The sequence below is a fragment of the Canis lupus genome, chromosome 15 (assembly GCF_048164855.1).
Source record: "Canis lupus baileyi chromosome 15, mCanLup2.hap1, whole genome shotgun sequence".
Taxonomy (NCBI): domain Eukaryota; kingdom Metazoa; phylum Chordata; class Mammalia; order Carnivora; family Canidae; genus Canis; species Canis lupus.
Genome location: NC_132852.1, coordinates 54753392 through 54825480, shown reverse-complemented (window position 1 = coordinate 54825480; position 72089 = coordinate 54753392). Strand labels below are relative to the sequence as shown.

At 45.2% G+C, this 72089-nt stretch overlaps 2 long non-coding RNA genes across 3 annotated transcripts; one reads left to right on the top strand and one right to left on the bottom strand.

The window, feature by feature from the left end:
- The first annotated feature begins 38047 nt into the window (after positions 1 to 38047).
- LOC140605262 (uncharacterized) lies at positions 38048 to 48223 on the top strand. 2 transcript variants are annotated; one of them, XR_012007964.1, is made up of 6 exons: positions 38048 to 38245; positions 41613 to 41692; positions 42644 to 42787; positions 42881 to 43010; positions 43839 to 44108; positions 47958 to 48223. It is a non-coding gene; the product is annotated as an uncharacterized lncRNA (long non-coding RNA). The 2 variants fall into 2 exon arrangements; XR_012007965.1 differs by lacking the exon at positions 41613 to 41692 and having other exon boundaries at positions 38051 to 38245.
- Positions 48224 to 66139: 17916 nt separating this feature from the next.
- Positions 66140 to 66615, bottom strand: LOC140605266 (uncharacterized). The gene is made up of 3 exons (XR_012007966.1): positions 66555 to 66615; positions 66363 to 66437; positions 66140 to 66179 (listed from the first exon to the last, which is right to left on the bottom strand). It is a non-coding gene; the product is annotated as an uncharacterized lncRNA (long non-coding RNA).
- Positions 66616 to 72089: the final 5474 nt, after the last annotated feature.

Genomic DNA, 72089 nt, shown 5'->3' with positions numbered 1-72089 from the left:
GAAGGCAGACACTCAACCACCAAGCCAACCAGGCATCCCCAGTGGGGGATTTTTTTGTTCTTAAAGACTCGCAAATAAAATTCTCTAGAGTTGATTTAAATATTATTCTTACTCCTAGAAAAACTCATTGTTTTTAAATCAATAGCCCTGAGCCTTTCTCTCTAAAATTAGGGGTCTGATGTCACAAACCCACTTCCACTCATGGTAGGGGTTATGGAGAACAGAGAGAAGCCTGCATTTTGGGTTGGTCAATTAAGTTGTTATTCAAGAAAAAGGACCAGTTCAAGTCCATATTTTGTTATTATCATAGACATACTGCTGAATCCTCTGAACCTAAGAACCAAATGCTAATTTTATTTTTTTAAGACTTTATTTATTTATTTCAGAGAGAGAAAGAGAGAGTATGAGCAGGAGGAGGGGTAGAGGGAGAAGCAGGGAGTCCCTACTCGGGGCTCCATCCCAGGACCTTGCGATGATAGCCTGAGCCAAAGGCAGATGCTTAACTGACAGAGCCACCCACGCACCCTGACACATGGTAATTTTAAAGAGCAGATACTTTACAGACTGAATTATGTTACCTGAAATACCTGTTTCCTTGTGGGGTCTTTCGGTTTCTACTGGATCCAGAGTGTAAAACTCTGGCCCTTATTCTGTTTTCAGAACGATCATTGTTTATTCCCTCCTTGTTACCATGTACTTAGGTGTGGTAGACAGAATGATGGCTCCCCAAATATGTCCATTTCTCATCCCTGGAAATGCATGTATTATATTACATAACAAGGGGGAATGAAAGTTCCAAATGTAATTAAGGCTGTGGATCAGCTTACCTTAATATAGGGAGTGTATACTGAAATTTTCAGGTGGGCCCAATATAATCCCAAGGGTCCTAACATGTGGAAGAAGGAAGGAAGAAGAATCAGAGTCAGAGTGATACAGCAGAACAGGCTCGACCAGTCATTGCTTGCTTGGAAGATGGAAGGAGGCTATGAGCCAAGGAATGGTGGTGGCCTAGAGGCTGAAAAAGGCAAGAAAACGGAGCGTCACTATAGCCTCTAGAACCCTGCTGACACCTTGATTTTTAACCCAGTTAGATCCATTTTGGGCTTCTGACTTTCAAAACCACGAGATAACAAATCTATATTCTTTTAAGCCACAAAACATGTGGTAATTTGTCAGAGCAGCAATAGGAACTGAATATATTACAGTATCCATGGGACTCAGGCAGAAGAGGCAGTAGCTGGACTCAAAAGAAGGTGGCAGTGGGGAGACTGATACACAATCACATAGAAAGAACTTGAAGTCAGGCCAAGGGAACTCCAGGCAAAACCTTCTTATCTCTTATCCCCAGCCATCATCTGCTTCCTGGGGGTACATGGGAGTCTGGAGCAAATGGCAACATCAAAAAAGTACATTGCGGCATCTTCTTGGTAAGAAAAAAAAAAAAAAGATGGTGGGGAGAAATTCTGTTGTTCTGGTCCACCCCAGTCCCTGCTCGGAAAGTGGATTTGCCTCTGGTGTCTCTATGATTGCCAGCTCCATGGGGCCAGGGTGCCTCTGATGTGGTCCAGGGTAGCATCTGCAAGTCTCCCCGCTTGACCCTCTGTAGAACCACAGAGCAGATGGGCTGGCGGGGGACTGGTTTGGGTCAGACTTGCTAAGACTTCTCTGACACACAGCTTTTCCCAGCCCAGAACGTGCAAGCCTCACCATCCCCAGCTCCGTGAGCCCTCACACCTTCAGCCAACCACTGCAAACATACCTGCCATTCAGAGTTCGATTCAGAGCAAAAGCATCTCCACAAAGCAGAGGAAGAAGTCTTGGTCCTTAATTCTTTCCTTCTCAGGCATCTGCAGCTCCCTGAATCTAAACCCAGTGCCATGGTCTAACCCTCAAGCCCTCCTTCTAGGGAGCTTGTTCAGCCCCTCTGGACTCTAGATGACAGCCCAGCCATAGCGCTCCCTCGTGGCCAATGGGAAGAAACAGCGCCTATGTGCTCTTGTCAGGACGTTAATGGGAGTTGTGCTTTGTTTTATTGAATACAAGGGGGTACAGGTTTATGATTTGTTAGTATTAGAAGGTCAACAACTAATGTTGTCTTACTGTGGCCTAAGATGGAACCGAGAGTTAGACGTTGGAGCCACGCCTTTGGTCATGATAATGTCCTTTTTGATACTGGTAAATAATGGGGCTTAGATGTGAAACCCAATGGGCTGGCTGACACTATACTGAGTCAGAACTTAACTCATTTTCTCACTCCTCAAAACTGCAGTCCATCTCACATGAAAAAGAAAGTTCTCCCCTAATCGTAGTGCATGTTGAGAAAACACCAAGGGATCAATCTCTCCTCTAGGTACCTGGAGGAAGGCATGAAGTTGAAAAGAGATTAAAGAAAGGTGGAGAAATTAATAAGATCAGTTATTTCCCTTCCCATAGAGAAAATTATATAAGGAATAGGAAGGTTGAAATAGGAGTATTACCCTAGGGAAGTCTCCCAAAATGGGGAATGTGGAATAAAGTGTCATCCCAGGAGGCTGGGTTTACATGGGGAAGATGGAGCCACTTGTCAGTGATTCTCTTCATTCCAACGACTGCTCCTTGGGTGCACTCACGAAAAACAGCTCAAATGTGTCACGACAGTACAGCAATTAAATGAATTCCAAGTCCATTCTGTGCTCCCTGGTCAAGTATAAATATTCCTTCCATATTTTATTTCCCATCCTGCCATATGGTACAATGCATGCCAGAAGGTATGGGATAAAAGTAAAAAAGAACATAAAAATACTCCAGTAATACTCCAATAATAAATACTCCGATAATGAAATGACAACAAATGTCTCCATTTGATTATAAATATCCTTTACATTCAAAAAAATTCTCCAGTTGAAATTAAAGTTTAAGTATAATATCTCTAAGCCATTTAAGTTAAATACAAAAAAATTATAGACTAAGAATCGACCATTAATAAATTTTGATTTAAAATTCCAAATAGGGTGGCTTGGGTGGCTTAGTCAGTTAAGTGTTTGTCTTTGGCTCAGGTCATGACCTCAGGGTCCTGGGATGGAGCCGCATGTCGGGTTCCCTGCTCAATGGAAAGCCTGCTTCTTTCTCTGCTCCCACCCCCACTCATACTCTCTTCTTCAAATAACTAAATAAAAATCTTTGAAAAAAAATTCCAACTAAAATTCCTTGACCTCAATCCCTGTAATTACAAATAAGAGGACTCAAATCAATCTTTCTGTCGTTATCCAAATAGTTGAGTACGATAACAACATCAACAACCTCAGTTCATTAATGTCCCAAAAATGTTGTGTAAGACACAAGGCTGGAATCTCAGAGAAGGTGAGTAGTTGGAGAGGGGAGCATAACAGTCTCTTTGCCTTTGGGGGCTTTTGTCTACTGTAACTTAGGACTCACGAGGCTGACTCACCGACCAGGGGGACAAAAATCAAAGTCCAGAATGTACCAAATGTGGAACATGAACAGACTCAATATGAAGATGAGCTAGAGATAAATTTGTTCTCTAAGTGATCTAGGCCACCACAAGCCTTGAATCCTGATGCAGGTAGCCCCAGGTTGTTTGTGCCCCCATACACTTGGCAGAAGCAAAATGAAATTCTCTCTGGAGGAAGAGCCATCCATCCTAGACAAAAATTTATTTCTACAAACCTAGTGTCTGGCACAAAGCCAAAGATAATCAGATTCATAGGGAAAAATGCAAACGCCATGAAAATACAAACACCATGACTGGGAAGCAGCAGAAAAAGAAAATCGACAAAAATAGCCCCACAAAGATGTCAGATGTGAAAATTTTCAGACAGACTCTGAAACAACTCTATTTCTTATCTACGAAGAGACAAAAGACAATCTTGGAAAATGTTGTTAGGGTAATAGTAACTATAAAGTATAGCAAATGAACAAAGAAAAAGATAAACAAACAAACAAAAAAACAGATCCTTAAATACAGAGAAAAAACCGATGGTCATCAGAGTGGAGGTGGGTGAGGGGATGGGGAATTAGGTGATGGGGATCAAGAGCATACTTATGGTGATGAGCATTGAGTAATGTATAGAATTCTTGAATCACTCACTATATTATGCACCGGAAAGTAATATGACCCTGTACGTTAATTTGACTGGAGATCTATACCTATATCTATATAACAGAAGATTAGAAAAGATATCTATGTCTATATAGATATTTTGGCACAGAGATGGTGGAGAGTTGGATTCATCAATGACTGAGATGTCATCCAATAAACTGGATGAAGATACGGGCAGAGCAGTTGAGGAGCTATGCAATAGATAAGTGGACAAAAATTATGACTTGCTTCTTGGTTGGATAAAGAAGGACGTAAAGTCACAGGGGCTGAAAGGCAGTGACAGTGTTTTCAGGCAAATCTCAGCAAGCTGCTAACCAATAGTTCAGAAGGATAGCCACTCTTATCTTACGGAATCCAACAGAATTTATAGTGGAGGATACGGATCCCAACACAAAGGGTGTTAATTGGAGAGTTAATTGGAGGGCATAAGTGGATTGGGGGCAACTGATTGTTTCAGAAGTTCTTACTAAGGAATATTTAATGCATGAGGGAGCTATTTTGCTCTACTAAGGCAGCCAGCTGGAGATGCCCTGGAAGTCTCTGAGCTGGCTACAATGCTGAACTGTGTTGGTTACTTTGAAGAGTTAGACCACTCTGGAGAAAGAATTCATTTTGTTTTGTTTTGTTTAAGATTTTATTTATTTATTTGAGAGGGAGAAGGGTGAGGGGGGAGAGAGTGCATGTGTAGACCAGGGGGAGGGGCAAAGGGAAAAGGAGCAGCAGACTCCCGGCTGAGCAGGGAGCCCAACATGGGACTCAATCCCAGGACCTTGAGATCATGACCTGAGCGGAAGGCAGATGCTTAACCCCCTGAACCACCCAGGTGCCCCAGAAAGAATTCATTTTGAGCTAAGATTTGGGACTGGATGCCAGCCCCCATTTGTGTGTATTCCTTTGAAGTCGGAAAAGGACTGAATAAAACAGCAGAAATGATCACCACCATCATCATTAACAACCTCAGGAGAAGGGGGGGAAATGTTCCCCAAACACATACTGTGTGGAGACATTGATGCAGAAAACTTCCTCCAGCAGAGGAGAAGCTGGAGAGCAATTCAAATCATTTAGATGGTGATAAGAACCACAGAGGGATAGCCTGCTGTTAGCTGCTCTTGAAGAACTGCCATCTGTATTATTAAAGTTTATTGTAGATGTTTTGTGATCGCATATTTTTATAGGGGAACAGCCATCACTGACCCCTGGGGCCTGAGTGTGTGACTAGTCTCTTCTGGTTTGGGATCCTTGAGTTATCACCAAGAAGTGCTTCTAAACACTGAGTCATAATTATTTTCCAACAACATTTTCGGTCCTCATGTTTCAAGAAATACGCCATGTCTTCCCTTTATATGAATCATAGCTTATCTCTGCAGACGCACTTCTATCCCCTTGTATAATGAGGGAGAAAGTAAGGCCTCTGGTTAGAGCTTCTGTGAGCTGAACAGAGAGGAGAATCATGTTTTATGTGAGGAAAGGAAGTGCCTCTGTGACGCGGTGGTTAAGTTACTGGCACAGAAGCCCACAACCGAGTCCCCCAGCTCAGCAGACTGGATCTTGAGAGTAGAGTCTACTCCTTTGGGCCTCTCTGCAGAAAATCAACTCTTAAGCAGTTGTGGATCATCTAATGTGGCCTCATTCTCAAACTGAATCGGGAGATCCAGGCCCTGTCCTGGGTCTGTCGATACCAGCAAAGGGTTCTGTGGCCAGAAATAAGATGACACCACAGAGCCATGGCCTGTTCTTTTTCTGTGATCTGGGAAACTGGGTGATTCCACCTTCTATGAGTTCTGTGGGGAGAAAAGACAGAATTTGAAAATGGAAAAAAAAGAAAAAGGAATAATCACTGGAAAGATAAAATGCAGAGATCTGAGTGTTCTAAGGAGCCACCTACCTCGAGAAGACAGAAGGCCAACCAAGCAGAAGAGCCAGGTGCCCATGGCAGGTTCAGGAAAGGGGTGGGAGGTTCAGGTTGGAGTCCTTGTGAACATGAGCAGAGGAGGAGGGGCATCCCTTTGTCCCCACCAGGCAATTCCTGTCATGACGTCACTGTCTCTGCAAATGCCCAGACTTAGAAACCAAGGTTATAAACTAAACTGTATCTAGAAGTTTATTTAACATATCTGTAGACTGTGTGTATGTTCATCTCAGTGTCTTCACTCATTGTGCCAGGGTGCGAGTGATGTGACTGACCACCACGTCTCTGCTTCCTTCCCACCACCTTCTAATTCCTCTGGATGTTTCTACTTGGATGTGTCAAAGACAACTCAGATGTGAACTATAAACTGAGGACGTCTCTGTGTTTCCTGTAATCGTCCTTCTCTTTGAACACTTCTCTTTCATCAGGCTCTCCATTCTCCCAGTCACATGAGTTCTGACAAGATGGAGGCCAGGGAAATTGCCACAGCATTATCCTAGAAGCACATGGAATTAACTGATGCACTCAAAAGTAAAGGGATGAAATGATCCCTGGGTATAGATTTAAGTTGGGAGCTTTTATTCTATCTGAAGATCAAATACTAGCTTTTTCCTTGCTTGCTCCAATCTCCATGGTTGCTTTATGTACCAAGGTCTTCATCATGGGGCTTCCTGTACTTCTAGGACATTAGTTAATATCTTGAATCTTAACTGGAAAGGCTGGAGAACTCTCTTATCCCTAAAAATACCAGGGTGGATACAATAACAATAAATATAAAATAGGACAAGCCTTCTGGAATCTTTTTTTTTTTTTGCCTTCTGGAATCTTAAAAAGCTTCTTCTAGTTTAACTTACAATTAAATTCAGTGGTTCACATCTGGCTTTTTCCTTTTTTATTTTTTTTTAATGGGGCAACATTAGGTATAAACACACTTCCTTCCCACATCTGAGTGGTGACCTAGGAAGAACTAAAGGATCGGAGAAAGTCCTGCTAGTTGGTATGAAAGAACAAAAGAGAAAACGTGTGTCCAGAGAAGTGAAAACAGTATAGTCATGTGCTCAGATATATCCTGCTGAGTCTCAGAAACTTAGGCCTTACGTATCAGGGTTATCCACTAAAGACCCAGAGATGGAGAATTACCAGAACCACCTGTGTGCCTCATCAGTTGTCTCTTGTCTCTCACTGAGTAAAAAAGCAATTGGCCTAACCTAAATTTATGTGGGCACCAATTAATAACTTTCCAATATGGAAAGTTTCTTCATATCAAGATGTCGCTACTTATCCCAACCTATGACCAGGAGTTAAAAGTACTGAGTGACAACACCATTCAGGTGGATGGAGACTGAGAAGCTGCAGAAGAAGCCTGTCGCACTGCATACGCCTGCCTGAAATTGAGGCCTGCCAGTTTCAGGAAAGGCACTCCCCATGTGTTCCCAGGCCTCACCTGCCTTGTGGGCAGCCCAAATGATGAAATCCATGACCACGAGAAAATCCATGTCAGGGCAGGAATGGGGCGTCTTGCTACTCAAGGAGGTGGGTGCTGCAATTCTAGAAAATCTGATCCTTGTTAAGGATATTTGCAGTGTTACTATCAGCCATTTGAGACAAGCCTTGACAAGGTCTAGAATTATCTACCCTCCTTCCCTACATTCCCCTTACATCACCCTGTGCGGTGTCTAGGACACACAACTAGAATGGGTTGGATTTTGGGTACAGGGCATAACTAAAGCTTCTCTGATGCTCTCCCAAAGCAGCTCCTCTCCATTTGCATGGGCCTCTGAGTATACTGGCTGGCTCATGCCTCTTTGCTGTCTATACCGCATGCAGGCTCAGTGATTTGCTATGGTTCAGTGTCCATTGCTGAACAGAAGCCACTTGCACCAATGAAGGAAGAAAAGTCTCTGTTTAATACCTCACATGCCACTGGCCACTCACATCTGCAAACCAGCAAGCTGTTGGATGAAGCCATATTTTTCCTTTCTCAACCTCTCAGCAGAATTAAGCCCCACTTCAAAAGTTTCTGCTTCTCCATCCAACCCTTGGTGTGCCTTCTGATGGCCAAAGGTTCAGGGTCACTGGGCTGAGGCCCTTCATCTGTGGCTCAGGGAGGCTAGTGGAACTTCTACACCACATGCATTAGAATCAAGCTAGTATTGGACAGAGCTCATGATGGACGGTGCTCATGAAGGATGGTACTCATGAGGGTAAATCCTCTCAGCTCCATCTGATCCTCTTGCCCCCTCCTCATTAGGCAGATGTACGCTGTTCAACCACAACTTGGGGAGACACTTCTTTTCCTCTGTTCACAGTCAAGTCAGCTTCCCGCTTTGTGAGTTTTTTACTAATTTTTAGGGAAACGTTCCATCTCTCTCTTGACGCAGAGAAAATGGTCCTATTTGCTGAAAGACCTCTTGGTATTCACTGCCGGTTAAATTTTGTACTCATCTTCAGAAATACAGAGCTGTTTTGTCCTCAAACTATGAACTGTCTTTTCAATTTTAGCCTGCCTCCTGTGGGGAAAATCCACTATAAGGCATGAAGAGGTCTTTTCATATACACTTGTTTTATGGTAACTATGGGATATCTGAGAGATTAAAAATAAATATGATAAATACCACCATCACACTGAAACAATGCCAACATTATGGGATTTTAAGATTTTTCTTTCTACTTTTCACCCATGAGAAAGCTGAAAGAATAGTAAAAAAGAACAGAATAATAAATGGCACATCTGTACACCAATTGCTGACATTTTATAATATTTGCTTTATCTCTTTGTATACATTTTACCTTTAACTTCTGGAACATTTTATCCTTAACAATTCAATTGGTCTTTTCTATAGAAGAGGGCATTCTCCTACATAATCACAAATGTCAGCATTACAATCAAAACAATATTATTATCTAACATATACTTCACTTTCAACTTCCTTCAGCTGTCCTAAACATGTCCTTTATAGATTCTGACTTTTTCTCCGGGAAAGAATCAAAGGTCATGCATTTCACTTGGTTGTCAGGTCTCTTTAGTCACTTTAAAAATAGGCATCTCTGCCATTAATGTATCTCTTTAACAGTTTTCATGATCTTGACTTTTTGAAGAGCCTGGGCCCCCTGACAGGTAAAACAGCTCACAATCTGAATTCCTACACTACTACAGGTTCAATATCTTGGCAAGTATATGCTATAGTGATGTGTAGATGATGCTCCTAGGACTTTCCCTGCCCTGGATCTGGAAGAAGCAATTTCTGCCCTGTTCCTTCTACTGAGGAATAACATTTAGAAATCAAATACTCTGCAACAGGTTTGCTCATTGGTACTGAAGCACAACCTGTAAGGAAAATAAAACAATTAGTTGGCTTTTGAATGGTTTCCTAAACCCTTCCATGAATAGAATTAAGAACTACATCATCTTTAAAATCATAAGTTCATACTGATATCTCCAAATCAGAACAGATTTCTTCCTCATCTTCCCTTTTTTTTTTTTTTTAATTTTATTTATTTATTCATGAGAGACAGAGAGAGGCAGAGACATAGGCAGAGGGAGAAGCAAGTTCCTCACAGGGAGCCTGTTATGGGACTCAATCCCAAAACCCCGGGGATCATGACCTGAGCCAAAGGCAGATGCGCAACTACTGAGCCACCCAGGCACCCCCTGTTTGTTTATATTATTATTATTATTATTATATTATTATTATTATTATTATTATTATCTCCCTTCTCTTAGTAAGAATCCTGGTTCTCTAGAATATCAGTACATTTACTCATTTGTCTCTTCTACAGTATATTATAAACGTTTCAAAAGTACTACACACACTCAAAACATTATTGGCAACAAATCTCCCACATGAACTTCATTCCTCAATCTCATTACAGTGTAACACTGCTAAAATATAAATACAAAGAGAAACCCTGAAAGGTGACCAGACAAAAAAAGATATTCCTTCCAAAGAAGACTTACAAATGGCCAATAAGTGCATGAAAAGATGCTTATCACCACTAGCCATTAGGGAAATGCAAATCAAAACCACACTGAGATTCTACTTCACACTCACTAGGATGATTATCTAGGGAGAAAGAGAAGGAGGAGGAGGAGGGAGAGAAAATGAGTGTTGGTGAGGATGTAGGGAAGTTGGAACCTTTATACATTGCAGATGAGAATGTAAGATGGTGCAGCTTCTGAGAAAAACTGGTTGACAGTTCCTCAAAAAGATAAACATAGAATTGCCATATGACCCAGTTATTCCACCTCTGGGCATATGCCCCAGGGAATTGAAAACAGGAACTCGGGATGCCTGGGTGGCTCAGTGGTTGAGCGTCTGCCTTCAGCTCGGCATGATCCTGGAATGCCTGGATCAAGTCCCACATCAGGCTCTGCGTGGAGCCTGCTTCTCCCACTGCCTACGTCTCTGCCTCTCTCCCTCTCTCTCTCTCTCTCTGTCTCTCATGAATGAATAAATAAAATCTTAAAAAGAAAAAAAAAGAAAACAGGAACTCAAACAAATAATGTAGACCAATGCTCATCACAGATTTATTTGCCACGGCCAAAAGGTGGAAACATCCCAGATGTCCACCAACCGCTGAATGCATGTACAAATGTGATCTATCCATACAATAGGATATTATTTGGTGGTAAAAAGGAATGTTCTGATCCACGCTACAACATGGATGAACCTTGAAAGCATTATGCTCAGTTAAAAAACCCAGACACAGAAGGAAGAATATGGCATTTTTATGGGGCAAATTCATAAAGGCAGAAACTGGACTACAGATTACAAGGGCCTAGTAGCGGGGAGAGGTGAATAAGGAATTATTGCTGAATGAGTACAGAGTTTCTATTTGAGGTGATAAAAATGTTTTGGGAATAGATAGTGCTAGCCACTGCACAATATTGCAAATGGACTTAGTGTAGTGTAAGACAGTTTCCACTATTCTGTATTTTTTCTTAAATTTAAGGCAGTTATTCTTTTGAAAATTTCCCCATCTGGTAAGTTTGAGATCATAACTTATTTCAGTTTGCAATACTTTGATTCTAAATAAGTTTGAGAATCTATCCCTGTGTAGGGGTAATTCATGCTTGCTCTTCTGTGAGTTACCTAGATTACGTATTGCCATTTTTTAGGTTTTCTTTCTCATTAAGTAATGAGAATTCTTTATTCCTTCTAGGTTCCAGTAGACCCAGGTCAGCTATGTACCAGAAAATAGGCTAGATCTTAAAATCTCAATGACTTAACCCTATGAAGTTCAATTTCCCATGACCACAGAGCCCAGTGTGGCATGAACAGCTTTCTTTAGCAGTTGTCCCCCAAATTATGATCCAGGAGCCAGGTTGCTCCCCTAATATACTTAGGTAATCTATAACTTGTACTTTCCAAGTTCACCACAGCATGGGCAAGAGAGTTGAAGGTTATCTGTGCAGAAAGCAGCTAACACAGCCTGAGACTGCTGTGCTCAGAAAGGCTGCTTGCAAGATGGGCCATTGGCTGGCATCTGGGCACTTGGCTGGTAAAGTTATCTGTGCCCATACCAACTTTTCCCAACTAAGAAGGATGATTCACTTTGTCTAGACTGTGAGTGCAAACACATAGTTCATGCTGAACCCCAGATTTCCTTCTGGAAAACTACATTTTTAGTATGTGGTGGGCTGTGGGTGCCTATATGAAGAGCCCAATAAAGACTTGGCTAGTAAGTCCCTAAGGGGTTCCTGTGGTAGAAACACTACCCATGTTGCTGCCTCGTCTTGTTGGGGGGAAGTGTGAGCTCTGTGTGACCCCTCCAAGGAGGAAGAGAGCATCGGGAAGTGTGTCTGTGGATTCCTTCAGACTCCACCTGTGTCTTTCCTCCTTGTGATCTGCAACTGAATATTTACTGTGGCACTAATAACTCTTAGCCTTGACTACAACTACATGCATCTCCAAACATGGGTGTATACTTGGGGACCCCCAACACGGTGCCACAGGATGTTTAACAAGTCAAGGCTTGGAATTGACTTAGATAATTTTTATACACATCCCATTGTTCAGAACTCAGCCGTAGGTCTCAAATCCTGTAACTGCAAGTGAGGCTGGGAATTGCGGAGGAGCCACAGGGACTTGTTAGAGCAGGAATGGTGTCTGTCACACTGATTCTTTATCATTTGTTTGCACTTGTCGAATCTTTTCCAGTCTGTGGTTTACCTTTTCATTTTTATGGTGTGTTTTGATGTAGAAGAGTTTCATGCAACTGAAACATATACTTTTCTTTGTGGTTTATGTTCTTCTGTATCTCTACTTAAAAAAAAAAATCCTTCCTCAAATAAATGCCTAAAAATATTTTTCTTAATTTCTTCTAGTAAAATTTAAGTTTTACTTTTCACAATTAAAAGTAGACCTGAAATAGATTTTCATATGGGGGATGAAGTAGAGATCCAGAAATAAGAGGGAGGGGCATATGTTTAGTGAAGAAATAGCCTGTAAGAAAAGATTCCAAGGGAGGAAAAGAACATGATACATATAAGGAAATAAGTGAACACGTGTGAGTGTGGCTGAGGCAGAGAGAGCCAGAGGAGACTGTGTAGGGTGATGGTGGAGAGACAGGGGGAGGGCAAACATTATAGGACCTTGTAGGGCTATTGCCTCACAGAAGAAAGGCAGCCAGGAGCAGAGACCATATGAATGAAGGTCTATGAGTTGTAAGTTGAAGGGTAGAAGAGGGTGCAGAAAGGAATAAAGAAGTCACTGAAATCCAGCCGGGAGAGAAGAATGTGGGGGCTTTGAGATTATCGAGGGAATCTTCTGATAGCTCAACTAAAGGTGCATTTTCCTTTCTGCGAGCAGGATGAGAGACTGGCAAATGAGGGAACTAGTGAGCTGAAGATATTGGGGTGATGTCCAGTCAGGCTGAGACTGGTGTGGGGATGGGCGTCAACCCTGAGGGTCACATTGCCCACTACTGTAAGGCTCCCATGCTGGCAAGAGCTCTGTGACTCCTGTGGAGGCAGGGGCTTCTTGGGGCTAGGGCCGGACCTCATGAGTGCAAGGCAGCTCAGTCTACCTACCCTTTATGTATGAAGAGGAGGCAGCTGTGCAGTGCTGTGGAGTAACTGTCGGCACAGAAGTACACAGATGTCTGGGAGGAGGTAACAGAGTCCAGTAGGAGGGGGAAATCCATCTTGTTTGATCTAGAGACTGTGTATCCATTGGAGAGGTCTCCTTTTTCAGTGCTGTTAATACCATTTGAATAATAGATCAGCCTCGGCCCATGTCCCAGGTCATGTCGATACCAGTACATATAGTCATAGTTGTCTGTCTGGTGACATCTCAGAGTCACCCTCTTTCCTGTCCCTGTGACCTTGTATCTTGGGCTCTGGATAATTCCAGCATCCATGTATCCTGTAATAGAGAGTGACACAGACTAGTGTTGTCATCTCAAGAGGAAGGCTTGTGTTGAGGTGTTGTGAATTGCAGGGAAGGAAGCCCGCCTGTACCCACCTGCCCACAGGAGACAAAGAGCCATGCCAAAGAAGACGCCGGTGGCCATTTCAGGTGATGGGCTGAATGTCATGTGTTCTAGTTTTGTTTGGAGGAAATAGAACTTAGGCTCTCAGGCACTCAGTGACATCACTGTCCTTGACAAATGCTTGAGGTGCAGAGCTAACCTGCCACACCCCTTCCCCAGAGGAATGAATCCTTCATCTATACAAAGTTGAATGTCTCAGAATGGGGAGAATTTGTTAGTCTGCTTTTTGAAGGAGCCTAAGAGGTGTATTGCTTCTCCTCTACTTTTTAGTAAGGAAACTTGTTCCTCTATAAATAATGATACAATTCCTTGTTTGCATAGTTTTAACAATTTTTCATAATATTTCTGTAGACTAAGAAATATTGTTATGATGTTCCTGGTACTTTTGTGACTTCTCTGCTCAAAATTTGCTTTCAAATACCTTTTAGTTTTTCTCTTTGCCTTAACTCCTGATAATTGGATGTCAGCCTACAGTCATTTTCTTGTTTAAAATAACCATGTCCAGAAAGTTTTCAAAGTCTCGAGGTCAGGGTCATTGGACTTTGAAGAATGATTTTATGTTGTCTCACAATGCATTCAGTTATGGGAGCCCTGCCATCTATGTCCAGGTCTTTATGCTCTCATGAGGAAGATTCTGTCCTTTGTTTCAGATGAGGCCACGGAACACTGGGCCCCTTTAGTTCTCTGACTCTGCTCTCCGAAAAAAAAGGAGGAAGCTCATTAGCAACGGATGAGATTTTCATCCACGGGTACATATGTCTGATGCCTCCAGGGTCACAGGGTAATGTTTTGTCTCCATTCAGAAGGTCTTGCACCCACCAAATGGGTGAATACTGGTTGAATCATACATTTGCTATAGCATAAAACTTACAGTTGGTCAATATCCGTACATACTGTTATTTCCTATGTAGGTCATAACTCAGTGGGAAGCTTCTCTATTTCTGTGGCTGCATTCTACTCTTCATGGGTAATTCCTACAGTCACACAACAGTGAGAAAAGACATGGAATCAGAAATTGGACACAAGGAGTACCACACAGAAAGGTTTGTGGCTGGCACCTGGCAAACCCAGGAAGGACTTTCCCTTACACCCAGGACTCACTTAGTCCCAGGAAACTAAGAACCACAGAGCAAAGAAGCCTACTTCCCATGGCTGTGTCAGTACAAGAACAAAGAGGAGGAGGAGTTAGCTAGGACTCACATTCTTTGGGGTAGGGTACACGGGATCCCAGAGATCTGAGGATTGTTCTCATAATAAAGTATGATCTACCCAGAGTATCAGTATTCTCACTGATACCTAATTTCTTTAGGGAGATAAGCATTTTCTGGGAATGTTTCTTTTTTAAACTTCTTTTTAAGTTAATTATTGAGTCACAAATTTATCACAAAATTTCCTAAAAACATAGACCTCATCTTGAAGCTTTGTCTGTTTTTGGTTGTTTTGTTGCACTTGTGTTTCCCAAACATGTAGAACACTTCCTACATGTGGTGAACAGTGAAGGGTGGGTTGGCCATAAAGTCAATGAAGAATAACTTCAGGCCTTTCTCATTTGCACAGGACTTTTCCAATACTTAAAAAAAAATTTTTTTTCTATTACCTTTTTCAAAAAACTCCCTAAAATTATATAAGGGTTAGGCTCCATAAAACCCTGGATCTGCTCTGCACATGTATTCAAAAGGTGTTTGTTGAATTAATGAAGAAAGTCCAGGCAAACTCTACGTTTGTAAACATAACCCTAGTCTGTTTAGTTACAAATAGGTTTGGGGCATTAAGGGAACAGAGAGCCACACGAGTCTCGGGAATTCAAAATAAATCAAAATGAACTGGGAAAAGGTTCATTCATATATGTTATTATAAGACCTTGAAAGGATGGATGGTAATACGAATGAAAGAAAAATGGTGATCTCTTCCAAAGAGAAGCGCCTTCGGATGGTCACTTCATTCCATCACTGTCAGAGAGCAGAGAGGGTGAAACAGGGAAGGAGAGAACCAGGATAAAGGAGCAATATTGAGGACATGCTGGGGCAACAGGAGAGGGTTCCACTGGGATCTTCTGAAAAGCCCATGAAATGCTTCCTTGAATGGTCTCCCTGAATGCAGACACTGGAGGTTTCGTGTCTTGGCCCCTGTTCCACCGAGAGCACTAGCACCCCTGCAGCTCTGGCCACAGGGCTCCTCTGATGTCACAGATGGCCCTGGGACAGAAAGCCCAGGGATGTGGGCGTGCATATGAGGGGTGCTGTCAACATGAGGTGAACGGCGGTGGACTTGCATGAACATACTGGCCACAGCAGTGGAGGCTGAAATCAGAAGTGGGACAGAAGACACTTTCTAGAAACTCTGTCATGATGGACTCTCATGAATGAAACTGTCCTGTCTTTTATCAGATCTTTTGTGTGATCACCAATCGCACCCAAGCCATACTGTTCTGGAAGCACCCACTTTCTTGCATACCAGACTTAATATCAAACAGAAAGTGCTGCCATAGGCCTCATTTTCACCTTCCCTTAAGAGGCAACTCTTTGCAATTAACTTCACGTAATAAATTAGCAGATGACTGTAATTACACTTCAGATGACTTTGTGTCTGGAAAGTAGGCGAGTCGGGCAAAAGTAATCCGTGCCTGCCTTTGATCCCAGAATTGCACCCAGTAAATAATTGTGCTAGACCAGAGACTTATCAAAGGTAACAGGGGAACTAAGACTTCTTGAGCCTATACTTTGTGTCAGGCAGTTTGTTTTATTTTTCTTGTATAATATTTCTGTAAGACACATGTTATCGGCCTTAGTTTACAAGTGGGAAAACCAAGCCAGATATTTTCCAGGTCACTGGTCCAAGGCAGGTCAGAATATGAATAGATGGAAACCTTGGAAGTCCTCTTCAGTAGGTAGCAACCCTGTGCAAATGACTGTATCAGGGCCAGTGTTTCTGGAAGGCACTTTTGGGTCAGTATTCCAGTTGTGCAGATGTCTCCCTCTACCAAAATGCAGAAGCGTAGCAGTTAAGTCAGTGTGGCCTAGGTTTGAGTGCCAGTCCAATATCTGTGAGCTGGGCCCCCTTCAGCAAATGACCTACACTCTAGCCACTGGTATTTTCACCTGCAGTGTGGATAAATTGTCCTGTCTCATGTGGGTCTCAAGAAAATTAACTGAAATAATGCACTTAAGTACGTGCCACAGAGAAAAATGAGCAATAAATAAGTGAATTTTCTATAACTTCAAATAAAAGGAATAGGATTAAAACAGTGTGTGTTCGCCAATAAACTTGTACCTGCCACCTGTAAATGGCTATGCCACACATTTATTAGCTGTGGCTCTCTGCTGTTTTCTGCAGTGACTGGCCTGGGCAAGAAGTAACAATTGCAGCTTTTCTGATAGAAAGTGCTAGACATGTGAGCGAGCTGCAGCCTCCAAGGACCCTTCCTCCTCTAGAACTTCTTATGGTTTAGAAGCACTATTCCCTGTATTAACTCCCATTCTGCTTGAGATTCCTGGAGGGCCCCTGTTTCCTTGGCTGAATCCTCTGATAGACTAGAAACCCCCTAATCACTTAGCTCCTGTATTGGGGGCTACCTTGGCCCCATCCTAGTGGAACTATGATGGAACAAACACACATTCTCTGGCTTGAAGCTAGTCCTAGGAGTGGGCAGGCAGTAGCTATAGAAACCCAACTCCAGCGGGGTGCCTGGGTGGCTCAGGGGTTGAGCATTTGCCTTCTGCTCAAGGCATGATCCCACTCCAGGGATTCAAGTCCCATAGGGAGCCTGCTTCTCCCTCTGTCTGTCTCTGCCTCTCTCTGTGTCTCTCATGAACAAATAAATAAAATTAAAAAAAAAAAAGAAAAGAAACCCCCACACCATGATGTGAGCCCTCCCCACCACAGCCAGTACTGAAATGGAAGACAGTGGTCTGCTACATCTTAGTGCCCAAGGCCCAGATAACACTATGCAATTTTAAGGAAATGTTGGTTTCGGAGGCATGGAGACTTGGATTCGACTCCTGCCTCTGAGACTTTAAATACGAAATCTTTGGAAAGTCCATGAGCTACTACTGTTTCTTATCTGTAACATGGCATACTGAGAGCTTCCTCATCTGTAAAATGGACATGCTATGTCTATCTTGCATTACAGTTACACTTACACTGTAGCACAGCACAGGAGCTCTTGCCATCAGCTAGGGATTTCGAGAATATTCAGTGAATCTGGGCCCACATGTTCAGGGGTGCTCTGGCTGAGCTCAGCAAGGCAGAGGGTTAGAAAAGAAACTAAATGCATCCCTGGAACTTGGCTAAGAACACCCCCCCCTTATATCCTCAGCTGGGACAGGAAAGTTTGAGTACAGAAAGCCAGTCACACCGCAGGGCTGTGCCAAGCTGCTGGCACAGAGATACAGGGCTGAGTCTCCCGGCTCCAGGGGGTTCATCTCCAGCTGGGAGCTGGCGTCACTGAACTGCTGTGCTGAGAATCGTGCGGAGACGTCTCCTTTGTCTCTCTGCTCCTGTCTATAATACTCAAAGAGGAACTGGGGGCCCTGTCCCGGGGCCTGCTTGTACCAGCGCACAGTGTTGTGTCCAGAGACGAGATGGCATTCCAGAAGAGCCTTCCCCCCGCTGCCTTTGATTAGGTGTCTGGGGGTCTGGATGACTCCAGCACCCACTGGACCTGTGGAAGAAGGAGACAGCAGCTCATAACCTGGTCTAGGGAGGAATTTGAGATTCCAGCAGCGTTTCAAGCGATGTCCCACCTGAGCTCAGGACTCACCTATCCACAGGAGACAGAGGGTCACACAGCAGAGCAGCTGGGCACCCCAGGCAGACTCAGGCAGGACAGGGCCCGGCATCTTCCTACTCGGGCCTCTGGTCTCCTCTCTCATCTCTGTTTGGAGGGCTTGCCTGTGACGTCAGTGTTCTGACATCACTGTCCTTTTAGGCTCTTGCAGGCACCTTGCACTCCCTGAATAGGCTCAGCTGCTGCAGGCTGTCCTCCATTCTGTCCAGCTGTCTGCTGGGCAGGTACGGCTGGCCATGCCAGCTAGGCCAGGTAGGGTTGGGCCAGGTAGCGTTGGGCCAGGGTCCCCCACAGCTTCTCTATTTTCCTCTGCGTTCCTCTCTCTGCCCCTGGCTTGGGTTATTCAGGCTGCCCCACTGAAGCCTCCTCACACTGTTCCAAGAAAGGCCTTTGCAGCAAGAAACGAGTTCATGGCAAACACACCTGAGCATCAGTTAATATGAGGCTGTGATCGGCCCTTCATGGGCCAGCGCTGATTGATCAACAATCTCCTTGAAGCCAGGACCAAGGAAGGCAAGCCTGCTTCTCCTTCACCCTCCCTGTCGCCCAGATGCGCCGTCAGCGGCCGCTCGGTGGACCCAAAGCGCCCTCAGGTGGCCCAAGCAGGCCAAGTACTGTCTACCTTGGGCACCAGGATCCACCAGGGCAGCACAGCTCTGGGTGACCTGATGTCCACCTGTGCCAAGCTCACTCTGTGCATGAACTCAGGTTCATGAGGGAACCATGAAGCAAACATTTTTCCAATAAAAGAATACATATTCTGAATCCCATTGATTAGTGTTCTAGGAAAGGGGATACCAGCCAGTCATTAGATGCAGCTGCCACAGGGAAGGGATAGGACTTTGGGTAAAGTGCTCCTTCCACCCTGAGGGATTGAATGCTGACCGTTCACCTCCCTCTGTGTGCTCCTATTTCGACCTCAGCCCAGCATTTGCCTGGTCACATCTGTGCTTTGGGCACAGGACCCGTGGGGTGCGGGTTGAGGCAGTCACATTTATGTCCCCAAAGCTGTTTGAATTCACAGTTCAGAGCTACAAGGGATGAAACGGTGCCTCTGGTGAGTACTGATCTAAGCTGGGATCTTCTATTAATTCTGCGGCTGAAAAACAGAATTTCTTCTATCACTTCATTAATCTCCCTACTGCTTTTTGTCCCTGGCTCCTTATCTTGGTGCCTCTGGTATTTCCAAGTGACTTCTAAAATAAATAAATGCTCCAAACCTCCCTTTGAGAAGGAGTCAGACCATGTTACCCTTATCATCCTGGTGGAAGGTGTGCACACCTGTGCACACACAGTAGAGATGGAGGTGGGGTAGGAACCCACCCTTGGGGCCCCTAAAAGGCTGCATTGAGACTAGACTGCTCCTTTGCATTCCTGGCATAACTTTCAAAGCCTTATCAGCCACCCCCCTCCAATAAGGAAAAATACTCCAATCCTCCCAAACCAAGATAAAATGCCCCCGAGCTGTGATGCAGGACAACTGGCCTGCTGTTGGCCCCTGGGAATCTCCCTGAGTGCTGAGTGATCCATCAGGGTGTCCCACCAAACATCCACTGTGGCCTTCATCGGTACCTCCAGCTTTCTTTCTCTCTTTCTCATCAAACGTCACAAGGAAAAGGATAGTGAAGACGTTGACTTCACCTTCAATATAAATGTTCCCATTTTCCAACCACTTAAAAGGCAAACAGATCAGAATGAGCCTGGATTTTAATTAACATTGTTCTCCTCTACATCTTACATGCTTGAAGGGACCATTTCCTTGCCTTTCCCCCTTCCCTCATTTTAACAATCGCTTCTCACAGATTCCCCTTCCTCAGTTTATTCACATCTGTGTCTCTGCTGCCTCTTGTGACAAAATGATTTTCTCAAAGGTCAGCTCTCTGGGGCCAGGCCACCAACCAACTGCCTTCTAGGGCATCTCTATGGCCAGTGTCATACCTTTACCTCCAGTGGTTACAGGACACACATAGACCCTCCTAGCTCTGGCGTCTGGTCTGACAACCTCTTCCTCCCAGTGACCTTCTGCTTCCTGCACCTTCCGCACAGACATGAACAAACTGGCATTTATAGTCTGGCTCCACCATATATTAGTTCTAGTCCATGCGCAAGGCCATCAACCCTTCCGAAACTGAGCCTCCTCACCTGTACAGTGGTACATTGTATACTTCACAATGTGCTATGAGGAGTAACTGAGAGATTGCATAGTCCTAAGTGGGTGTAGGGAGTGCCCACCCCTTCCTCCTTCCCCATCTAGTCATGAAAGGGGGCATGGCTGGAGCTCCCAGACCTCCAAGACTGAGTGATGGAAGCGCCCTACTCATCCCCCAAGGAGCTGGAGTCTGAAGATGTAGGAACACAAAGAGGCTGTCCAGTCATTTTGGGGAAGACAAGTCAGGAAAGGAATAACATAGTGATGATAGAGTATCAACGCACCTGTCACCACATTGTGCAATATGAAGCATCAAATAGGAGCAAGTGAGGTCTGCATCTACCAACCTGGACAAATAAAATGCAAAGCAGATTAAGTGGGAGAAGTATGTGTGCGGCAGTTAATGTGCACAGGCCATCCCAGTTTTTGCAGGTGTATTTGGGTGGACAGGTGTGCATGAGTCCGGGGAAGAGAGCTGGTAGAAAATACACAAGAATGTTAATATTGATAACCTACCTGAGACAGGGACGGACAGAAGTGTGTTTGGAAAGGGGAGAGGATTATTAATGTTTAACATGTTTTTATTTATTTATTTATTTGAGAGAGAGATTTTATTTATTTATTTGAGAGAGAGAGAGCACAGAGGGAGAGGGAGAATCAGACTGCCCGCTGAGCAGGGAGCCAACTCGGGGCTCGATCCCAAGACCCTGGGATCATGACCTGAGCCCAAAGCAGACAGTCAACCCATTAAGCCACCCAATCCTAACATCTTCTTTCATACATTATTGATTTTTTTTTTTTTTTTTACTACAAAACATAGCTTAACCACATGACAGCTTTAGGTTCAGACTCTTGATCAAATTGCAGGATGTGTGGCATCTTAAATGGGCAATGTCCAGAGAGGTGCGAGTCAAGGAACAATTATAAATGCCCCCCCTTTTCTTTAGTATGCCAAGAGGAAACGGTCACATAAAAGAGCACAAGCTCCCGGTGCACCTGACGGACCTCTCCCTGGTGAGGCGGGTGAGCAGTGACGTCTGCACCTTTGATGTTGCTTTTAGCTGGTGCTGTGAATTAACAGGGCTTCTGTCCCTGACACTTTGGGGCAAGGGGAGTTCCTGCCTGACTCCTCAGTACAGAATGCGCTTTGAAAAGGAAGGAACACCTCTAGTGCCTGTATTTCCAAACTCAGCAAAAATATGTTAATTTTCACAGGCTGGAGATGCCTTTTGTTTCTCATTCAAGCAGCTGCATGATTACAAGGCAGCCCCACTGATTGTGAGGTCACCCCAAGGTTCGTCAACAGGTCACAGCCTGTTCTCCAATAAGTTCTTGGCCTATGAGTGGGAAGCGCCGCTGTCCCTAGGGAAGAGGTTCTGACTTCTAGTCTTTGTAAGGTTTGACTCTTTGAAATAAGTAGTCTATTTCTGGTCTTCACTGCCTCAGGAGATGAAACTGCATTAGACTTTAAAGCATTGATGTGAATCATTCAGGCGAAACTTGGGTTTCGATCCGTCCTTGGGCCATTCTAGGCATACGTTTGTTTGATTATTTCCATCCTGAAGGACTCTCACAATCCTTCAAGGACTAAGACATGGCCTCTTTCTGTAAATGGAGCCCCTGATGTGGCCTCACCAGGTACCTGGGTGGTCTTCCTTCTGCTGTTGGCAGATGGGGATGAAAGACATCAACACCCCCCACAGGACTGGGCTTTACAGTCTGGAGACTTTCTGAGAGGCTTTCCAGTAAAGAGTCACACGGGGTTGTGCATGATGACAGCTGAATACTGTGAGCTTTGAGCACTTGGGATAAGGGGGTTGACCCAGTAACCCTGCAAGCAGTGCTTCCCTGACAGAGTGCTGGTGAAGGGGAGATCTATGTTTTGTTGGGGAGGAGGAGGACACTCGTGGGGAATGAGAGGAGTGGAGGCCAGTGTGGCTGAGGCAGAAATGAGGGCACAGAAGCACAGAAGGACAGCCAGGAGCAGACAGGACAGGACAAAGGCTCATGGCTGAGACAAAGGTGGCCTGGGGTAGAGGGACTCATCCAAGCCTAGTGGGACTGGGAATCTAGACCTGTGGTGTCAGATCGGAGTGTCTCCTTTCAAACGGTCCTCCCTTTCTGAAGCAGCCGGGTGAGCGGAATTGCTCTGCAAATCCAGAGCTGTGATAGCTCCCATGGCAGAGCCATGGGAGGGGCCTGAAGAGAAGGTCGGACCCCCATGCTGGGAAGTCCAGGAGAGGCCACTCTGGGGCAATGTCCTCCCTGCCTGGGGACAAGCCCACCTGTGTCTACTGTGGGTCTCTCTGTGCATCTACTGTGGGCCTCTCTGTGCAGGGGAGGTGACTATGGGGTACCGGCTGGAGTCAGAGGACACAGAGGTCAGGGACACAGTGTCAGACCAGAGGACAACATCTTTGGCTGTGACAGAAAGTCACAGGCCCATCAGGGATTTCTCCTTTGTGTGTGAGGTACTACATCAGCTTAGCCGGGTTTGGGGTCCTATCGACACCTATACATATGGCCATGGACAGCGGTCATGAGCATTTCAGTGTCCCCTTCTGTCCTGTTCTTATTATCTTGGGATCTGGAGAGTTCCAGCATCCATGGCATCTGTGATCAAGAGAAGCCAAAGCTGGAGATAGGATCCAAGAGGGAATCCATCAAGGTTGACATGAAGTAAAGGCTTAGGATAGGGCTTGGTGTGCCCAGAAAAGGGCTTTGGAGGGTTCCCCTGCCTCAGGAGACAAAGGATGGCAGAGCAGAGGAGCCTGGTGGCCATGCAGAGTCAGGACAGAACAGGACATAGAGGGAGTGCTTCTCCAGCTTGGGCGTTGGGGAAGTAGGTCTTACCCTTGACTACCCTCCAAATCCAGTCATAGACCTTCACTCATATGGTGTCTGCTCCTGGCTGTCTTTTTTCTGTGAGGCAATAGCCCTACAAGGCCCTATAATGTTTGCCCTCCCCCTCTCTCTCCACCATCACCCTGCACAGTCTCCCCCGGCTCTCTCTGCCCCAGCCACACTCACGCACGTTCACTCATTTCCTTGTGCCTGCAGTGTTCTTTTCCTTGCTTGGAATCTTTTTTTATTCTGTTCCAAACATATGTCCCTTCTTCTTATTCCTAGATCTCTACTCCATTCCTCCCATGGAAAGATATTCCAGGTACATTTATTCTTTCTCATGCAAAGGAAAATTTTAATTTTACTGGGATAAATTCAGGAAAATATTTTTAGGCATTCATCGAAGGGAGAGTTTTTTAGTTGAGACACAAAGTTGCATTACATTAAACCCTCATATGGCAAAGCACACCGTAAAAATGAAAACGTAAGTCACAGACTAGGAAAAGACGTGAGGAATGTGTACAGATGACGATCAATCAGTGTGGAATTATATGTTCCTCACAGTTGCCATGGATGGTGCACGAACTTTCCACTGCCACCCAGCTGGACCGCAGGAGGGCCTGTGGTGCCCGGGGCCTCCAGCTACTGACCCCGACACCCAGGCTACTGGTGGGTGAAGGGCACATGGGGGAAGCCCAGACTTGAGAAACACAGACAAATTTGCTTCCCAGGTCTGCTTCTTCTAGACCACGAGACACGGGGGAAATGACTTGGTGTCTCTACACTCTTTCAATCAACAAAGAGGGTATAGGACTATTTGACCCGGCTGACTGTTGCAAAGCGTTAAAACATGCAATATATACAAAGAATCTAGCACACATGGAGGGCCAGTTGCCACTCCTGGTGTCACCCAGGACTTGACAGGCACAGGGTGATGCAGGCACAGACCTGGGAACACCCAGTGTGGGGACAGATGTGGAAACACCCACATCTGTGTGCCTGTGAGCCTGGCTTTTGCTAGCGGGTGGTGCTCTGAGCTCAGCTGGACAGGACATGTCTTTGAGACAGCTGAAAACCTCCCCTTGCAGGAGAGAAACCTCCATGGAAGCCTGCCCACTCTCTCACCGTTAGAGCAAAGCAGGGAGGCTTGTGCACAGAACGCTGGTGGCCCTGCAGGGCTGTGCCAAGCTGCTGGCACAGAGATAGGCAGCCGAGTCCGACGGCTCCAAGGAGATCACATGCAGCTCAGAGTCATAGTCACTGAACTGCTGCCCTGAGAATCGATCCGAGATGTTTCCTTTTGTTCTTTGTGTATGTTCATAAGAGGGCCTGACCCAGGGCCTGTTGATACCAAGATACACTGAGGTGCCCAGAGACCGGGGAACATCTGTGTTACTCGTTGTCCTCTTGCTTTGATCAGGTGTTGTGGAGTTTGGGTGACTCCAGCCTCCACTGGGCCTGGGGAATTCAGACATAAAATGAGTGTGGGAGAGAGCCTGAAGGCTGACCCAGAAGGTAAAGTGGAGGAGTCAGGAGTCAGCAAGCTCAGAAGATCCATGTTGTCCTTGCCCACAGGACTCACCTGCTCCCAGGAGACAAAGCAACAGCCAGCAGAGGAGCCCGGAGCCCCTGGCACAGCAGGGGTGGGCAGCACCATGCCTCTTGCACTCAGGGTTCTAGGTTCTAGTCCTCTTGGGTAAGAGCTGAGCTCTCAGGTTCCCCTTTCCAGGCTGGAAGATTATTCTGCTGCGGCGCTGCCCTGTTGGCATCACCACGCAGACAGCACCACCCTGCACACCAGACTCCCCTCCCGGTCTGCAGTCAGGAGGGCTGGCTTGGGGTGAGGTCCAGGCCCACGCAGCTGCACTGATGTTTCCCTGAGGTCAGCCACCTCTGCTTCACCCGCGCCCACCTCAACCAGGCTGCTCGCTTACCTCCCCTGCTTGGGCTGGAGCTCGCCCACCAGTGCATCCCTGTTTCCCCTCTGCTTGCGTGTCCTCCAGTCCCCTCTCAGATGTTCGGTTCACACCAAACTTTGTCTTTACGTTTTCCTTTTCCCAGCAGCATTCCCCAGCCCCCGTCCTGAGTGGCTGGTGCTGTAGAGTCACCAAGATTCAATCCACCTGATGGGATCCAAAGGGGCCTGGGTTGCCTATAAATTACTACAGGTGCAGATTCCCCAGAAACTGTTCCAGGACTTTATTGGCCTACAGCACAGGCTTGGCCAGCTCAGGGTTTCCTGTCCTCAAGCCCAGCCCGGATAAAATGTTCTGGATAGTTTATGTCTACCCCTCCAGACCCACCCTGTCCTGAGAGGCTGACCTCCCTGGGTGATATTAACTGGGGTCCTTTTTCCTCTATCTTGCAGTTGAGTGTAGCTCATAGGAGAAATCACGGGAGAGAAGAGGCAAGGTTAGCAACTCTTCTGGTTTGCAAGATCTATTCCCTCGGTTCCCTTCTCGGGGCTACATTTCATAGTCCCTACTTTTCCCTGCCAAAGGCCACAGGACCAACAGGCAGCAGTGTCCCATAGCTACAGCACCCAAGTGCCCAGGGACCCACACTTCTCATCCACTCAGGCCAGTTGTCTTAGGGAATAAGAGCCACTCACGTATGCCAGCCCTAGGATGCTTCTTCCTTTCCTGGCTTCCTGGCTTCCCTTACCCTGCACACCTGTGTGCTATAGACATAGCAAGGGAAAATGAGGCACAGGGACTGTATTTTGACTTAAAAAAAGGAACAAAAGCCCAAACATTCTGCAATTAGTGGTAACAGAAGTTCGAACATTCTGCAATTAGCAGTAACAAAAGCCCTAACAGTCTGCAATTAGCATTGCTGAGATAGTCAGCAGAAGTGTTGAGAAATATGAACGTGAAAATAAACAGTGTGACTTGGGGACAGAGAATGCAAAGAAGATACAGGAAGAATGACGATACTCCTCACCTCCTGTCACCTAGTGAAGTTCAAGGCAGGGCAGTTTTTCACCTGCATGCTGGACCACACAATGCTCCCTGGGGATCCTTCCTTGGGACCCTCACTCCGACTTCCCCAGTGGCTGTGTCCCTCACTGCCCGGGTAGCCACAATCTCCTTTGATTTCAGCGGCAAGAAGGGAAGCAGGCAAATGTTAAGGTGAGTGAGCAAAGTTTTAAATATTAGAAAGAATGTAAATATTTGAAAGCTAGCAGGAGCACTGACATCTCAAGGCAGGGATATAAAGGCAGGTGAGGTTAGCAACCACGGATTTACCATGATACCAGTTGGTGCAGGTGTATGGCTCATTCGGATGGCGCTCAGCTGTTACTGTGAACAAGAGACGTCCATGCACTCCGTCTGGCTTGGTTTCTGTGATGTAAGGGCAACCTACGAAGATCGTGGTGGAAGAGTGAGGAAGGTTTGTAAAGTTGTGTCAAAAGGATGTAACATCATTGACTCTACCCTAGCATGAGGTAATGACAGTTTGGAAGGACTCTGGGGAATAGGAAGAAAGGATCCTTACCAATGGATAAGGTCACGGAACGGGTGTAGTAGGATAAGAAGCTACTATCCACTACTATCCTAGTTTTTCATCCTGCAGATGAAAAACTGCCCTGCCCCTACTATCTGGGGAGATAGTAGGATGATTAATTTGTGATTTTGGAGGTGGAGCATTTTCAGCTAATGCCAAAGAGCAAGGAATGGGGCAGCCACAGGAGAGCAGAGCAAGAAATAGAAAGGAAAGACTCGTCTTGGGGGTAGGCAAACATGCTTTAGACAGGACGCAAAAGGCACAAGATGTAAAAGAATAAAGTGATAAATGAGACTTTGCAAACACGTGCAACTCTAGCTCATCCAAAGGCCACATAAGGAAAGTGCAAGGGCAAGCCACCAAGGGAGGACAGACTCTGCATATTTAATGGTCCAAACACTCCTCCCTAGGCATAAAAATGTGTCCTACAAATCAATGTCATAAAGACAACCCATTTTTTTTTTTAATGAACAGATTTAAAAGCAGGGCTTTTGCAAGAGAAAACAGGAAGATAGAAATGGCCAACAACAAACGTCGCCATCACACAATAGTGAAATGCAAAGGAGAGCCCATTGCAGTCTCCACAGAATGGCTAACAATAAAAAGACGGAGGTCACCAAATGTTGGTGAGAATGGGGAGTCAGGGGGACCCCGTCTCTCAGTATTGTAAATTGGCCACTTTGGAAAACTGTTCAACTGTTTCTAATGAAGTCAAACATGCATCTACCCTACGAATCAGCAATTTCACTTTTCTGCCTACATCTGAGGGAAATAAATGTCTTTACTCATGATTACTTGTACAAGAATGTCCTGAGATTACTTGTACAAGAATGTTCCGAGCAGCTTTATCCGTAGTGGTTGAAAACTGGTACAACCCCAATATCCACCCGTGAGAGAATGGATAAATAAATCCCGATATATTTATGCAGTGGAATATCACGCAGTCATCAGAAAGAATAAGCTACTGATAAACACAACAACTTGAGTACATTTCAAAAATATTCATTTTTGAGAGAAAGAAGTCAATTGAAAAAGAGCATTTACTATATGGTTCCATTTATATGAATGTCGAGCTCAGAACTGTCAAAAAGATGAGTTTTTGGAAACAGTAGGGGTAGTGCACTTGAGGACGCAGACAGTAGCAAGGATGAAGACAGGAGAGAGCTCGGTTAGGTCTGTGAAAATTGAATACAAAAGGAGACCAGCTTTGAAAATCCAGACAAAACCCATCCGGTCAGACAAACGAAGCTTAATTTAGCTTATTTTGCAAGACCATCACAACCTCAGCCATTTATTGTTTATTCCTCTGGAAATCATAAGCAAAAATTTCCCTGGAGTGATCTGAGGTAACCCCAGACCAACTAACTCCCTATTATTTAAGAAAATTCCAACATTCTCAGTTTTCTATAACTCAGGCATTTATGGGAAATCAGTCTCTCAGTCTTCACATATTGTTTCTCTGAGGGCACTTGCATGAGATTTTCCATTTTATATCCTCCTGGTTCCATTTTAGATTGAAATCCTTTCACAACATGTTCAAGTATAGACCAAACTATGGTGATAAAAATCAAAAAAAGTGGTTAGCTCTGGGAAAGAAATTGATTGGAAATGCGCACAAGGAAAGCTTCTTAGGTGATGGAAATGTTATTAATCTTGATTTTGGTCATGGCTGCACCAGTGTAGACATCTGTGAAAGTTTACCAAGCTGTACGTGTATCATGCATTTGAGTCATTTTACTATTAATTGTACTTTAATAAGGTGCTACTAAAGCATATACGAGTGAATTCCCTAAAGATGAAAAGCATATACAATTTTATGTTTGCATTCCACACAGTCCAATCTGGAAATGAATCACAAACAAATAAGAGAAGACAAGGACACTCACAGAGGTGAGATGCTGAGGATGTGAGGTGCTCCCTAAGACTGAAACATAAGCATCCAGGTTTGGCACCCAAATAAACTGAACTAACAAGTTTACTAAAAAACAGCTGAGGATTAATGGCTGAGTTTTGGAGGTCAAATGATTTTTTTAAAAATCCTCCAATGCTTTCGACGTCATTACATGAATCCTGAACTCCTGTAAACTCCATGGTTTGGCAAAATGGTCATTTATCAGTTTTACCATTCAGCATCTCATTAGGCTTTCAGCAGATTGGCCAATCCATGAATTGATTTTTTTTTTTTTTTTGCCAGGCGAGCAGCCTGCGCCCCTCTCTGTGAGCAGGCCCTGGATGAGCCAGAAGCACCCTTGCAGGCTCATGTGTGTACAAGGGCAGCACATGATCTCATAGGCTGTGTGGCTCATGCATGGGGTTCGCACATCCTGTAAAACCCAACTATGGACGCCCAGTCTTGGAGCGAATGGATCCCAAGCTGGGCAATGTTGCTTTTGGGTTCGGACTTCTATTTATAAGGAGCCAAGGAAGGAAATGGGCTGTGGGGTGATTAAAATTATTGTCTAATATCATTTTGTAATTTTTTATAAGAAAAAAGCTGAGGAGCTCACAGATTTCAATCCAAGCCAAAGGGATGGTAAGAAATTGGTCCTTGCCTTAATCTACCCTCCCTATCCTCAGAAGATTCAAAACATGGCCCTACAACCATAGGTAAAGACTTCGTTTGTAGTATTTTTGGCTATAATGCTGCTATTTGATGCATCTACTAACATTTCCCTTAACCGGCTTGTTTACTCGTGTGCTTTATAACTTGTTATTAAAAGGTTTTCCTTCAGAGAATTTTTTGCAGGGTGTGCAGTGGTTTTGACCCCAAGGCAACTTTATGTAATAGTTTTAGATCTGAAGAATCCCAGACCATTCAGGGAGTTAAAAGCTGCTTAGCTGCTTTTCTGCTTTGTTCCTCTCCATTGAAAAGAAAGTGAAATACAGGGTGCCTGGGTGGCTCAGTCAGTTAAACGTCTACCTTCATCTCAGGGTCCTGGGATTGAGCCTGCAGAGTGGGGAGCCTGCTGCTCCGCCTGCTTGTGCTCTCTGTCAAATAAATTAATAAAATCTTTAAAAATAAAGATAAAAAAAGGGAAATAGAAATTTCATGTTAGATGCTACTTGTTCCTCTGCTTTACTCAATTACCAGAATATCCCAGAGTGAGTGCAATAACATTAGGTGCTATTTGCGTGTACTTTCACACCCCTTTGCACAATGATAGCACACGGTTCACACTGAGGATCACCCTGTACGAGGCCCTTCAACCTGAGAACCCATTGCCAGCAAATCAGGTGGAAGCCTCAGTAAGAACAGGTTCTTCCCCCTCCTGAGCAGGGGCTTAAGAATGAAGATCTTTCATGCCTGTGGCTGAGCTTTCGGTGCAGAGCGCAGCTGGCTGAGCAGAGCTGTGGGTAAACTGCTGGCGCAGAGGTACAGCGAGGTCTGGTTGGTGCCGGCTGACTCTAGGGTCAGGGGAAATCCTCCTTCACATTTCGGGAGACGTTGTACCCTTCTGCGACATCCCCTTTGGCAGTGCTTCTGACATCACTTGAATGATGGATCAGCCTCAGCCCCTGTCCTGAGTCCTGTCGATACCAGAACATTGCAAAATGGTTCATATCCTGAGAACATTCCAGGATCATCTTGGTTCCTCTTGGTATAATACGGTGTCTTGGCATCTGGGTGATCACAGCATCGATGGGGCCTGTTGGAGAGGCAGACAGAGGGTAAAGGCAAGACTTAAGGAGTAACCTGAATCTGCAAAAGAACGGAAAAGGCTTGGAGCTGTGACTTTGCAAAACCTTGGCACAGGTGTCCAGCTGAGTCCAGCACTCACCTGCTCCCAGGAGACAAAGAGTCACACAGAAGAGGTTAAGGCTCATGGCAGAGGCAGGCAAGAAGGGGCCTGTCCCAGCTAAATGTTTTCATCCACAGGACCGAGAGAGGGAGTTTGGAAGCCCTTCTCCAAGGGATTGGTGAGTCTCCCTGGAAGGTCGCTGCCTCCTGCCCCTGCAGACTCCCTGGCCCAGGGTCCCTTCCCACTCTGCTAAGGCAGGGTCAGCTACTCCTCTCTCAGACATTGCTTAGCGAGGCCTTCAGGGGAGATGGGGTGTGGCTGCAGTGCACTGAGTTCAGGGTGCACCCCACCCTTTTAGTTTCCCATATTCCTCTGAGACAGTTGCTCCTCTGTCTGCACCTGCCCCTGGCATCAAGGCTGCCTTGCCCCAATCCTTCAACTGTGGAGCTCATTGCTGTTTAGAGGGACCTCCCACCTCTTCCATAGCTGTAGGTAGCCTAACAATAGCTGAAAACCTCTTCCACATCTGCCAGATACTGGATCCCCGCCTGTTTTTCTTAACCCTTTCCCTCCCTTGGTTGTTCTCCCCGACTTCCCTCAGAGCCCCTTTGAATGTCAGTGGTGGCATCACAGTGCCATCTCGTGGCCAATGACTGCAGTTTCACAACTGTTTCGTCTGCAGTGGCCCCAGGGATGCTGAGAAGTGTCTGCAGACCCAGTAGGGAGAATATTCCAGAAGCAGCATCCTACAAATTTTATGCTCAACCTCCTGAAACCCGAATCCCAACACCAACACCCAATCCTAAATCAATTCCTTTGAGTTCCCATGCTTACTCTCCCACTCTCCTCCTACCACATATCTGGCAGTTAAATCTAATTGGAATCTTCTCCCTTAAATCTATCTCCTGAAAGGGAGAGGGACAGAATGGGAGGAATGGAGGAAAATAGTATTTAGTCTAAAAATCGGGGAAAAAATTACAGAAGACTGAAGTGTAAGGAGGTTCATTTATCTCTGTTACTGGAGGTAAACAAAAATGCCCCCTTTTGCCACCAATGGGTAATCAATAGTACCTCCAAAATACAGATCCACAGAAGACGACGAGTACAATAAGATTACCTTCAGGATGTGGTCGGGCCCAGGATGTCTCAATAAAAAGTAAAATTGGAATACCAGAAAAATACAGGACATCTTATAAGACAATAAGCAATCATGGAAGATGCAATATCTAATAGGAAAAACAAGGATGGATGGAATTAAGACGAGCAAGGGACAGTCTACATTAAACGGAGTTTGTACAATGTGCATCTGCTCATTTAGGCAGCAGGGAGGGAAGGTAGCATTATCAGGAAGCTGGATTTGCCGGGGCCATGTGGAGAAAAGAGGCAAAATTGGAAACAAGGTCTAGGAAAGAAGTCCCCAGAATGGCATTCCAAAGATAAGGAACTCCCAACTGTAACCGAGACTTTCTCACTTTCTCAGGAACAGGGAAGCAGAGCAAGCAGTGCTGTGCTGATGCCACAATCAAAGTAAGACCAGGGGTACCTGGATGGCTCAGTTGGCTAAGTGTCCAATTTTTATTTTGGCTCAGGTCATGATCTCAGGGTTGTGAGACTGAGCACCGCATCGGGCTCTTCACTAGGAATACAGCCTGCTTAAGATTCTCTTTCCCCCTCTCCCTCTTTAAAAAAATAATAAAATAATAAATAAATTAGAAAAAAAATAAGACCAGGAAAACTCCCTTCCAAAGACACTCATTCTCTGGGAAAAAGAGATTTGGTGCCCTGAGCCCACCACAATTTCCGAGAACTAGAGTTGGGATGACTATAACCCCCTTACCAGTGAGGCAAGGCTCAGAGCATCTCCATCATTGCTGAGTCCGTGACTTCTGTCCCAGTCTTGGACCCCTGGACTGCCTCTCAGGACACCCAGAAACCCGTGATCCAAGATCCCGTGAGCTCTGAGCACGGCTTTAGGGTTCATAGATCCAAACCACAGCTTCACCCACAGGCGAGTGGAAGATGGTATTACTGCATTATTATTTATATTTATGACAAGTAACATATAACAATATATAATGTAGCAAATAAAACAAAGAAAAAGGAATAGGGGCATTATTATAAAGAAAATATCCTGTCTTCTCGAATCAATTCAAGGAAATGATTTCAACTCAAGAGTCTAGCGCATCAAAGAAAAAAAAACACACCGTTTCTAGAAATCGGATTCACTCTGGGCATCAGGCTGAAGCTGGGGAAGCCGTTCAAGTGTGCTGCAGGCTCATTACCAGGACCACGGTGCTGGGAAAATGGCAACAAATAGTGACAATGAGCCACCCAAAAGGGGCAGAGGAAATGAGGTCTTATCTTTGGTAGGGAGCTCGTCCCCTCACCACCACCAATGTAGTAAAGGCCTGAACTTCAAACAGCAAGACAGGCTTGCTGCTACGTAGCCGAAAGGACAGAAGAGGCTCTAGAGGGAAAAATATTCCTGAACTGGCTCTGGGACTCCTGGAACCCAAGGAGCCAGAAGGGTTTCATCCACCGACATTTATTTTATTTTATTTTATTTTATTTTCTGACATTTATTTTCATTGAGCGAGTTTATCTTGTGTCTCTTTCTACCCACAGGACAGTTGATGTCCCACTTCTTTCCACTGGGGACTAGAGAGCCTGTTTAGGGGCACCAGCCACAGCAAGGAGAGGGGAGTCTGAGGTTTGTAAAGAGGAAGGAGGTGACTGTGCCCCACTGTGGTGAGACTGCTGGCACAGAGGTACACAGCCGAGTCCCTCTGCTCTGCACGCTGGATCTGCAGAGTGGATCTGGTCCCCTTGGGCCTCTTGGCAGAGAACCGAGTCTTGTCCAGCCCTGACTGGTCCACTGCCTCTTCGTTTTGGAAGTAAACCAGAAACTCCGGGCCCTGCCCCATGGTCTGTCGGTACCAGTAAAGGCCAACATGCCCAGAAATGGGATCACAGGTGAAAGATACATTCTGGCCCCTCTTCGTGACCCTGTGCCTGGGGGATTGGGAGACTCCGGGTTCTGCGTGACCTGTGGGGACAGAAGCTGAACACAGTGAGGAGGAAACAGATTGTACTCATTGCACAGAACCACGGCTCACAGTCACAGGCCCACATTCCCTGAGACTGCTTGGCATTCTGAGGACTCACCTGCCCCCAAGAGACAGAGGGTCACACAGCAGAGGAGCCTGGGGCCCATGGTGGAGCCAGGGCTGGCCTGGGAGGTTTGCCGGGTTGAGGTTCTCGCGAGCATGAGCAGAGGAAGAGGGAGGTCCCTCATCCCTACAAGGTGGTTCTCATAGTGACATCACCACCTCTATCAATCCCCATGACTTCAAGGAACACAATTTACATTATAACATATTTGGATGACTAACTTAAATATTTATAAGCTCCTTTCTTAAGAGATTCAACGCCTAGGTTGTCCCTTTCAGCTCCAGTGCCGTCTGGATGCAGTGGTCTCACACAGCGTGTGAAGTTTATCTTCTCCTTCACCCATCCTCACCTCGGTCTGCTGGGCGTTGTCACCGAGATGTGTCCACAGCACCTGTAATTCAAGGGACCAAAGGGGGAATTCATTGTTTCATCTGCAAGTCAGGATCTCAATTATTTTGTCACCATCCCCTCCATTCTCCCAGTGACACACACCCAACATTATCCATTTCTTAGGCAAGAGTAGGCCCTGGGGTGGGTGGTGGTGGTGGTGGTGGCTCAATTTCGCCCTAAAAGTCTCTTGAGTGCACTGCCATATTGAGGGATGCAGGGATGAAGCGATGCCCTGAGAAACTATTTGAGTTGGCAGCTCCTCTTCCTTCTGTAGTTGGCAAGGACCTGTGTCCCCTCAATATTATGTCCCCACAGCCCAGAGCAAAGCCTCAGGCCAGAATAAGTCACCAGGCATTAAAAATTAGATTCCTGGGACACCTGGGTGGCTCAGTGGTTGAGCATCTGCCTTTGGCTCAGGCCGTGATCCCGGAGTTCTGGGATCAAGTCCCACATCTGGCTCCCTGTGAGGACCCTGCTGCTCCCTCTGCCTATGTTTCTGCTTTCTCCCTGTGTCTCTCATGAATAAATAAATAAAATCTTTAAAAAATAAAAAATAATAAAAATTAGATTCTTTCTAGCTGATTTATGGAAGACGACTCAACCTTATTGACCTTCAAAACAGTGAAGTGTAGCGTGGAATAATAAACTTAACTGTCCTTGAAACCTAAGAAGTTGTGTTATAGTTCATTTATTTCTCCCTTTGACTGCGAGCAGAGCTTCTAATTGTTCTATAGCCATCAATGTCTGGCCACTTTTATCAGTAGGTCAACTGGAGTTGCATGGATCCTTTCCATCAGAGAGAACAGGAGCAGAGAGGACTGGGTGATTGGGAGCAAGGTGCTGGGGTCAAAGAGGATCCTGTGGCTCGGTGGCTCTGCTTCTTGCTCAAAAAATCAGCAGAGTGCCCTCCTAATGGGGTGTAGGGGGGGAAGGCATTCATAGGTATGCAGTAAGTACCTGCTTCACAACTTCACCACTCTCACCCAAGTACTATAATTGCTCATCTCATTCTTGTGACTGAATGTCAGGGGTTTGGGTGACTGTCCAAGGAGCCTGCAGGTGAAGGAGACATTCCTAAATCTACCTAGGAATGATAGTCAAAGCAAAGCGGACTCAGGGATAAAATATCTTTCCATGTTCCTGGAATTGTTTCTGAGATAAAAAGAATAAGTGTGTACAAAATTACGGAAGCCACAGTAGGATTGGGCCAGCACTGGCCATCCCCACCTCCTTGACTTGGGGCCTGGTCCTAGGACACTGAGCTCTGCTCAAGGTTGTTATAGCTCATAAAATGTGTTGGAGAGCTTCCTTTCTCGATTCTCTAGAATAGTTCATATAACATTGAAATTGTCGATTATTTGACCAGTTGGTAAAATTCAACTGTGAAACTACCTGTGCCTGATGTTTCAGGAGGTGGGTAGACGTTAGCTATTGATGAGATTGTACTAATATTTCATACATCCTCATTTCTTTCTAATCTTTTATTTATTTATTTATTTATTTATTTATTTATTTATTTATTTATTTATCTTTCTAATTTAATGGCAATTTTCACAGTATTCTTCTACAGTTTGGGCTTTGTTCTATTTTTAGCTATCCTTTCTTTTTGATGTTTAATGTTATTTTCACCACCCATCTTTCCTCGTCAGTCCTGCCTAAAGTATTTATTTTATTAGTTTCCAAAATAGTGTCTGTCATTGTTGGATCTTATGAAGATATTTTGCTTTTGGTTTCACCCATTTTTCTTCTTTATCTTTATGATTTTACTTCCTTTACTTTTAGAGGAAGAGTATTCTATACTCATCCTATGTCCTCAGCCTGACATTTAGATTATTACTTTTTGAACTTGTAAGTCCTTTGCATCTATAAATTTCCCTCTAAGTATAGCCTTTGTATTCTCCATGTCTCTTGTTTCTAAACATTTTAAAATTCCTATTTAGATTTCTGGTAAAATCTCAGCATTTATTTAGAATTATATTTTTACAAAAAAAATAAAAATAAAAGAATTATATTTTTATATTTGTAAACATGAGTCGTTGTTGTTGTTTTATGAAGGCTACCTTTTTTTTTTCTTTTCGTCTTCAATGTATTATTGTCAGAGAAGGTGGTCTTTTTGATGCCAATACTTTAAAACTGATTGAGAGAAAAGTCTGCAGTCAGGACTGGAAAATCTAGAACAGAGACGTGCCAACTGTGTCCGCCACCTACCTGGGAAACAGGTGTACCCAGAAGTGGCCAGCCACTCAGGGGTACCTGGAACAGGAGCGAGAGTGGGAATCAGCCATTACAAAAAGGAAGAATCCATGCCCAGTTCAAGGAAATAGCCTTGGACTTCCCTGAGATGGGAAGGCGGAGATGAGATCCTAGAATCTTGACAGGAACAGAGAGGACCAGCAAGCTATGCAATATGGGTTCAGAGGTGAGGAGAGGACAGACCCATTAGGGCCTTGTAGGGGGACTAACCCCGTGGGATAGGCTGGCAGGGGCAGAGTCCATACCAGGGCATTAGAGGGAGATGCAGCTGATGTCCCAGGGAGAGACAGGGGGTCTAGATGTATCTGATTTAACAATACATTGTTAGTAATACATTGCATTGTTCATACAACACAAACAATTTCCATCCTGGAGGCTCAGACTCAGGCCATTGACTAGAACAGTCAGAGCTGGAGGGCATCTGCCCAGCTAGAGCCACAGCCGCAGAGCACAGACAGAGCAAAGGTGGAGACATAGCTACCTGATGCCTCGGCAGGTCTGGGCCAGGCTGAGAGTGCCCTGGAGATAGGTCTCAGCACACATAGAGGTTCATACGGAGTGCATGGGCCACTCACGGCTCCTGGGCTCCTAGGCTCTTGGACCTGGGAGTGTGCAGAGGGCTCCACTGACTTCCAGGGTGTGGGGCCTCCCCTTCCATTTTTTGTGTGGAGAGGAGGCAGCTGTGCAGCGCTGTGGCCACACTGCCGGCACAGAAGGACACAGATGTCTGGGAGTGAGTTGTAGACCCAGCTTGAGAAGGAAGCTCCTTGGATTTGACCTAGAGACACTGCATCCATCGGGGACGTCTCCTTTTGCAGAGGTACCAGCACTCACTGAGTAATGGATCAGCTTCAGCCCATGTCCATGGTCTTGTCGATACCAGTACATAATGTTGTGGTTCATATCCTGGTCACATTCCAGGGGCAAGCTCTGTCCTGTCCCCAGGATCTGAAATTTGAGGGTCAGCATTCAGCGGCCCTGTAGAGAAGGAGATCAAGCTGATATCACACATACAACGGAAAGGCTTAGGGCTGGGACCTTGAGATTTTCACCTAGGAAAGGGATCCTGCCCAGGACCTGCCTGCCTGCAGACGACAAAAACCCACATAGCACAGGGGACTGACACTCATGACAGGAGCAGGGCAGTCAGAGGGGTCTTCTGGATCTGTGTGCTGATGAGCAGGGAAGGCGGCCCTCCAGGAAGTCGTTCTGAGATGTCATTCTTCCTGCCTGGACCTGGAGCCAACCCTCGCAAGGTGCCACACCCCTTCCCCAGAAGGTACAATAGAAAAATCAAGGCACAAGTGAACAGCTTAGGATGGGAAGAAAGGACTTGTCTGAACTGACACAACTCTTACAAGTCAATCTTCACCTTTTCGTAAAACAATCTGTAACCTTATGTACATTTTATTTCTGTGACATAATTCTTCATCAACACACTGGTTTTGTGTATCTCTATAGTTCGGAATTGGGGGAAAAAATCCTCAGGGCTTCCTGATGCCTTTTATGAATTGTAAATCCCAAATATTCCTTCAAGTATCTGTTTCCATTTTGCTTCACTAACCACCGTCCTGTTAAAATCCTTCCAGCTACAGTTCTCCTGGTATCTGGTTTCTAAACCTCAAGAGCAAGCTCAATTCTTGAGGACCTGTTTTGCTCTGCTTCTTATCAATTCACTAATAGGACACCTGCCAAATATAGCCAGAGCGACTTCATGCTCACAAGAGCTCTTGCTTCCCACGTTTGGGGTGAGATAGCAGCAAGCAGAAGCACCTCACACCCGTGATTGACCTTTCTCTATGGTTAGATGATGTCTGCTCCGCGGTGCAGAGGATACATTGAGAGGACGCATTGACACGCATTCAGATGCGTCAGGGACTGTGGAAAGGTAGCAGCCTCCAGGGTAAGTGCACAGTGGTCTGTTTGTGTTTGTTTTTGTTTTTGAGACATCCATTCCATGGGGAATATCTTCTTGTGAAGAGTGGCTGTCATTCCTTAAGTAATAAAGACAAGGAAGCTCAGAAACTGTATCCTGTTGCCCATAGTCCCATGCTTAGAAGGAAGCCCACACCGACTTCCATGCTCTGCTGTTGTGATCTTCAAATTCTTAATAACATTTGAACCAGGGGCTCTGTAACCATGTAGCTGGTGCTGGGTACGTGATTTTGTGTTTTGTATCTGATGCCACCTCCAGGTGTGCTGGTTTCCCTTTAGCACGACCATATGTCTGGGCCCTTTGTGAATCAGCTTCTTTGGGGCCCAGGAGAGGACACAGAACCCAAAGCTGGAACTCAAGGGGAGCCTGATGTTATAGCCACAATGTCAAGCCTTGAGTTGGGGCCTGGCAGGCCCAGAAGTGGGCTTCACATCTGTGCCTGGGACTTTGCTGGTCTAGGAGACAGAAGACCATACCATCCAGGGCAATGGTGGCAGGTGAGGCCAGAACAAAAGGGGTATTTTCCAGTTCAAGGCTCATGTTCTGAGGGCTCGACACTGGGTCCAGGGAACCCTTCTCCCAACATGGAATGATTGCTCAATGATGTCACCATTGCTTATGGTCTGCTCAGCTTCAGCACACAGTGTGTGAACATGAAGCCCAACTTTGTATGCATCTGATAGGAACACAAAATAATTTCCTTGGAGATGATGACTTTTTGTCAAAACTTCATTATAAAATAATTTGAATGAATGGGTTCAGGAGAAAATAAGTGAAATAAAATGAGTAAATAAATTTCGTTTTAAGATTTTATTTATTCATGAGATACACACACACACAGAGAGAGAGAGAGAGAGGCAGAGACACAGGCAGAGGGAGAAGCAGGCTCCATGCAGGAGCCTGATGTGGGACTCGATCCCGGGTCTCCAGGATCACTCTCTGAGCTGAAGGTGGCACTAAACGACTGAGCCACCCAGGTTGCCCGAGTAGATAAGTTTTATAGAAACAGCTTCAAGCATCTCAAAAGAGCTTTTGATGATCATTTTATCAAACCATCTATCTATAGATAGAATTGTCCCTAACATGGATCATGTATTTCATGTGATTTCAAGCTCCCTTTAACTATAGAACTTTCTAGAAGCACCGCCTTCTCTTAAATATATTTAGATGTGTACTAAAGAGAAATTGTTTTAATGGGCAGAGACTTTATTATTTTTTTAAAGATTTTATTTATTAATTTGAGAGAGATAAAGAGAGCACTAGCTAGTGAGGGGAGAGGCAGAGGGAGAGGGAAAGAAAGAAGCAGATGCCTGGTTGAGCAAGGAGCCCGATGTGGGGCTTGAACTCAGGACTCTAGGATCATGACCTGAGCCAAAAGCAGCCAAAAAACTATTGATAGGATCATTTAAAGTGTGTAATTCTTATGGTATATCATTAAAATGTTAATAAAGTTGATGTTAAAATGCCTAAGAAGGGATGTTACATGCTCTGGTTAATCTCCTAAGATTCATTGGGCATAAATATTTCCATTTCTGTGATAGCTATAGGAGTGTAAAATGTGTCCATACCTACCTTTGTTCATAGGAAATGGTGGAAAAAACTATCAGACATTATCAAAAGGAATCATGATATCCAGATTCTTATTATGTGCTAGGTAGGTACTTTATGCTTATTAAATTTTTACACAGCCCTTAGAGTTGGTATGATGGCTGATTTTTACGTGTTAATTTGACCAGGCCACAGATATGTGGCTAAACATCATTCTGGGTGCTCCTGAGGGGGTGTTTTTGGGTGTGATTAACATTTAAATAGGTAGATTTTAACATTAGGTGAGAATAACATTTTAATCAATAAAGTAAAGCAGGGGGCAGCCCCGGTGGTGCAGCGGTTTAGCACCGCCTGCAGCTCAGGTCGTGATCCTGGGGACCCTGGATCGAATCCCATGTCAGGCTCCCTGCATGGAGCCTGCTTCTCCCTCTGCCTGTGCCTCTGCCCCCCGCCCCCCTGTGTGTCTCTGTAAATAAATAAATAAAATATTTTTAAAAATTTTTAAAAAATAAAGCAGGTTGCCTTCCATAATGCGGGTGGGCCTCATCGAATCAGTTGAAGACCTGAATAGAACCAAAAGATGGATTCCGCCCCAGGTAAGAGAGAACTGTCCAGCTGATGGCCTTTGAACTTGAACATGGGCTCTCCCTGGGTCTTCAGCACCACCAGCCCAGCTTACAGATATTGGACTTATTGGCCTCCACAACTATGCGAATTGATTCTCTAAAATAAATAAATTGTGTGTGTGTGTGTGTGTGTGTGTGTGTGTGTGTAATCTGTTTTGCTTCTCCGGTGTACTCCAAGCGATACCGATGGATATTTACGCTCATTTTATATGTGAAAATTCTTAGCCCATCATGTCAAGTAACTGATCTCAGGTCTTGACTAACTGGTTGTGTTGGAACTGGAGCCAGAGCCAGATCTACACGGTACCTAGTTGGGAGTCTTTCTCCACCCCACTTTCTCCCACATAAACTGATCTCTGCAACAATTTCATTAGAGCCAGGCAGGCTAGGACGTGGAGCAACATTCTGGTTTTGAGGGTGGGCGTCTCCATGGACATGCACGATAGCATAGAGATGTAAACACAGTGCTCAAGAGTCCGTTAGACCGGCTTTGAACCCCGTTTCTGCATCCGACCAGCTATTTGATTTGGTCAAGTTCTCTAACTTCAGGGCAAATCCCCTCATCTTTAAAATGAGAGCAGAAACCGTATTTGTCTCTTAGACTTTTTTTTTTTCTTCTGATAATTAATGGAAATTTTGCAAGTAAAGGACTTTTATTTGGCCTGTGGTAAGTTGTCAATACATGATAGTGTTATTTTCTTCCGTGAGTCTCTACCCGCAGCAGGGCTGAACCGTGTCTGTTCATTAACATATTCAGCACTTGCAGTTTTGTGAGTCACCTGCTCTCATGGGACAGATGGGTCCAATAGAAATCGTCAAATATTTAAGCTAAATATTATACGTTTACTACAGCAGATCTTAAAACTCTCAAAGACAAGAACTGTACTGAATTGCACTTTCTATTTTATGCGATACAGTATTTTATACAGAGGAAGGGACCCAAAACCAGAGAGTAAAAGAGACTAGGAAATAATAATGAGTATCCATGGTTCTTTCCCTCACCATAGATTGCAGCATATGCAGGAACCCAGAATTTTTTCCTTGCAAACATCCCATTCCCTTTGACATGCAGCTGGAAGAACACAGCTCGAAGAACACTGCCCTTTTCTCTCTTTATTTATTGATTGATTGATTGATTTTTGTTGTTGTTGTTGTTACAGTGGAGGATCAATGGCTATTCTTCACCTTGAAGTCATATTCCTTGAAGCTGTCAGGGAAGAGGTTATGATAATCACATATGGTGCGTGATCTTTCCTGCTCTGCTAATCTGGACTGGAGAAGGGAAACCAGATGAGGGGATGACAGTTTGATGTGGGGGGGGGGGAACACAGGTGTCATGGGACAGAACTGTTCCTTGCTCTGCTGGTTATGAAATATGAGACCGGGGAAAGCTGCTTCCCCTCATGTATGTAAACAGGTAAAATAACACTTCTCTTGCATGATTTCTGTGAGCATTAGGACATGCCACACACGAAGGCCGCAGGAGGAGCATCTGGGAGAGGCCGTCTGCTTTACCTGGGCCCGGGCCACTGTGGTTGGCACCGCCACCCTCGCCATCACTTCCTGAGCTGGAGGGGTGGAAGGTTTTTGTGCAGAAGCCTGCCGATCGTGCAGGGCTGTGCCAAGCTGCTGGCACAGAGATATAGGGCTGAGTCTCCTGGCTCCAGGGAGTTCATCTCCAGCTGGGAGCTGTAGTTACTGAACTGCTGCACTGAGAATCTTGCCGGGATGTCTCCTTTGTCTCTCTCTTCCCTATTGTAATACTGAATGAGAAACCGGGGACCCTGGCCCAGGGCCTGTTGGTACCAGTACACAGATAGGTGTCCAGAGATAAGGGAACATCTCAGGGTCACTGTCTGTCCTCTTGCTTTGATCATGTGTCTTGGAGTTTGGATGACCTCAGACTCCACGGGGCCTGCTGGGGAGGAGAGAGAAAGGAGCTGAGGGTAGAGCATGGGAGGAAGCCTCCAGCAGCAGCCATCACCAGCAAGCCTGTATCGCAGGGGTGGCAAATGCGTATCAGGCTTTCTCACAGCGCCTGCAACTCACCGGCTCCCAGGAGACAAAGGGCCACACAGCAGAGAAGCCTGGAGCCCATGGCAGCCCTGGGAAGCTGATAGCCTCCCCGCTCGGGGCTGGGGTCTGCTGGGGTGAGCAGTTTCAGGTGCTGAACCTCCCATTTCCCTGATAGGACTACTTGCCTATGATGTCACCACTGTGTCTGCGGGCTACCTTCTGGTCTAGTACCAAAGGCTACTTTGCCAGGACTCAGGATCCGCTACTCTCCGCGCTATTCCTTGTCCTGCCCAGTGCCTCCACAAGGGGTGAGTGCAAGGTGAGCATGTCCTAATATTCACCTAATATTTCCCTCTGCCTGCCCCTGCCTGACTCTAATTACCTGGCCCTTGGGGCTCCACTTCCCTTCCAGGCACAGAGAGTATCTCCTTGGTGCATTCTGAGGTTCAAGGCGTGTCCTCTTCTTGGCCAGCGAGGAGCCCGTGTTAGCTCCATGTGTCCCAGGACCCACTCAGTGAACTCAAACCGCCTGATGCAAGCAGGTAGCCAAGAATTCCTTTCCAATGTTCTCTCCTGGGCCACTGTCTCAAACCCTCTGTGGGGACACCTTGCCCTAATGTGGGGGCACAGTTCCTCCATGTGGCTGATGGCTCGCAGTCTCACGGATGCACACCTTCTATCTAAATCAAGGACAAACCCGCCGCCCCTCCCACATGCTTTCTCCTGCTTCCCCAGCCCGGCTGATTAAGGAGTAATCTTCAAATCCACCCTTAGCCTGCGAAGGCAAAAGATTATCTGAACCAACATTTTGATTATGAAGGAAATAATTGCTTCCCCATTGCAATTAGTATGCTATAATGAAAGAGGCAAGTCAGAATAATATGAGCCATAAAAATAAACACTCTGATGATCTCATGTGGATCCAGCCTGGAGACACTATATTCCATACGTCCCCCTGATTAACCAGATCCATGTGTTTCCAGATTTTGTATATAAATTAATAATTACCAAATTTTAAATAGCACATCTTATAAATAGGGTTTCTCTATTTTACCTATTTACTTTTGAACTTACAAAACCATAAATAAACCCTGTCAGCTATAGTCACTGTAGGTCCAGTTGGGCCTGACGTTCACAATCATTACACAGACGTACTGTGAGTCCTATGCTGTGACCCAATGCCTCTTCATAAAGTCCATCCAGAGAGAAGCTATTCCTATTTTGTGTGTCTCCACAAGAAAAACACACTCACATGCATACACATGCATACACACGTGCACACACGTGTATGCACACAATTACCCTTTAATTGGCAAGGATGTCAAGGTTTTATTACCAAGCACAGCAATTTTTCTTTATCTCTTTCTCAGATTCATTTCCAAGAAGCACCCTTGATGATGGCAAGAGATGTTTCTAAGGATGTAGTGGTAGCTGGTGAAGGAAAATTCTTTACCAGATCATGATACCAGTAACTGTGACTGTAACATAATTTTCTGTTCCAAAAACAACATTAGCATATTTCGGCTGTAGATTCCATTAGGCTTCTTTACAGTACTGGTCGTCAGTCCTGGCTATGAAAACAAAACTGCTCAGAATATTGCAGAAGTCGGAGGGAGAGCCAAGATTACCTTACATCCCAGGTAAGAGGAGATCCCTGTGAAGGAAAACATTTCGTGATTAATAATATTCCAAGGTCAAGGTTCTATGTGGGTGGTCATTCATTCATTCATTTCACAATGTCAAAGAATATCAAGTATACACTTGGCTTTTCCTATGGAAATAAAGAGAGCAACATTGCTATTATGAACTTAATTGTGTCCCCCCCCCCCAAATTCATACATTGAATGTGACTATAACCCGCAATGTGAGGGTATCTGGAGGTAAGATCTTTAGGGAGGCAGTTAGGCTAAATGAGGTAGTGAGTGTGGGACCAAGAGGACTGATGTCCTAATGAAGAGGAAGAGGCACCAGAGAACCCTTTCTCTGTCCTCACACAAGCACATAGCGAGAAAGCAATTGCCTGTAAGCCAGGAATAACAGAGCACTCCCCCAAATTAACCCGACGGCCCCTTGATCTTGGACTTCCAACCTGCAGGACTGTGAGAAAATACATATCTATTGTTTGAGCATTCCCAGTCTGTGGTATTTTGTTAGAGCAGCCTGAGCAGACTATTAATGTCATGGAATGTCTGGGTGAGAAGCAATGTATGAGCCAGTCCCTGAAAGATGACTGCTATCTGGCCATGTTTGGGCAGCAGAGAAGGGCCCAGAGAATAGCAGATGCAGATGCAGAGGATTTAAAAGAGCGATTTGGTCACAGAGAACGAGGCATCCAGAGACTGCCAAGAAGTGACGTTCTGAAGCTAATAGCAGCTGGGCGATGACGTGTGGAAAGCTATTCCAGGGAAGCAGAACTGATCTTGGGGGGAACTGGAGAGCCTTTGCCTGTTTGTGATCAGGGGAGGCATGCCCGCCTCTGCGGGGGGACGGCAAGCCAGGGATGAGAAGTCCAGAAGGCAGGTCAGAATCAGCTCCAGGGTTCTCAGGGGACGTCTTGGTTCCCACGAGCCTGTCCTTGCCTGGGGCCCACACAGGGTGATGTGGTTGCTGTAAGGCCTCGCTTTGTATTTTCCGGGTATTGGAGACTCAGAGGAGTGAGAAAAGAGATTACATGACCAATAACATAGTTTTGTTTTGTTTTGTTTTGTTTTGTTTTGTTTTAAGATTTTATTTATTTATTCATGAGAGACACAGAGAGACACAGGCAGAGGGAGAAGCAGGCTCCATGCAGGGAGCCCAACACGGGACTCAATCCCAGGTCTCTGGGATCATGCCCTGGGCTGAAGACGGCCCCAAACCGCTGACCCACCCGGGCTGCCCAGTGACATAGTTTTTCATAATTTTGTAGCTCTATCTCTATTCTCAACCATCCATAATCGTATTTTCTCATCTAGACTTTCCCTAAAATCTCAATTTTTTTTTCTCCCTGTATTCTATAAAACAAATCTCTGGAACTCTACCTTTTAGCTACATATTTATCAAGCAATTCTGATCCCCAAATGAATTCTCCCTCCCGAAAACAGGGTGCCAGCTATGAAATTGCAAATTGCTCCTTAGGCTTGCAGTATAGAGTGGCAGGCCAGGAAGGTAATTTTTTCTTTTTTTCAGGAAGGTAATTTTGAAGTGAGCCTCTGGATGCAGCAGCAGCAGCAGCAGCAGCCTCTGAAGGGAGCCTGCTGTCCTGTTGACCTTGAGTGGGAGAGGAGCCAGAGGCTGCCCTTGGCAGGACCCGAAACCCTTTCTCTTTCCCGCCTCCCAGGTCTGCAGCCCTGAGGCTGCTCCACGCTCGGGCAGGAAGGTGTGCGCACGGAGCGCTGGTGACCCTGCAGGGCTGCGCCCAGCTGTGGGCACAGAGACCACGGCCGAGTCCAGTGTCCAGGAAGTTCAGAGTGATAGTCACTGAACTGCTGCATTGAGGATTAATCCAAGGAAGTGGCCTTTTGCTCTCTGTAACTCATGGAAATAAGCTGGGGGCCCTGCCCCAGGGCCTGTTGGTATCAAGACACACTGGGCTGCCCAGAGATTGGGGAATGTCTCGGTGTCACTTGCTGTCCTCCTGCTTGGATCAGGTGTCTTGGTGTTTGGGTGACTCCAGCCTTCACTGGGCCTGGGAGAGAAGAACACAGGGGTTGGGGAAAGAACATGAGACAGATCCTGACAGTGCCAAGGATTCGGGTGCCATCAGGCTGAGAACAGAGATGTCCCCGCCTGTTTCAAGGACATACTTGCTCCCAGGAGACAGAGGTCCACACAGCAGGGAAGACTGTAGCCCATGGCAGGTAGGGGAGCACTGGCCAAGTTCCTTCCTGCTCAGGGGTCTGGTCCTGTGAGAGCTGAAGACCTGGGCATCCCTTCTCTGGAGTTGAGGCAAAAATGTCACTGCTCTGCTGTCACTGTCTTTCCTGGTTCCCATGAACCTGGCCTCTCTTGCCAGCTCCCTGGCTAGCCTGATGCAGGAGCCCTGTTTTGTCCTGCAAAACCTTTTATGTAACTGCAGGGAGCAGGGCTGGATGGACGGTCCAGGCTGCCTAGGTTTAGGCCACATGCCTGTGTGCACAGCTTCTGTGCGTTTCCTTCCAGGTGTTCCTCTCCCTGTCCCTGTCCCTGCCCGGAGCATGCTGTGTGCCCCCTCCCAGGACCACCCTTCATTTCCCCTTGCAAGCTCTGAAAGACTCCCTAATCCCAGACCTGAAGTTCTAGCACCCTAATGGGACAGCACCACGGCAAATTACTGTTTACAGCTTTAAGCCTTGGAGTGCATAAAAGCAGCAAACAAGGCTATTCTTTAACCCTCCAGGTCCCAGGTGGCTGGCTCCGGCCCCTTGCTCTGTCCTAGCAACTTTTGGAACTCAGCAGTTCCACAATGCCCCATGTGACATATTGGGCAGTAATCGAGATACTGCCTTTGCTGTGATCCGAAAGTCTTAGGGTGTATTTGAATTAGGGACTCTTACCCTTTGCCTACTGCACTATTTTTGCTTTCTTCCTCCACCCCCAGCAGATTAAAAAAAAAAAAAAAGACAAAAGGCAGCCCTAGCTGCATAGAAATAAAAATAAAGGTGACTGGAGGGATGGTTGTGCTTTGGAAAAAATTCTGAGTCAGTTTAGCCTGAGTTAGGGGGTGTTGCTTAAGGAGGAACCGTGACAGAGATTACAGGGAGAGACAGCCTTTCTTATCGCAGATGGACTCCCAGGGAGCTTTGGATGACTAATAATTAACGGAAGTTGGTTTTGCTCTGATGATTCCAAACAGTTTGCTCAGGACAGATCAATCAGACAGGTCTATTTGCAAGGTGCCTGCTAATCAGCTCACCCCAAATAAGGAAAATAATACTGTTACCTTACTGCTAGAGAATTTCTTTCTTTCTTTCTTTTTTAAAAGATTTTATTTTTAAGTAGTTTCTACACCCAATGTGAGACTGGAACTCACACCCTGAAGGTCAAGAGTCTCTCACTCCACCAACTCAGCCAGCCAGGTGCCCCTAGAGAACTTGTTTCTTTCTCTTCTAACTTTTTAGAAACCTTCTTTTTGCTTCCATTCACTGATAATAGAATGCCCACTCCCCATATAGGAGAAGATGTGTGTATGTGATTAAATTGATCTAAGCTTTCTTCATGGTCCACGTAGGAAATAAAATATTCTTACCCTCTGTACAGAATGCTAGGAAGGAGAGGCCAGTCTGGATTAATGTGAAGTTTAAAAATAAATAAATAAACAGAGGAATTTGGGAAAACAGAATCTGAAGATTTGAATTCCTAAATCAGTTAATTTCCACCCAGTTGCTACTTCTGACTTTGTTTACTTCCAATGTAAATTTTTAAAAATATTTACATTTGACTTAAGAGCTATTAAATTTCGAATAGCACTATTTATAGGGTGAATATAGATATTCTAATATAATGTATCTCTTGACTTTCTAAATCCAAAGGCAAACAATCTCATCAAATACCACTGAGAAGAGAGCCCTGATACATTTGCATCTGACATTGACGGTCACCAGCTCTGGTGCCAATGAGCTATGATCAGTGACCCCTTTTAAAGATGCCACCCAGAGGAGGAAAATGCTACTCAGAGTGAATCTTCGTGGATATAAACCAGATAAAATTATCTCAAGCCCAGATGGCAATGTTCTTTAACTGAATACTTTTTATGAATTTGTGCATATGTAACTCATTAAAACCTTTTATAACAGCAGCTGATGTGTCTCACGGAGTTTCTGACGGTAGATAAGGAGAAACTTCTACAGAAATACATATAAATACAAACAGTATAAGTCACACTAGGAAAATATAATTTTTTTGCTTTAAGGAATTCCTGGAATTTTTTGATTCAATTAGATAAAATTTCTGGATTGCCAATCAATCCTTAATTATAAATACAACCAGAATATGTAAGATTGCTTTAGAAGTACCTGAGAACCTATGATAAATAGCCATTCTATTTCAGACAAGAGGAACCCAGCAGGTACTATAAAGATTGGTCCTCTATACTTTTAACATTGCAAAGCAGCAGCATCTCCTGTCTTTTCCCCGGGGGAACCTTATGAGGCAAGAAGCAAATATGAATACTAGAGATTAACCAAAAACTAAGAGAATATTCTGGAAGGACTGAGCCATTTTGGGTTGGACTCTAAAAGAAAGATATCCAACTGGCCAATGTACGTCCCCAGAATGGGAGTTGTTGGACCGTATGAACCAAGAATTTAAAACAAGTATGACAAATAATGAAGATCTGCAATATAAACAAGAAAGTAAAAGATGTCAAGCACATAAGAATGCATAGGGCCAATTTATTGGAGATCTTAACAGTAACATACCTAGCATATTTTACATTGGCATTTCCAACTGTTTTATTATGGGGAAGAATATTCATGTCATCTGACCCTCTAAGAGAAGCCAACGCCTCATATAAACACTAGGAGTTTTCATCCAGTAGGAACTAATAAGAATTATTACTTTCCTAAAATAATGACTTATCCTCAGGGGCTTTTTTTCCTGCTTTCTTAAAAACAAGACTTCAGCTAATAAATTTGTAATCTAGGTAAGACCTGGGAAATTCTCTCTTCTGTAAAAACTAGGTGGAATTTCCTAGAGCTTTCAAAATTGTGGAAATCCCAAGTCCAGATTTCTGATCACTCCCATGGACGATTGTTTTCTCCTGGCCTTCTCTAACCTAGCACTCCAACTGGCCATGAAGCAGAGACTTTTTTTACTCCTACAATAAGATCATGCACATCAGGGGATCCCTGGGTGGCTCAGCGGTTTAGTGCTTGCCTTTGGCCTAGGGTGTGATCCTGGATACCCGGGATTGAGTCCCATGTTGGGCTCCTTGCATGGAGCCTGCTTCTCCCTCCTCCTGTGTCTTTGCCCCTCTCTCTCTCTCTCTCTATGTCTATCATGAATACATTTTTAAAAAATCTTTAAGAAAATCATGCACATCAATAATTACAAAGTTTCATAGAATCCACTGAAGATTTGAGGAAGTGCTGCAGAGGATTCATACAGTACAGAATGCAGATCTTCACCATTTCCCTCCCATCTTTAATCATGACAGCCCCTTCCAAGACTTTCCAGGGTCTCAGGTTCTTCTGCCTGCATTATATAGAACCATGCCCTTGGGGTTTTCCTTCTATTTCTAGCAGTTACATTAAAATAATCCCATCACGGGGTGCCTGAGTGGCTCGGTCAGCTGAGGTTGTGATCTCAGGGTCCTGGGATAGAGCTCCTGTGCTCTTGGGCTCCTTGCTCAGTGGGGAGTCTGCTTCTCCCTCTCCCTCTGCCTCTCCTCTGCTCATGCTCTCTCACTCTCTCTTTCTCTTAAATAAATAAATAAATAAATAAATAAATAAATAAATAAATAAATAAAATATTTTGTAGAATATTCCCATTGACAGTATTCTGAGAATACTGAAATGGGGTGCAAGCTATTAGGACACTAAAATCTTAGTTTTTCTACATTCAAAATTATGGCTAACCAACCTTTCTTTCTTGAATGGAACTCATCTTTATTCAAAGATCGTCTTTTCTAAGTTTTAATTTACAGTGTTTTTTATTTTTATTGTGATTCAATGTGTATAACATAAAACTTAGCACTTTCAAGTCTACAGTGCAGGGGCATTAATTACATTCACATTCTGGTGACACCATCACCACCATCCCTGTCTAGAACCCTCTCTTCTTCCCCATCCAGAACTCTATATTCATCAAACACTACTTCTTCCCCCTCCCCTATCCAAGCCCAGGAACCACCCCATTGCCTGCCCATACTATTTTCCTCAGTGGCTGTACTATTTTATGGTCCTCTCAGCAGTGCAAATAAAGTCCCATATCTTCACCACCTCATCAACACTTCTTTTGTTTTCCCCTTCAATGTTTTACCCATGCTACGTGGTATGATGCTCTTGAATGTTTGAAGTGAATGGGAAGGCAGAGTGAGGTTCTCTTTTATTTTTACTGTGGTTGCTATTTTAAAAGTGCTACTTTTCAAAACTCAAATCTCAAGTCAACATTGGTCTCCAAAATGTTGGCAAGTAGTTACCATCTGTAAAATCTACTCGTTGAGAAACCGCTGTACTTGAAGACTAGTAGACAGTCTTCCTCACATGGACTGGATATTAGAAAACAAAATTCTAGCCTCAGTATCACTAGAGGTGGTAAGGACCAGGTGAATTGGATGATGACGTGGAGGCAAGTCTTTATGAAGTGAGCACAGGGCGTGCACTAACCCCTGACAACCTCACGGCTCGCCTGGAGGGTGCTTCCACAAGGGGTAAAGAGCACCAACTGAAATTCAACAAGAGGCCTGTTTAAAATTCACAGCTGGTGGGTGAGAGGGGGCCAGAAAGGACTCTTGCACTTTGTTCTGGTTAGAGCAGGGACCTCAGGCATGAGAGGCCACCTGTTCTTTCCGAGCTGAGTGGCTGTGGTGGTGAGGTATTGTGGAATCACAGACTGGCACAGAAGTACAGAGAGGACTGGTTGGTGCTGGTTGACTTCAAAGTCAAGGGGGAAATCCTCTATATGTTTTTGAGATATGTACACTTCAAGCACATCTTTTTTGGCCATAAGTTCAGAACTGACTAATGAATCAGACTCAAGAGTTCAGGGTATGGTCTCATTGACACCAGTACTTTGCAAAAATGGTTCATTTCCTAAGAATGTTCAAAGAGCAGCTTCTTTTCCATTTTTATGTTAAGGATCTTGGTATCTGAGCATCCGTGGGTTCCATCAGAGAGGCAAATGTAAGCTAAGATAGATACAGGTAAACAACAGTGGTCTTAATGAAGGAATGGCTAGGATCTGGAATTGAGAAGCCCATATCAGGAGTTTCCTTCTGTTTCCTGGACTCATCCACTCCCAAGAGACAAAAGACCACTAAACTGAGAAACCTGGTAGCCATGGCAGATCAGGGAGTGAGGGAGATCCCCCAGGGGAATACTCTGGTGTTCTTAGGGAAGAGCTGGTACTCTGAGCCTCTTCATCAGCCAATAGCTAGGTTTTCCTAGGATGCCAATCTTCCTACAGGTTTTTAAAGCCCAGAATCCCCTCTTATTTGGCTCAAAATCTGTCATTTTTCCTTTCTTTATTTTCTCTACAATAGGGTATTGCTTGGTGGAACTGAGTCCAGGGAATAGGCTAAGACTCTCACTTCTCTGATCTTTCTTTGAGAGTAATACTCCTCTGCATATGCTTCTGCTGGGTATCCAGTATGCTCAAACTCCCTCTCTGTTTACATTTCTTTTCAGTTTTTAGGGACTTCCCACCTCCTATAGAAAACCATATTAGTGCTAAAAAGACTCCAAATGGAGTCATTTATCCCCAGACAGCAAACCAAGACTTAACTAAAGTTAAGTGCCCATTTACAGTCTGAAATGTCCTGGTCCCCATGAGGGAAGTCATCTGCATGATAAAGACCCTGCTATCCCTTACATCCCTCCCCTACTCACCCCCCCCCCCCCCCCCGCAAAGAAGATGTCCTATCTTCTGCCCATGTTTTAACTGGATTATTTGTGGTTCAGTGTGAGTTGTATAAGTTCTTTATATATTTTGGATACTAACCCTTCATTGGGTATGTAATTTGCAAATATCTTCTTTCATTCAGTAGATAGCCTTTTAGTTTTGTTGGTTGTTTATTTCATGGTGCAAAACACCAACACTAATTCAAAGGGATGCATGCACCCGTGTGATTATTTGCATGTTCTCTCCATGGTGTTTCTGTCTTACCCACCCCAGCACACTCTAGAGGACCTGGCCACTTTCTGGCACGAAGGAGAGTTCTCAGAATCAGGCTGAGCCTTGATTCTTAAATGACCTTGCAACTGATTCTTCCTCTGACACCCATGGGGTCCCTGTGGTGCACCAACCATACTTTCCATCTCTTGAGGTAGGCTATTGTCTGTCCAAAGAATAGGTGAACCAGTTAGTCAATGAATGAATAAGTAGATGTATAACCAATATGATATACTTAACTAGCCTCAAACATTAATACTAATTGGTCTTTCTAATTGAACATTTGAAGTCTACCTGCCTTATTTATAAGAAATAGAGTGTCTTCCTCATAAAGCTTTCCCTGTATCATCCCTTCAGCTGATTGTTGAAGAACCCTTGGGCCTTGGCTCCCCAAATTCAGTCCTTTACAGGTTCCTTGGTAGCCTCATCTGGTCTTTCATTTGGCCATACGTGTCCCATTCATGGGGACCACAACTATATTCTGTGGTGCCCAACAATATTTCCTCAATACCATAGCCCCAGATACCTCTCCCTGTGCAACATTTCCTATTCTGAAAATTAAAGTTAACTTCTGGGTCACCTGGGAGGCACAGTCAGTTGAGCATCAGACTCTTTATCTCAGCTCAGGTCTTTTTTTTCTTTTTAAGATTTTATTTATTTATTTGAGAGAGAGGGAGAGAGAGAGAATCTCAGGCAAGCCAACTCCCTGCTGAGCAGGAAGCCTGACGTGGGACTTGATCTCAGAATGGTGAGTTCAAGTCCTGCATTGAGCTCTACATTGGGAGTGGAGCCTGTTTCAAAAAAAAGAAAAGTTAACTTCTGACCTAAGTTTCTGGGAAGGTGCTGTGGCCCCGCCCCGTTGGGCAGGAAGGGCTGCTGAAAGGCTGGGAGCAGAGAAGCCTCAAGCTTGTACAAGGGGAAGAAGCTCCACTGCAAGGCTGTGACTGAGCTGTTGGCACAGGGGTGTACGGCTGAGTTCCCCAGCAGCGCAGCCTGGGGCCTCAGAGTATGGTCTGTCAGGCAACTCAGCTGAGAATGGACTCTCCAAAAAAGTCAGCCTTCTCTGAGGGAAGGTTGTTATCGATGGAAATCACTAATTCCACTGCCCTTTCTGGGATGTGTCAGTAGTACCAGAAGAAGTACAAGCGACCAGAAATGGGGTCAGGCCTCAGAACCATGCTCTGTCCCCATCTCTGTGATATGGTAGCTATATTGTTGGGCTATACTGTTGGGCTGACTGCAGGTTCCATGCGTCCTGTGGCAGGAGATGGAGGGCAGAAAGAGAATAAGTGGAAGTTCAGAACTTGTCTTAGACAAACAGGGTAGGACAGGAAGGTCCCCACTCTCTCAGGACTCATCTGCTCCCAGGAGACCAAAGACCTCCCAGGAAAAGAGTCTGCTGTCTGGGGCAGGGGCAGGGGCAGGGGGAGGGGAGGGCTCTCCCAGAGGGGCATCTGGTCACAGTCCTGGGAGGTACCCTCAGATTCAAGAGCACCCCCACAGGCCTGAGTGGGAAGCCTTAGTACCACCATACACATGTGATGCCCAGGGCTCAACCCATTGCCTGCATTGGAGTGGGCAGGCCCGCAGGCCCCAAGGCAAATACTGCAGCTGTAGAAGCACCCTTGGAGAAGAAGAGCTTCAGGCCAGCGAGGCCAAGGATGATGATCTGAGCAGACTGGCAGGATCCGATCTCCTCTTTCACAGACACATGGAGCTACAGCCCAGAGGCACTGACTCTCTGACTTACAGTTTTGAGCCTGAAGATTTAATACTCGGACCCAGAGAAGAGTGATATGAATCTGAGGAGGAAAGTGTTGTCCTCAGTGGACAGAACTGATGGAGCCACAGGGTGAGGGAAGGAGGTGTTCTGGAAAAAGACTGAGCCTGTTTGGAGCTGGGACAGGGGCTGAGGTCCAGGGTCTCACTGGGGTGGAAGGAATAGTCAGAGGAAGGTGCCTGTGGGCAGGGGTCATGGCAGCACTGCTGTGGCCAGAGTGTAAAGTGGCCCCTGAAACATTCCCCAGGGCCATGTGCCTCCTGGAGGCTGCTTGGAGCAACTGGGGCTGGACCCTCTGGCTTGCATGCAGCTGGGCACAGACTGGAAGAAGGCTGAGCCAGGCCCCAGGCTGTGGGTGTCTGCGCTGGGCACTCAGCACTGCTGCAGCCACTGAGTGGACAACATAATGTTCTGGGATCTCTGCCTGGGGATGAAAGCTAGTCAGGAGGTGTTGAGCTAGTCTTCGTTGTCCCCAGGGCCCCCTGCTAGACCCAGGAGGTTTGTGCACAGGGAGAGGTTGGCTGTGTGGGGCTGTGTTTCTTTGCTAGCACAGAGATACAAGGCAGAGTCATTGGGCTCCAGGGCGTCCATGTGAAGGTAGAACTTGGAGCTGTCTGGGCACTCAGGTGAGAAGCGACCAGAAGCAGTCTCATTTTCAACGAGTACCTTGTAACTGTAGGCAAACATGAGCTTTGGTGGCTTCTGAGTGCTCTGTTGATACCAGTACACAGCATTATGTCCCAGATGTTGTTCACACTTGAGGGTCACTCTCCTCCCAGGCCCTGTTACCAGGTGTTTGGGGGTCTGGGTAATTCCAGTGTCCATGGGGACTGTTGAAAGAAAGGTCAAAATCAGACAAAGTCCAGAAAGAACAGTGTTGCTGTGGCCACAAGGACTATGTTTTGGTCCAGGGCAGCCCCTGGAACGTGAGACTCACCTGCTCCCAGTAGACAGAGAGCCACAGAGCACAGCAGCCTGCAGCCCATGTCAGAGAGGTTGTGGGCATCATCTAGCTAGGGTGTCCTGGGGAAGGGGCTGGGCTCTGGTCTCCTGGGCTTTGGTTGGTGATTTGCCTGTGATGTCACTGTCCCTGTCCTTTTCACCAGCCCCAGAGGATATTTCTTCTTCCCCTTTCATACCTTTGTAGATTCTGATAGAAGGTGAATTCAAACTGACTGGGCTGAGCTATTCCTCTGCCAGTTGCTCTCATGCTATTAGTTTCTGTCCTCCTTATCCAGATTCTCTCTCCATCCCCGTTCCTTCTAAGGCCCTGCTCAAAGGGCACTGTTCAAGGGAGAGACTATATCTGCTTCAAGGGAGCTCCTTCCTTCCATTTCAACTGTGTAGACATCACCTAAAATGTCGTTTTCTTCAGGATCTAAGCCCCACTGAGCCTTTTTGTCCATATCTGTGGAAAGGGGACTTCGAAGAGAGTGCTTCCACTTGGAGCCAGTGCCCTCCATTAAAATAGGCAGGACTGTGCTGCCAGCGAAGAGCCAGGCACTGGGAAGGCTGGTTGAGGGGAAAAGGGATCATCCAACCTCCACCCCAGTACTGAGGGTAAAATGCATGACTGGGCTTAGAGCAAACCAGATGCTCAAGGAGAGCAACACAAGTCATCCATGTAAAACAAAGGAAAATCAATTTATTTATTTATTTATTTATTTTAATAAATTTATTTTTTATTGGTGTTCAATTTGTCAACATATAGAATAACACCCAGTGCTCATCCCGTCAAGTGCCCACCTCAGTGCCTGTCACCCAGTCACCCTCACTCCCCGCCCACCTTTCCTCCCACCACCCCTAGTTCATAGTGAAAGGGAATAAAGGGGAAAGGAGAAAAAATAAGTGGGAAATATCAGAAAAGGAGACAGAACATGAAAGACTCCTAACTCTGGGAAACGAACTAGGAAAATCAATTTAAAAATGATATACATTTACTATCTTTGAGGAATCTGCAACCAATGCTCCCACTGGACCTAAGGATGAAGCTCCAATGCCCTGCTTCCCTCAACAATCTTTCTACTATTCACTCTTCCCACCACTCACCCCAGCCTTAGAGTTTCAAAAGAGCCCCAGCGCCTCCTTTTGGGCAAGGCAGCAGTTATCCCAGTTTGCAGACTTCTTACCAGCCCAATGGTATCAGTTTAAAGGATGCCTATTCCTCATTCAACAGAAGAGAGGACAGGGGATGAGGGTCAGTGGCTCTGTGAGGGGTACAAGATGTATGCAGGTGTGAAAAGGAAGGAAGCATCTGAAACAAAAAAAGAGGCAGCAACATGGCCTTTCATCCATTTACCTAGGACATTAGGCCTCTACTCATTTTTCTAATGTAATAAAGTTTAAGTATTTTCAGGGTGGCCACTAAAACAAAAAAAGTAAAGGTATAGAAATTAGAATTTAAGCAAAGGAATTGATATTCTTCCCCTGAATGAGTTAGGTATCTAATGGACCTCCAATTCACTAAATCTGGAGATAATCCCATTTATAGACAAGAATCCAATACTAACAGTAGTGGAAAGGCTAGGATTGTTACTAATATGCTAGACATCCATTGTAGCAAAGAGTCACTTATCTGTTCTATAAGGAAAGAGCAGAATATGAATAAATAAAAATTGTTTTGCATGGTTTGACTTCCAAAATTAGAGTTCTAAGGATTGCAAATAACAATTTAATATAAACCGATACCTGGAACACTAAGGGGAAGTGAAAGGCTCAGTTGCCCTAAGAATAATAATTAACATAAGCCTTTCCCAAAGCAAGGGGTAGAGGTGAAAGGCTGAAAGGTGAGTTTAAGTGACCTGAATTAGGGATGTGCCCGTGGAAGGAAAATGATGTAAGGACAACCCGAATCACGGGAGAAACACTGAAGAGGTACAGTGGGAAACAGGTAAGGAAATTGATATAAACAATGTCTGTATATAATAATAATAATGGCAAATGTGGCTTGAAGATCCCAAGAAAGCTTGGGTTTGGGGCACAGAGTCCTGAAAAGGAAACCTTAGAGTGAGTGTAAGGAAATCCTCTCTTCTTGGCCACATCCTGATGGGCATGCACAGCGTGGGAGTCCAGAAGGTGAGAGAAGACAGGTTCTACCAGGCTGGAGAGCAGAGCAGAGACTTCAGAAGACGTGGAGCTGGAAGCCACTGGCATTCAGACCCAGCTAGGATGAGAAACAGTGGTGAACGTGCTGTGATTCTCCACTGAGACCCCTAAAAGGCCATGCATTAGTAATAATGACACATGCCAGGGCTCCCTAAAGAATCTTTTAGGCGTCTCCTCATTGATTATTCCATCCCCACACTCTCACTCTTCTGATCTGTACTGTACCAAGGCTGTTGTACCAAATTCCAATGTGCTGATGTTACCTGGCTTGAGGTAGGACCCATGACTAGCTACTGCCTTGAGATTCATGTCCAGAGTCCTTTGAAGGTCTATAATATCCTCCATCACCTGGGTACGGCAGGAGCGGCAGGAATCTTCAAGATGCCACTGGATCTGAATTGAGAAGAATGGCCCTGGTCATCCTTCTGGAAAGGAGGGAGTCTGCAGAGCACAAGCCTACCCCTGCTGGTGCTTATCCTCAACATTTTCTTTCCAGTTCACCTGTTGCCAGAACTTTCATGCTTCTTCAAAGAGATTTCTATCCAGCAAACTCGGTGATGATCTGAATATCCTTACAATCTTAGATATTTTTATCTTCATCTGCTTTTCCTCTTTAGGCTGATAAGTAGAATTATGTAAGGATTCTCAGAGCATAACTGTAGATCTGCCCCATCAAGGATGTGGGCAGCCTGTACTAGAGATAAGAAACTCCAGTCAGGGAGCTCACTGGGAGTGAAAGGGGCCTCAGGGTCAGGTGAACATGTAGTCCTGGTGTACAGTTGCCTGGCTGAGCCAGGGGGTTTGTGCACAGGGAGGTAGTGACTTTGCAGGGCTGTGTCTTGGCTGCTGGCACAGAAATACACAGCAGAGTCTCCTGTCTCCAGAGAGTTGACATGAAGGTTTAAATGAGCTTTGTCAGATGTCTCAGGTGAGAAACGACCTGGAACTGATTCATTTAGAATGAGTTCCTTATTGTTGTAGATAAACATAACGTTCAGCAGTTGCTTGAGGTCTTGCTAATACCAGTACATAGCATCATGGCCCAGATTTTGTTCACATTGCTAAAAAGCAAGAGAAGACTGAGGTGTGAGAAGCTTGTAGGATGTCACAGGGACTGACTGGTCTGGGTAATAGCGTTTGCGTTTAGGGACTGCCACCTAGGAGAGAGTTCCAGTAAGACCTAAGCACAAGCTCAAGTAGGAGCGGGGATTGACTGAAAATGCCACAAAAGGACTTTTTTGGGGGAGGGGGTGGAAATGTTTCAGAACTGGCTTGTGGTGGTAGTTAAGTAGTGCATAAGTATATTTAAACTCACTGAGTTGTACATTTGAAACGGGTAAGTATTATGTCATGCAAATCACACTTTAGTAAAGTAAAAATACTCTGCAAGTTTCATTTGGTACCTAAATGATCACATACTAGGAGGAAAGTTGAACAGACATCAATAAACCTGAAGTTTAGTTTAAATTCAACTCACTTACCAACCAGATTCAGAACACTTGCCCCTACCAAGATATCATAGTGTAAGCAAAAAGGAATCGTCTCTATAAAAGAATACATGATCCGTAATCTTCATCTCCTCTCTAAAATTTTTCATATAAAATATCCAGCATTCAAACACATATCATCTGTTGTTGAGGGGACAGGATGACATGGCCAAAACCAAAAGGGAAACATAAGAAACAGACCCAAAATGATTCAGATGGAGTTTTCAGACACTGACATGGAAATAACTGTTATTAATATGTTCTACAAAGTGGCCGACAAAATGGAGAATTTTAGTAAACAACTGAAAACCATAGTAAATACTTAAGTGGAGATTGTAGAGTCGAAATACACAAAACACCTACGATTAAGGTAAATCTGTATGGTTTTAAAAGCAGAACCAATAGAGTTGAAATGAGTAGGTAAGTGGAAGATAAGTCAAATGGAAATATCTAGGCCAAATCATGTACAGAAAGAAAAAGCGTGGAACATGTGAAAAATTAGAATGTTAATTGGGCCATTTTTATAGATAAGTGGTTGCTCCTCAATCTACAACTTTCAAGGGACTTTGAGACAACTACGAAAGCTTCATCCATCAGTTCTCATCCTCCTGATTCAGAATTGTCTCATAGAACAATAACTTCTGATGTTTCTGGCTGTGCATGTCTAAGTTTCAAGCGGCCTATTTGAGGGTCTCAATCACGGCCACAGAGTATACAGGAAGGAAGCTAAATACATGGACCATGTTTAAGAGGAGGTTCAATCTTTATTGAATGGGTGGAGGTGGTGCATGAATTAGTTGTGGCTGGAATCAGTGTAGGGCCAAGATGATAGGATACAAGTGATACAAAAGAGGCACTGGATACAGTCCACTCCTTGCTTTGCTTCAAGTCCAAATACCAAGGTCTTCAGGTGGTGGCCAGCTGCAATCCCTCCAAGCACAGGTTTAGGGCTGTGGGGGTGCTGTACTCAAAGCGATAACTGATGTTTATTATCTCCTTCATCACCAATTATATAATTTCTCCAACTTTGCTTAGCACTTTAGTGTTCTAAGTCATTTGCTTGTTGAGATGATCTAGACATTCATCTCTGTGGGTTTCAGTCCCCTTAGGTGCCTCTATTGTCAGACTAGGATGGTTGCAACTGCAAAATTGTCATTATCACCAGGAATTTAGGCACCAAGTGATGCTTGAATTAGTTCCCTGAATTCCAGGTAGAACTTTTCCCATTTCCACTGTGTAGCAGAAACTCTATCTCCTCATGATAATAAGATAAATACCTCCATCCTTACAACTGGATCGGAGTAAAAGGGGCCCCTAATGACCAGGTATTCTCATACTTCAGGTTCACTGGAATCTTTACCATGTCCCATGGTGGAAGCATCCACCATGCGCCTCCCTCTACTGAGGAATCACAACCTCTTATCTAGGGACTTTTAGTACAGGAAAATGATGTTTGAAATTAAAACTGGGTCACTGGGAGCTGTGAGGAGGATACCCATCCTAATCCCACCAATGGCTTCTGGACTCATGGATTGTGACCATAGTCCCATATTTTAGGTGTTTGTTCAGTCATAGCACATCCTAGAGCATATGACCCCAGCTCCACAGGTATCAGTTCTGAGCAGCCCCTTAGCCAAAATTATAGTACATTCTTTTTTCATTCATAAAGACAGATGCATCTGAGAGATCCGTATGTGTAAAGAAATTGGACCTCATGGTTATAAACCCATGATTTCATTTCCTTAGCACTAAAATGGGATCCTTTAGTCTGAAAATTTCTGAGACCTCAAATCAGTGAGACAGTCATTCTCTACCCCTTAATGGTGGTGCTGCCATGGATGTAATTGAGTAAATGAATATTTCCTGTGTCTGTGTGATAAGCTCTGCTCAAGACTTTTCCCCTCCAATCAATGCTTGATCTCATTCTGACTTATTATAAGGAAATCCATTCTTTTGTTTTGAAGTCTTCCCTCTACCTTTCTTGTTCCAACTCATCAAAAACACCGGGGTTTTATTCAAAAGCAAGACAGTGACTCTGACAGCCCCATGTCAAGTTTGGGGGACTGATCCATTCCTGTTCCCTTCTAGATGCTGTTTGGGTTTTGCTGCTAAATTCTGATCCCGCAATCCCAGCCTTATTCTGATGATTCTCTTACTGGTCTAGACCACTGTTAGCCTGAAGTGGGGTCCCAATAATGGACTCCATCTTTGCTGTTCCCTTAACATTCTCACGCCAAGTAATGCATAAGGGACTTACTGGGAAGACATCACTGACAATTCAGGCCCTTGTGTTGACTCGCATATCCTCCTTAAGATTTATCTTGGAAGTACTCTATACATTTATACAAATATCAAAGTCATTCCTTGGTAATCACTTCTCCATTCTATGAATTAAAATGATTTATTTCTAAGCTACCCAAACAACGCAAAACAAAATCCAAGATACAGAAGGAGGTAAAGAGAGAACCTAGGTCACTTGATGGTGGCTTCCTGGGAAGCAACTCTCCCAACTTTGGAGCCCACAATAACCCGAGAGTATATATGAAGATACTGCAAAACATGCGCCCTGGTCAGTCATGCCAGAGATATCCTCTTTTGGTGGTTTAAATTCAGACATGTGTATTTAGAGACGGCTGAAAAATCAAGTCCAGTCGGAAAGGAATCTGGGAGCTAGAAAGAGGCAGAAGTATGAGGGTTTGTGTGCAGGCTGTAGGTGTCTTGGCAAGCCTGTGGCTACACTGCTGGCCCAGAGGTACATGGCTGAGTCTCCCAGCTCTGTGGCTGGATCTCCAGAGTGGACAATGATGCATCAGGATTATCCAGCTGAGAATTGATCCTTGAATATTTAGGACTTCTCCAAGAGAGTATCCTTGTAGAAAAAAATTAGAAACTCCACTTTCTGCCCCAGCATCTGCCTCTACCAATGGAGGTATAAGTGACCAGAGATGGGGTCACACGTCAGGATAACTCTCATCCCCCAATCTGTGACCAGGTGGCTGGGAATTTGTTTGACTTCAGGTTCTGTGTGTCCTGTGGGAGGAAAAAGAAGCCAGAGATTGAATAAGGAAATGGTTTAGAAGAGCCTCAGGTAAGTCCAAGATGAGAAATTCCCAAGGATTCACCTGCTTGCAAGACACTAAATATAATCCCATACAAGAGCCAGATATCCATGGCAGAGTCAGGGCAGGAATGAGTGTTCTCCTAGCTCAGGCCTCTGCACCCCATGGATTCCTGCTACACCCACTGGGGCGCCCCCTACAGGAGAGAGGAGGGAGCCTCTGTGTCAGTGCAGGCATCTGACTCCCCAGGACACAGGGGTCTGCTCAGCCCATGGTGTCTGCTAGCCTGTGCAGAATGGAGGACCATGGCAAGGGGCAATGCCAGAAATCCTGGGGTTCGGCAAGGACAGCCCCAAGGATGCAGTCCTGCTCTGAAATGTCAGGGGCCCTTCCAGTCTTATTGCCTATTGTGAGCAACAATCCTGGGGCAGAGGACTCTGTGGCTGATAATGCAGGATGTGAAGACCTGAAGAATTAGTATGAGAGTGACAGAAGGAAAGAAAATTAGGCCTGAAGGTGTCACAGCTGAGAGGAAGAGAAGCTCTTGGGGAGCTCAGTCCCGGGACATGTAGCAGACAATGACCTGGAAAGAATGATCCAAATCTGGGGAGGAAACAATTGTCTTCAGGGGTAGGAACTGACTGAGCTGGGTGGTGAGGGGAGGAGGTGTTCTGGAAAAGGGCTCAGCCTGTTTGGAGCTGGGACAGGGGCTGAGGTCCAGGGTCTCACTGGGGTGGAAGGAATAGTCAGAGGAAGGTGCCTGTGGGCAGGGGTCATGGCAGCACTGCTGTGGCCAGAGTGTAAAGTGGCCCCTGAAACATTCCCCAGGGCCATGTGCCTCCTGGAGGCTGCTTGGAGCAACTGGAGCTGGACCCTCTGGCTTGCATGCAGCTGGGCACAGACTGGAAGAAGGCTGAGCCAGGCCCCAGGCTGTGGGTGTCTGCAATGGGCACTCAGCACTGCAGCGACCCCTGAGTACACAGCCTGCATGAGGTTCTGGGATCTCTGTCTGGGGCCCTACAGGAGATGTTGAGCTAGTTTTGGTTGCCCAAGGGCCCCCCTGCTAGACCCAGGATGTTTGTGCACGGGGAGAGGTTGGCTGTGTGGGGCTGTGTCCCTGCTGCTAGCACAGAGATACAAGGCAGAGTCATCGGGCTCCAGGGCGTCCACGTGAAGGTAGAGCCTGGAGCTGTCTGGGCACTCAGGTGAGAAGCGACCGGAGGCAGGCTCATTCTCAATGAGTTCCTTATATCTGTAGGCAAACATAAGCTTCGGTGGCTTCTGAGCGCTCTGCTGATACCAGTACACAGCATCATGTCCCAGATGTTGTTAACACTTGAGGGTCACTCTCCTCCCAGGCCCTGTTACCAGGTGTTTGGGGGTCTGGGTAATTCCAGTGTCCATGGGGACTGTTGAAAGAAAGGAACAAAATCAGACAAAGCCCCGAAAGAAGAGTGTTGATGCAACCAAAGGGACACTGCTTGAGGTCCCAAGGCAACATCTGGAATGTGAGACTCACCTGCTCCCAGTAGACAGAGAGCCACAGAGCACAGCAGTCTGCAGCCCATGTCAGAGAGGTTGTGGGCATCATCTAGCTAGGGTGTCCTGGGGAAGGGGCTGGGCTCTGGTCTCCTGGGCTTTGGTTGGTGATTTGCCTGTGATGTCACTGTCCCTGTCCTTTTCACCAGCCCCAGAGGATATTTCTTCTTCCCCTTTCATACCTTTTGTAAATTCTGAGAGAAGGTGAATTCAAATGGACTGGGCTGAGCTATTCCTCTACCAGTTGCTCTCATGCTATTAGCTGCTTTCCTCATTATACAGACTCTCCATCCCCTCATCATTCCAACAGGCAGATTAAAGGACTCTGCTAAGGGACAGCCTAATTCACTCAAGGCCCTCCTTACTTCCCTGTTCAGTCCTGCAGACTTCACCCAAAACGTTGTTTCCCTCAGGGTCTAAGCTCCCTTGATTCCTTCTGTGCATATCAGTGGAAAGGGGAATTGGAGGGCTGTACTTCCTTCTGAGGTAGTACTGCCAGCAAGGACCAGGCACTGGGAAGGGGGGCTGAGGGGACAAGGGATCAGCCAACCCCCACGCCAGTACTGAAGGTATAGTACTTGCCTGTGCTTAGAGCAAACAGGAGGCTCAAGGTGAACAACACAAGTTATCTGTGTAGGACCAAGGGAATCAATTTGAAAATTATTATCGTTTAGTATCTTTGAGGAATCTGCAACCAATCCCCCCCACCCTAGACCTAAAAATGGAGCCTCAATGCCATGCTTCACTCCACAATCCTTCCATTATTCACTCCCCTGCCCTCCCCTCCCCCTACCTCTGCATTTTCAAAAGAGCCACATTGTCTCCTTGGGGCCAAGGTCGCATATTTCCCGATTGCAGGCTTCTAACCAGCTCCGTGGTAGCAGGTGGATCATGCCTATAGTTCATTTTCCAGAGAGGAAGACAGAGGGAGGGGGCAGGGGTCAGTCAGTGGCTTTGTGAGGGGTACAAGATCACAGTTGATATTCTCCTCTTGAACAAGTTAGGTAGATAATGGATGTCTGATTCATTACTGGTGGAGATATTTAGTTCTTAGACAAGAACCCAAAATTAATCCTGGAGGAAAGGCTGGCATTGCTATTATTACACTTAGCATGCCGGACATGACTGTGGCAAAGAGATACAGATTGGCCATTCTACAAGCATAGAGCTAAAACATGAATAAATATAATTCTACTGTATTGTTTGCCTTCTGCCAAGCAAAGCTCCAATGATACAAAAAAAAAAAAAAAACAACAACAACCAATATATTTATTTAAACTGATATCCTAACCACTAAGTGGAAATTAAAGGCTCAGTTGCCCTGACAACAATAGTTAACAAACCTTTCCCACTCAAGGGGTAGAAGTGAAAGTCTGAAAAGTGCTTTTAAGTCATGTGGATAAGGGATATGCCTATGGACAGAAAATGATGTAAGGACGACCCGAATCACAGGAAGAAACAGTGAAGAGGTACAATGGGAAACAGGTAAGGAAATTGATATAAACTCTGTCTGTATATAATATTGTGAAATGTGGCTTGAAGATCCCAAGAAGGCTTGGATTTGGGGCACAAAGTCCCGAAAAGGAACTCTAAGCATGAGTGTAAGGAAATCCTCTTTCTTCTTGGCTACTTTCTGATGTTCATGTGCATGCACAGCCTGGGAGTCCAAAGCTGAGAGAGCACAGGTTCTACTGGGCTGGGGAGCTGAGCAGAGATTTCAGAAGATGTCGAGCAAGAAGACATCAGCATCCAGATCCAGTTAGGATGAGAGACGTTGGTGAATGTGCTGTGATTCTGCACTGAGACCCCAAAATTCTATGCCCTAGGAATAATGACCACATGCTAGGGCTCCGTAACAGGGAGGGCAACACTGAAATAAAATCTAGCAAATCCTACAGTGAAACTGCCAGATTGAAACCTAATGTTCTTCAGAAGAGCACAGAGAACCCAGAGCGTCCCACCTATATTGTCCAAAATGCCCCACAGAAACCCTTTATAATCTTCCCTGAAGAATCTTTTAGACGTCTCCTCATTGACTATTCCATCCCCACACTCTCACTCTTCTGATCCATACTGTACCAGTGCTGCTGTATCAAATGCCAATGTGCTCATGCTACCTGGCTTCAGGTAGGACCCATGACTAGCTACTGCCTTGAGATTCGTGTCCAGAGTCCTTTGAAGGTCTATAATATCCTCCATCACCTGGGTACGGCATGAGCGGCAGGAATCTTCAAGATGCCACTGGATCTGAATTGGAAAGAGAGGCCCTGGTCATCCTTCTGGAAAGGAGGGAGTCTGCAGAGCACAAGCCTACCCCTCCTGGGGCTTATCCCCAACACATTCTTTCTAGTTCACCTGTTGCCAGAACTTTTATCCTTCTCCAAAGAGATTTCTATCCAGCGACTCAGTGATGATCTGAATATTCCTACAATCTTAGATATTTTATCTTTATCTCTTTTTCCTCTTTAGGCTTTTGCTCATTGAATATTTTTAGTGAATAGTGTATTCAGTTATACTGTTTATACCATTGGCATCCAAATGTACAGCAGAGAAATTCAAGGAATGGCTCCTTCCACCATGTAAGATCTTCAGCACATGGGACAAGGTACTTCCTTTTTTCTGAAATTCTGAGTACTTCAGTAAATTTATTGGAAATCCTGAGAACATCAGTGAATTTATTGCTCTAGGTGATAAATGGATTTCTGTGAGACTTGTCAGAGCTTAATTGTAGATCTGCCCCATCAGGGATGTTGGCAGCCTGTACTACAGATTGGAAACTCCATTCAGAGATCTCACGAGGGCATTGGGGGTGGTGGTGAATGGAGCTTAGGTTCATGTGAACATATAGTCCCCACAGCTTCCTGGCTGGGCCAGGGGGTTTGTGCACAGGGGTGTAGTGAGTGTGTAGGGCTGTGTCTTGGCTGCTGGCACAGAAATACACAGCAGAGTCACCTGTCTCCAGGGAGTTGACATGAAGGTTTAAATGAGATTTGTCAGATGTCTCAGGTGAGAAACGACCTGGAACTGATTCATTTAGAATGGGTTCCTTATTGTTGTAGATAAACATAACGTTCAGCAGTTGCTTGAGGTCTTGCTTATACCAGTACATAGCATTATGGCCCAGATTTTGCTCACATTTTAGTAACTTCTTCGATCCCACGTGCGCGATGAGGTATCTTGGAGTCTGGGAAACTGTTGTGTCCAGGGGTGCTGAGAAGGAAAGGAGAAGAATTCAGACCAGTCCCAGATGGCAGGCTCTTGCTGGCCACATGATGAACAGGCTGAGGGACGCATCATAGCATCACGCCAGCTGGACCAAGGACTCACCTGCTCCCAGGAGGCAGAGGACCATACAGCAGAGGAACCCGGAGCCCATGGTGGAGACAGGCACAGTCTGGTCCTCAGTGGTAAGAAGTAGGCGGCAGTTCTCCACTGCCCTGACAGGTGCGCTGCCTGTGATGTCACAGCCCAGAATGACTTCCCCATGCTGGGCCTCTCCTCTTCCTTCATTTCCTGCCCTTGTGCCTTTCAAGACATGCTAATTTCTCCTGTTTTCAAAGGAATTTGGAATATCTAGGGATAGTTTGAATGGGACATCTCTTGCCTCAGGAATATATCTCTGCCTCCCTGGGTTTTGGCTGGCCCACATCTGGCCACCTCCTCCCTCCTCCTCGTTTTGGCTCCACTCTCAGATTTGGGCAAGTTTCTCTTTTCTGTATCTTCTCGTCTTTCTCCTCAGTAATGCAGGGAGATCCCTCTCAAATCTTGGTTCCACTGAATCTCTGATGTGTGCTCCGCCGCCCCCCTGGCTACTTCAGTTGTGGACAAAAGAACCACAGTGGGGTCTCCCACAGGCACCAGCTGCAGACAACTAAAATGCATGAAGGAATGTTAGGAGCAAGCTGTGATGATAAGTCCCCTTGAGGGGGACCATACAGCAACCCCATCCCTGTGAAGGTGTTCTCCGTCGGAGGGGCAGTTCAATGTAGTGAGCAGGAGGCAGCTAGGCAATGAGCAGTCCCTGTGGGACAGGAGCAAACAGTTGGAGAGGTGAATGACAGCAAGAGAGTGGGGGAAAACCTGGGCTGAATGACTTTACTGTCCTTGACCTGTCTACAGGTCACCTTCTTTTTTGGTACCAAATTTACACCTAAATGTTTAGCCTAAGGCATCTCAACCTCAGAGATATTGCAGCATTGTTCTGGATAATTCTGTGTTGTGGGCTCTGATAGCAGCATCCATGATCTCTATCCACTACATGCCAGGTGCAATCCCCACCCCCAGCTAGGACAATAAGAGGTCTCTACCATCACCAAATTGCAGCTGTTGACAACCACTGTCCCCTTAATTCATTGTAGCATTCCTCTGCCCTACTCCACCACCTCTTTTAGGCGTTTTAGTAGCACCACGGCTCCTCCTAGTGGTCATCAAGGTACGCTTCTCAGATCTCAGTGCCCTCCAGGGCAGAGTCCAGCACTTACTAAGCCCAAGTTAGAAAGAGCTAGGCATGAGAGCCAAAAACTATGACTTCCACAGGGGAAGCAGGCACACATGCACACGCCCACACCACACCCCATCACACACTCAGTTTAGCAACACTGTCAACTACTTATCAAACTTGTTCAAAAACAGTTGCTTTCCTTTTCTTTTTTTATTTTTTTTCTTAATTGAACACAAAACAGGTGCTTGGGACATTAGTAAGCCAAACAGACACAACCCACATCCTTCCTGGAACTCTAACATGCTTTACCTGTTTTCAGGCAATGAATGCCTGTTTAGTGTTAAAGCACAGGGAAGGCAGTGTTCTCAGGATCATGATGCTTGTATTCTGATAGGAACAAAAAGAAATTCAGATACTACTCTAGGCATATAAAACATACATTATATGGAAGTTAGAAATACAATCAGTAGTAACACGCTCAAAAAACGCTCTTTATATGACTTCCCAATTCCTCATCTCTAAATCAATTTGTTGAAATAATAACTTTCAAAACTCTATCCAGGTTTGGATTGTATGATGCTAACCAACTGCACCCCTAAATGTTTCCTGGGTTAATGGGGCTTATGCAGTTCCCAAGTACCTATTTCAATGTCCTTCTCATGGGAAGCTCTACAATGAAAGAAAGAAGGTAAGGCGGGATAAAGAGATCATGCTCCAGTGACAAAGGATATATCGGAGAAACCACTTTTCCCTGAGAGTTACTGCCAACTTATTGTCAGCAGCTAGGAAGGAAGAGAAAACTGAGGTGAGAAGCTTGGAGGATCTCATATGGACTTACTGGTCTACGTAACATCATTTGTGTTCAGGGACTGCCACCTAGGAGAGAGTTCCAGTGAAGACCCAAGACTTGGGGCTCAAAGTAGGAGCAGGACTGGCTGAAATGAGCACAAAGGAACTTTTTTTGGGGGGGTGGAGGTGTTTCTGAACTGAATTGTGGTGAGGGTTGAGAAGTGCATGAATATATTTAAGCTCACTGAGTTGTACACTTGAAATGGGAAAATATTATGTTATGCAAATTACACTTCATTAAAGTAAAAATACTCTAGAGATTTTGTTTGGAACCTAAGTGATCACATACTTGGAGCAAAGTGAACAGCCATCAAGAACTCGAAGCTTGCCTTCAATCTACTCACTTATCAACCAGATTCTGAAGCCTTTCCTCCACCACGATGCTTCAGTGTAAACAAAAAGGAATCCTCTCTTAAAGAAAAACATTATGCAGAAACTTCCTTCATCTTCTCTCTATAATTTTTCATATATGATATCTGGCATTCAAACTTATATCATCATTTGCTTGAGGACACTTGATCACATGGCCAATCCAAGAAGGGAAACAGAAGAAACAGACTCAAAATGATTCAGATGGAGTTTTCAGAAACTGACATGGAAATAACTGTTATTAATATATTCAAAGGAGCGCACGACAAAATGGAGAATTTACAAGACCACTGGAAAACATAGTACATATTTAAGTGGAGATTGTAGAACTGCAATACACAAAACACATATGTAAGAATAATCTGTATGGGTTTCAAAGCAGAACAGATACATTTGAAAAGAATAGGTAAAGTGGATGATAAGTCAGATGGAAATAACTAGGCCAAATTGAGTGCAGAAACAAAAAGAATGGAAAATATGAAAATCATGAATATTAATTGGGCCATCATTATACTTGCTCCTCAATCTAGAACTTTCTAGGGACTCTGAGACGTATACAAAAACTTTAACCAGCAGTTCACATCCTCAATTGATTGAAGATTCTCCCATAGAACATTATTTCCCTGACATTTCTGGGCTATGCATGTCTAAGTTTCAAAAAGGCCATTTGAGGGTCTTAACCAAGGCCATAGAGTATATAGGAAGGAAGCTAAATACATATTCCATATTTAGGAGGAGGTTCAATTGATATGGAATGGATCAGTGTCTGCTTGGAGGAGGTGCATGAATTAGTTGTGGGTGGAATCAGTGTGGGGCCAAGATGATAGGAGCGATACAAAAGAAGCACTTGATACACCACCCCTTGCTTTGCTTCAAGTCCAAAAACTAAGGTCTTCAGGTGGTGACCAGCTGCAATCCCTCCAAGCACAGGTTTAGGGCTACAGGTGTGCTGCAAGTACTGTACTCAAGCCATAATTGATGCTTATTATCTCCCTTCATCACCAATTGTAGAATTCTCCAACTTTTTTTTAGCACTTCAGTGGTCTTAGCTGTTTGCTTGATGGAGTGACCCAGACATTCATCTCTGAGGGTTTCAATCCCCTTAGGTTCCTATTTTGTCAAGCCACGATGCTTGCACCTGCAAAAATGTCATTATCACCTGGGATTTAGGGACCAAGGGATGCTTGAATTAGTTTCCTGATATCCAGGTAAACCTTTCCCTTTTCCACTGTGTAGCAGAAACTCATGATAATCACCTCATGATAATCAAGATCAATACCTTTGGGGCAGCCCAGGATGCTCAGTGGGTTAGTACCGCTTTCAGTCCAGGGCCTGATCCTGGAGACCTGGGCTAGAGTCCCACGTCAGGCTCCCTTCATGGAGCCTGCTTCTCCCTCTGCCTGTGTCTCTGTCTGCCTATCTCTTTCTCTCTCTCTCTTTCTCTCTCTCTGTGTGTGTGTGTCTCATGAATAAATAAATAAAATCTTTAAAAGAAAAAAAAGATCAATGCCTCTATACTTAAGTACTGGATCTCAGCAAGAGGAGCCCCAAATGACCAGGCACAGTCATAGTTCTGGTTCACTGGGATCTTTACCATGTCCTGTGCTGGAAGCATCCATCCATCCTCATCCTTGTCCTCACAAACTCTTATTTAAGGACCCTAAAAATACATGAAAATGCAGTTTGAATTTACAACTGGATCATTGGGAGCCTTGAGGAGAAGGATACCCATCCTAACACTAGTCTATGGCTTCTGGAATAATGGATTGTTTCCATAGTGGCATATTTCACTCATTTGTTCAAATCATAGCACATCCTAGAGGATATGTCCCCAGTCTACAGGTGTCATATCTGAGCCAGCCCCTTAGCCAAAGTTTTACTAGATCCTTGTTTCATTCTTTAAGGTCAGATGCTTCTGAGAGATGCAGTATGCAAAAAGAAACTGGACCTCATAGTTAGAAACCCAGGATTTCATTTCCTTAGCACTAAAATGTGTGTTTTAGTCTGCTATTTGTATAAGAACTAAAATCAGTAAGACAGTCATTCTCTAACACTTGATCGTGGTTCTGGCATGGATGCAATTAAGTGAATATTTCATGTGTCTATGATTCATAGGATCTGATCACACGCTTTGCCTTCCTTTTCATTGCTTTAGCTCATCTTGACTGATTATGAGGAAATCCACTCTTTTATTTGAAGACTTCCTTCTACCTTTCTAGCTCCAACGCATCCAAAACACTGGGGTCTTATTCAAAACTGAGACAGTGAATCTGGCTGCCCCATGTCAAGTTCAGGGTGACAGGTTCATTCCTGTTCTCTTCTCTTCTGTTTGGTTCTTGCTGCTGAATTCTGATGCTGCCCTCCAAGCTTTACTTGGTGATTTTCTGGCGGGTCTAGACCTCTGTTGGCCTTGAAGTGGTGTCCCAATATAGGACTCTATCATTACTGTTCCCTTAACTCATTCTTACACGAGTTAATGCATCAGGTACTTTGGAAAAGACTCACTGATAATTCAGGCCTCTGTGTAGACTTGCATGTCCTTCTGAGGATTTATCATTGGAAATCCTCTATATTGTCATGCAAATACCAAAAGCCTTGCTTGGTTATCATTTCTCCATTCTATGAATTACAATGACTAACTTCTAAGCTACTAACACAAAACAAAATCCAAGATGTAGAAGGAGGTAAAGGGAGAAATTACATTATGTCATGGTGTCTTCCTGGTTATCAGCTCTCCCATCTTTGGAGCCCACAGTAATTTCCTATAGTATCCATAAAGATTCAGCCAAACATGCGCCCTGGCCAATCCTGCCAGAAATATCCTACATTGGTAAGTTAAATTCATACTTCTGTGTATTTAGAGATGGCTGAAAAATCAAGTCCAGTCGGAAAGGGATCTGGGAGCTAGAAAGAGGCAGAAGTATGAGGGTTTGTGTGCAGGCTGTAGGTGTCTTGGCAAGCCTGTGGCTACACTGCTGGCCCAGAGGTACATGGCTGAGTCTCCCAGCTCTGTGGCTGGATCTCCAGAGTGGACAATGATGCATCAGGATTTCCAGCTGAGAATCGATCCTTGAATATTTAGGACTTCTCCAAGAGAGTATCCTTGTAGAATAAAATTAGAAACTCCACTTTCTGCCCCAACATCTGCCTCTACCAAAGGAGGTATAAGTGACCAGAGATGGGGTCACACGTCAGGATAACTC